The sequence below is a fragment of the Aegilops tauschii genome, chromosome 1 (assembly GCF_002575655.3).
Source record: "Aegilops tauschii subsp. strangulata cultivar AL8/78 chromosome 1, Aet v6.0, whole genome shotgun sequence".
Lineage (NCBI taxonomy): Eukaryota > Viridiplantae > Streptophyta > Magnoliopsida > Poales > Poaceae > Aegilops > Aegilops tauschii.
Genome location: NC_053035.3, coordinates 358,796,700 through 358,868,788, shown reverse-complemented (window position 1 = coordinate 358,868,788; position 72,089 = coordinate 358,796,700).

Sequence of the window (72,089 nt, the reverse complement as noted above, 5' to 3'; positions counted from 1 at the left end):
TGATTTTTTTTACTGATGACGTTGGAGCAAACGTTGGTACTATTTTGAGTACTGATGGTGTGACATGTGTCCAACGCTAGTAATATGTTCGTGTTAGCTATGGCGTTAAGTGTGTTCCAACGACGGCAACGGGATTTTCGCTAAAGAAAAAAATTGTACGCAACGATTTAAACCTAGTCCATATATGCAACAAGTTAAATTTACTAAGTTTCAACTTCACAGAAGGTAGTGTCAGATTACGGGTTCCGGCAAAACACTTGAGGTTCGAACTCTGGGGTGTGCACGAAGATCTCTCTCCCCTAGCTCTCGCTCTCACCGCAATCTCAAAGCTCAGCTCGCTGAACCCAAAGAACAAGGGACACAAGAGTTTATACTGGTTCGGGCCACCGATGTGGTGTAATACCCTACTCCAGTGTGGTGTGGTTGATTGCCTGGCAGGCTTAGATGAACAAGTACAAGGGAAGAACTACCTCCTGAGGAGAGGCATTCTTGAGCTCGGTGAGCTTGTGTGTGTGAGGATGGACTCAATCCGTCGTCCCCCCAACAGGGTGGTGGCTAGTCCTATTTATAGAGGCCTGGGTCCTCTCCCCAAATATTAGGCGGGAAGGGATCCCAGAACGGCCAATTTGAAGAGGGACAGCTAGTATAAGCTATCCTGACAAGGTGGTCTTCTCCCAACAAAGGCTCCGATGGTGACGCCGTCGTGGGCACCGCGATGACCTCCGTCCTGTCGTCTTGCTGGTCTTGGTCTTCTTGCACCGATATGGAAACCGTTGCCTGACACCTCGGGACTCCTCGCCTACACCTGCTCCTTTAACACCAAAGAGGAAACCAGTACTCTACGCCCGTTGGCGCTCGCCTGGCGCCCGCCTGGCCTTGGTCGTCATGGCTCACATCACGGGAACCTCACGAGGTGCGCCTCGCCTTGATCTCTCCGCTCCTCGCGAGCCAGCCTAGTGAGGCCGCCCCTGAGGAGGTATTGTGTCGTTAGCCTCGCGATGCTCGGCCCTCACGAGGGTCTTGAGTGTTTACTGGTGAAGATGGGTCGTACAGGGCCGCTGGTGGAGTCACGCCGTAGGCCGCAGGCAGGCAAGTCTGGGGACCCCGTTCCCAGAACGCTGACAGTAGCCCCCGGGCCCAAGGCACGCTCGGACTTGGCTTCGAGGCAAAGCCAAGGGGCAAGTGCGAAGCGCCGCGGGCCCCAACCGCCTGCGGCCTTGATTGACGCGTGGCAGCTGACGGGACATGGGCGTCTCTTCTTCCCCACGCTGCCTCGGCAACTGCCCGACTTGACGAGCCCCTGCTTCTCGGCCGTTGAGAAGGGAAAAGGCCCCCGCAAAGAGCCGGGGCCACTCCCGCTGAAGAAGAGGCTGGCCCACCACCGCGACGTCGTCGAGAGGCTAGAGGTGACGACGCCTTGGCATGAGCGGCCTCCTCCTGGATATCCGCTGCCTTTGTATGCCCAGGCAGAGGGCTCCGGAGGAGGTGGCGGCGATCAACGCCGACCACATCGCCGCCGCCCCAGGAACCCACGCCGAGGGCTCCTTGCACGAACTGGTGGTGTGCGCGGCAATACCCCCGCGCTCTTAGATTCACTTCCCGCAGTTCTTCTCCGCCGAGGGGTCCACTCGAGCTGTGGCTGCAGCACGCCGAGTGCGACGCCTCGGCGACTGGGGCGGAGGTTGAGGTCGTCTCCCCGGGCAAGATCTTCATGACCTGCGGATGGGGCGAGGTCGCCCGAACTTGCCGCACGGAGGGCGCCCTCGCCATCCACTTCGAATATGATGGTACCTCCACGATGTTCTTCAAGGTCTTCGACGAGGAGGGCCGCCGCCTAGAGTGCTGCTTGGAGGGGGCCGTCGGGACGGCACAACGGCAGGAGCCAGGCCCGCCGCTGGCCTCGCCGGCAGTTCCTCCGATGGCACCAACGGTGCTTGGGAGTCCAGCGACTCTCCCGAGCCATACGAGACTCCGGAGACGAGCGACGACAGCTATGTGCCCCCGAGCTCTCGTCGTGCCCGGAGCGCGGCGGCGGCGTCCGCCCGTCGCCGCCGTTGATCTGGATGGGGTTGGCGTCAGCCTCCTGTGGCCCACTATTGATGCTGGCGTCAATGGCGACGCTCGTAGATAGGGTTCCTAGAGACCTTCTCCTTTTGTTCCCTGCGAGGAATCGAGATGAACCCCACGGGGGCGTGTAAATGATCTGTAGTGCCTTTGTTAGTATTATCCTTATTACGAAGATATACGACTGCGTGTCTTGCTACGGCTCAGTCCCCCTTTCCAAACCTCGCGGTGGCTTGGTGCTCTACACCGACAGGTCCCGGTCCCCAGGCAGGCTGCAGCCGTCGCCGGTATGCCTGGTCGCGATGTCGTTGTCAAGGCCAGGAGGTGAGCGGCCCGAGTCCAGTAAGAGCTCCTGAGGCGCGATGCTCAAGAGGTCCCCTTTAGCGTGCAAGCAGCCACCTACGGGTAGGAAAGAAAGGCGGCGCCGCTATAGCAAGGCTGCAAGAGGTGGAAATCCTATGCTGCAGCGCTTAACCAACACGAATGCGATACTTATCTTTGTGGTCCAGAGCCAATTCCTTGTGATGCACCAGGTTCATGCGTCAACGGCCATAGTGTAGCTGGGTTAGGCCCGTGCGAACTTCCCCCTCTTTTTCACGCTCTTCCGTGTGCTCTACGTCCTCGGGTCCCGGCCCTCGAGCGAGCTCAGCCGCCACTGGTATGCCAGGTCACGATGCCGTGGTCAAGGCCAGGGGGTGAGGGCTGGAGAGCGAGTAAGAGCGCCTGAGTCGTGATGCTCAGGAGCCCCCTTTAACGTGCAAGAGAATTGCATGGAAGAAGAGGGATCCCGCGGTACTGCCCGCTATCATCCTCGGGAGGTTCCTGCAGGTTGGTTGGAGAGGGAATATAGCTCGTGATCGCGTTGGTTACCCAACTGTCGATTGTTCCACAAGAAGGCGAGGGCACTGAGGATCCGATGAGGTGACATGCGTGGAGCGGGACGCGAGCCAGAGCTCGATCTCTCAGATTTATCAGCGTTGCAAGGACGGACCCGAGCACATGCGTCGTGCCGATATGTGGAGCTCTCGCCGCGGGGTAAGCAGGAGATCGGTTAGCAACGCGGGATGCCGCGAGATGAATCAAACAAGTGTTAGTCGCAGGGAAACCATGCGGGGAGATAAGCTAGTTCAGGATAGATGTAAGAATGATACATGCCACTGGGACGGACCCGAGCGGCCTGGGGATGATGCAGCCCGAGGGGCGCCCCCAACAGAGTAAGCTAAAGATGCAAAAAGATACATGTCGCGGGGGCAGGCCCATGCGACCTGGGAATAATGCAGCCCGAGGGGCACTCCAAGTTGAGTAAACCGGAAAATGTCACCTGGTTTCATTGTCGAAGGGGCATCGAGGTAGCTGAAGGTGCACGCTGGAGAGGTCGCTCCTCATGATCCACCAGGGCCCTGAGCCTCGGAGGCTCTGGGGGCTCGGGTGGTTCCTTGAGGATCGTCGCCATCTCCTCCAGGATTACGTGATGCCTGGCCTCCTGAGCCGCCAGGATGCTCCATAGATGATGCTGGTAGGTGACAGCCATGTTCGGCAGGCCAAACGGCATGCGGACATAGCTGTGAGGCGGACCCTCGCACCAGCCAACGCTCGAAGGCCAAAAGCGCTCCTGAGATGCGGCCTTGTTGAGCCCTAGAATGTCGATGCAGACGCGCAGCCTGCCGTCCTCGCCAGGATGGGGAGCTGCGCCGGGTGGTGGGCGGCGGTCGCCGCGTATGGTCCTTGCTTCTTGAAGCTCCTGGATCGCCTGGGTGATGAACTCCTGAGCACTTGGCACTCCTCACCTTGTGCCCTCTTGAGGGAAACGTGCAGCGAAGCACTCCTCCACGTGGTGCCCGAGCGCCTCCCTCGTCACATTGGCTAGGTCTGAGGCCCTCCAGAAGAGAGCCCCCGAGCCTAGCCTGAGGAGTGCGTCGGGCGCGCCTTCCTATGCGAGGGAGGGAGGCGCCCCGACCGCGGGTGCAGATCCTGAGGTGGCGCCACTAGAGGCACTGCTTCCCTGAGGCGCTGGGTGGCGCAGCTGCTTCTTCTTCTTGGGGATGGCCTCAGGAGGGTATAGTGTGCCTTCGTTGTCGGGGTCTTCGATTGCTGCGGCTTGGAAGGCGCGCTCAAGGGAGCACACTGCATCGCTTTCTTCACACGGGACCATGATGATGCCGCCACTCCCCGGCATCTTGAGGACGTTGTAGCCGTGGTGGGTCACTGCCATGAACTTGGCCAACGCTGGATACCCAAGGATGGTGTTGCACGGCAGACGGATGTGGGCGACGTCGAAGTTAATGAGCTCGGTGCGGTAGTTGTCGCGCTGGCTGAAGGTGACAGGGATGCGGACCTGCCCTATCGGGGTGCTGGAGCCGTCGGTCACTCCGGAGAAAGGCTTGGTAGGCTGTAGCTGATCGTACGACACTTGAAGACTATCGAACGTCTCGACGGACAGGACATTGAGCCATGCGCCACCGTCGATGAGGGTCTTGGTGACTTGGACATTGCTAATGACGGGTGAGCAAAGCATCGGGAGGGCACCGGCAGTAGCCGCGCACTTGAGCTGGTCCGACGAGCTGAAGGTGACGGTGCACTTGGACCACCTGAGCGGGCGCGTGGCCTCGATACTGGGAAGGGCTGCGTTCACCTCGCGAGTAAACTGCTTGAAGATGCGCTGGTAAGCTGGGGCCTGAGCACCGCCCAAGATGCAAGCGATAGCGCGCGGCTCCTGGAAGCCCCCAACCCCCTCGTCTTGATGGTGGTCATCATTCCTTCTTGGTGGTGGCGGCAGCGGAGGGAGGCCAGAATTGCCCTAAGGACGGTCCTCACGAGGCTGGTCCCTCTAGGCGCCCTCACGAGGCTGGTCCTGCCAGTGGTCCTCACGAGGCCGGTCGCGCCACTCCTGACGGGGGCCGCGATCGTCCCAGCGTCCTCCACTTCGTCCTCCTCCCCGGCCGTAGCCCCGGTCGTTGCGTTGGGGCGCCGACCGAAGCGTCCATCTCGAATGGCCCTGAGCTCTTGGCAGTCATTGGTGTTGTGGCTGTGTACATTGTGGAAGGCGCAGAATGGACGGCTTCTCTTGGACGACTCGGGGTGGTCCCAGCCGCGCTTTGTATCTGGCTCCGCCGCGAGCACGGCTACCCCCTTGCGCTTCACGTCCTTGGCCTTGGCTTTCTTCTCTTCTAGGTCGGCAGCAGGGAGCTCGAGGAGGGAAAGGCGCCCCTCCTCAGCTCTTGCACACTTGGTCGCCATGTTGAACATCTCCAGAGCCGTGCATAGCTCCTCGTGGATGGCTAGCTCCTCCTTCATCTTGACATCGCGGACACCATCAGAGAACGCTGAAATGATGGCCTCGTCTGTCACCTTGGGGATCTTGAGGCGAACGCTGTTGAAGCGCTGGATATACTTCTGTTGGGTCTCCCCTGGCTGCTACTTGATGCGGCGTAGGTCACCCGCGCCCGGCGGGCGGTCGCGAGTGCCCTGGAAGTTGGCGACGAAGCGGTCGTGCATCTCACCCCAGGAGGAGATCGAACCTGGGGGCAGGTTCAGGAGCCACGAGCGAGCACCATCTTTGAGAGCCATGGGAAACCAGTTCGCCATGACTTTCTCGTCGCCGTTGGCCGCCTCGATGCTCAGCTCGTAGAGCTGCAAGAACTCCACAGGATCAGGGGTGCCGTCGTAGCGCGGAGGCAGGTCTGGCTTGAACTTTCCTGGCCAAACGACGCTACGCAGCTCCAGGGTGAAGGCACGATAGCCTGCCTTAGCCACCAGGGCCCGCCATGGGGGAGGAGCTTGGTCTTGACGCCTGCGTACCACCGCCGCGGGCGCCGCGCGATCTTGACGCGGTGGCGCCAGGAGCGGGGGAGAGTTTTCTCTCGGTCGAGGAACCTCTTGGCAGCTTCTTTCTTCATGCGCGGACGCCTGGCGCGGCGGGTCGCGCCAAGGGGCCGCGCGTCTTGGTGCCAGGGCGCCGTCTTGGTGCAGAGGTGGCGGAGGCACCCCGTGAGCTACATTGCCCGCAGCTGGTGGAGGGCGAGGCAGCGAGAGGGACGGTGGCGGAGAACCCCCAGCGGCGCTGACGAGATCGGTGATGCGGTCCAACTAGTCCTCGTAGAGGTCGTCGACCGGGCGCTAGCGCGGGAGCTCGCAAGCCATGAGCAGCGCGGCCTGCGCGTCCGTGGGCGCACGACGAGCGTGGGACGATGAGCCGGCCGGAGTCAGCGACGGGGTGGCGGTGCGGCCGTCCCACCGCACAGAAGGGTGCAGCGAGGACGCTTGGTGCTCGTTTCCCGCTGTGCCAGTGGCGGCGTTGGCGGTGGGTGACGGAGAACGACGGGGAGGCCCGCCGACAGGGGCTGTCTGAGCGACACGGGCGGCGAGGGCGGCCCGACGCTCGGCGCGGGCTCGACGCGCGTCTGCCATGGATGCGGTGGAGCGTGGATCGATGGAAGGAAAGCTTCAGCGCAACCCTACCTGGCGCGCCAAATGTTGAATTACGGGTTCCGGCAAAACCCTTGAGGTTCGAATTCTGGGTGCGCACGAAGATCTCTCTCTCCCTAGCTCTCGCTCTCACCGCAATCTCAAAGCTCAGCTCGCCGAACCCAAAGAACAAGGGACACAAGAGTTTATACTGGTTCGGGCCACTGATGTGGTGTAATACCCTACTCCAGTGTGGTGTGGTGGATTGCCTGGCAGGCTTGGATGAACAAGTACAAGGGAAGAACTACCTCCTGAGGAGAGGCGTTCTTGAGCTCGGTGAGCTTGTGTGTGTGAGGATGGACTCAATCAGTCGTCCCCTCAACAGGGTGGTGGCTAGTCCCATTTATAGAGGCACGGGTCCTCTCCCCAAATATTAGGCGGGAAGGGATCCCACAATGGCCAATTTGAAGGGGGAAAGCTAGTACAAGCTATCCTGACAAGAGTTGGTCTTCGCCTGCCAAAGGCTCCGATGGTGACGCCGTCGTGGGCTCTGCGATGACCTCCATCCTGTCGTCCTGCTGGTCTTGGTCTTGTTGCACCGATATGGAAACCTTTGCGTGACGCCTCGGGACTCCTCGCCTGCGCCTGCTCCTTTAACACCGCAGAGGAAACGAGTACTCTGCGCCCGCTGGCGCTCGCCTGGCGCCCGCCTGGCCTTGGTCGTCATGGCTCACGTCACGGGAACCTCACGAGGTGCCCCTCGCCTTGATCTCTCCGCTCCTCGCAAGCCAGCCTAGTGAGGCCGCCCCTGAGGAGGTCTTGTGTCGTCCGCCTCGCGAGGCTCGGCCCCTCGCGAGGGTCTTGAGTGTTTGCTGGTGAAGATGGGCCATACAGGGCCGCTGGTGGAGTCACACCGTAGGCCGCAGGCAGGCAAGTTTGGGGACCCCCGTTCCCAGAACGCCGACAGGTAGTAGTTCAACTTTGCAATCTCCAAACTACCTACATCACACCTCTCTTTGAAGAATTAACTTCATCTCACGTAGCTTATTCCTATGGCTCTCCCCCTCCCTTCTGTAATGGGCTTTTTCTGTCTTTAGCTGAACCCCCTTGGTCCTCGGGAGCTTGATGTACTTCTTCTCATCCATCTCGCAGACCAGTTCATCGTTCTGGTCGTTCAGCTTAAGTATCTTATCATAGAAATCAACATTATCTTCGATAATCTGATCCCTCTCCTTTCACAGGGAGTCAGTCAACTCCCTTAGGGCTTTGACTGTACTCTCATGTGACGTGACCGGCTCATGGTTGAGCATGTCCATGTCACATGGCTGCTACTCGACGAGTGTTGGAAACGGCCCCGTACATATTCCTGGCAAGTCAAATGTATGAAATCATCAATAATTAATGACTATATATATGCATATGTTTGCAATGCTCATGCATGTTTCTCTAATCTACCTGGTTGGTGCTTGCTTTGCCTTTGTCGACTTCGACATACGCCACGAAGTTGCACGAGGACTGGTAATGGCTGTTCCAGGTACTCATTGGCTCAACTACAAAATAATAACAAGTCAAGGTACTAGAGAGGATGAACTACCATCTAATGCATATACATACGACATTTTTTACAAATGCACACTAGCCGTACTATGATCAAGAATACATGTCATTTTCTCAAATGCATATACCATGACAAAGTAGTTCAACATATTCTACACATGGAGTTTTTATAAATGTACACTAGAGCAAACACATGGCATTTTCCATCTATTCAAACTCCTAATTATCTAACACATGGCAGTTTCTACACAAGCAAATTATCCATCGATCTATTCAAATTACCTAGCACTGCCATACAAACAATGGCAATTTCTACACATACAAACACATGGCAGTTTCTAGGGTACATGTGACTAGCTTGTCCTGTACTACTATTGTTGTTGTGCTTGACACACCAATGCCCACATTTAGAGAACAAGAAACATTCGTTATTCAGTACAGGTAGAGGCAACATTAGTATTCATATTGATAAAATATACTCCATATATGTTCCCAACCATAAGCAAGTAAAATTCACATCCAGAGTAGTACTCTATATTTTAAACATCAGCAATAATCGACATCATGGTTTCCCTACTTTTTTGAATTTTTTACACATTAAAGGTAACATTAGAATTTCTCAACCAAAACACATGGCACTTTCTACACATACAAATTATTAACCACTGCCATACAAACATATAACAACTCATAACTCCAACTCATAACATCTCCAACTCTAACACATAACAAATAATGTAGAAATGCAACTCCATACAAGCACATTCAAATTTGGCACTTTCTACACATACAAATTATCTAGCATTGTCATACAAACACATTCAAATTTGGCAGTTTCTACACATAAAAATTATCTACCACTACCATACAAACACATGGCACTTCCCAGCACTGCCATACAAATTATCCATCTATTCAAACTCCTAAGTTTTCCTACTCAGTCAAACTAATTTTGCCTACTCACTTCACTGCCAAACGAAAATCCTAGCAGTGCAAATCAAATCGAGAGGGGATGAACTCATCGATGAATTTGTACAAAGGAGAAAGAAGGTGGGAGGGGATGAACTCACCAATGATTTGTAGTCGATATCGTGCCAAACCAAAACCCTAGCAGCCAGTTGTTTTCGTCACCGTCGTCGAAAGCCTAGCGATGCAAATCAAATCAAATCAAATGGGTCAAGAGATAGGACAGCGAGAGAGGGAGCTATAGATATTACCTCGACCCTGGAGCCCGCTGGAAATGGCTGCCAGAATCGGCCGGCGAGAGCGACGGCAGAAAGGGGATCGAGAGAGAGAGAGAGATCAGGTGGGCGAGGGGGCCGTTGCCACCTTGGTTTTCATCCACGGCCTCCAACGCATTTTTGGGCATAGCCCAGTACACATTTTTTTAACAAAAACAAATAAATTTCTTACTTTAATAAAAGTAATACAATATTTCTACTTTACCAAAAACAAATTAAAGACTCAAAATATAGCACGGAAAGTGTTAGCATTTAATAAAATATAGCGGAATAGTAATTATTATTTTTTGAATCCACTAAAAGACTCAAAATAATATTAGTACTTTAATTAAATTAAAAGTAATATTTTTACTTTAATAAAAACAATTAATAGACTAATTTTTTTTAAATGTCAGCATTTCCAATTAAATATTCTAAGTTTAATAAATATAAACTACAATATAATATAAAAATGGTCACCACTTAAAAAAATAAAAATGTAAAAAATGTGCACATTTACAAAATAGTATTATTAATTTAATAAATGTAAGTCCTAGATTTCTCGCTAAAATATTTAATAAATACTTAAACACATTTCAATAAATTAAGAATAAATAAAAACAAATAAAAGTAATTCAAAAAAATAGACCCTACGTCATATAGTGCTGACGTGGCAAACGTGGCACGCCACAACTAAACATAATAGTGTTGGCGTCCCATGTTATGCCACGTCACCACTATGGTCCTAGACTCCTAGTAATGTCATACCACAAAAGCCAACCCCACCACTAGCTGAAAAAATAGTGTTGTCATTGATGGAAAATGGCGTGCTACCAAAGAAAGCCGTGGCTAGCCGTTTTCCACTAGTGAAGGGATCCTTGAGGGCGGTCATTGAATCCCTACAAATGGCGACCCTTGGGGGCAGTCACCGAACTCGTACAAACGACAACCCTTGGATGCGGCCACCGAACCCGTACAAATTGCACGGGGCAATCCCCACGACTTAATTGGAGACCCTGAAGCTTGCTCGGAGCTTTACACCACAATATTGAGCTCCGCGACACCACCAACCGTCTAGGGCGCCCAAGCACCCAAGAGGCACAAGCTCTAGTGTGCCCAAACACCCAAGAGTAATAAGCTTCTCAACTTTCAATTCCACGTATCACTGTGGAGAACTCAAACTGATGTGACTAATGCAATGGCAAGAACACACGAAGTGCTCGAGTCCCTCACTCTCAAATCCCACCAAAACAATGAAAGCTATGGAGGAATATGAGAGGAAGAATAAGGATAACACAAAAGAACTCCAAGATGTAGATCCACAAGGTCCCCCACTAAGAGGAGAGATGGATTGATGGAGAATTTAGATCTAGATCTTCTCTCACTTTTCCCTCAAAAAGATGCAAGATTCATCGAAGTAATTGAGAGAAGGAAAAACTTTTGGAGGTCAACAATGGAGGAAAAAGCTTGCCGAAAGTCGGTGGCAATCGGGAAGAAGACCCCCTTTATATTGGGGGCTCAAATCCAACCGTTATGCACAGTGGCCATGCTCAAGTGGTACTACCGCTCCTAGGAGCGATACTACCGCTTAGAGCGGCAATTTCACTAGGGCCTACTGAGTAGTACTGTGGTACTCGCACGGTAGTTCCGCTTGAGCCGTACTACCGGCTACGGCAAGCACTACTACCGCTAATTGTCATTAGGCAATAAAGAAACCAGCGGTAGTTTGCACGGTGACAGAGCGGAAGTACAGCAGGAACTGGTCCTACCGTTTATCACCAGTGGTACTACCATGAATTCGCAGAGGGCATACAGAAGACTCAACCCAAGTGGAAGTACCCACGATACCAACTAGCGGAAGTACTGCCTAAGCGGTACTACCGCGAAAAGTTGAGGGGTAGCAAAAGACTTGAGCCAAGCAGAACTAGATGTGGTACCTGCTAGCAGAAGTACCGCCTAAGCGGTACTACCGTGGGTACCAGCGGTACTACCATTTGACCGCTGCCAAAAGGCCAAAGCACAACAGATGAATGCAAGTAAGACCAAAACTACCATAACTTCTGCAAATGAACTCCGATTTCGACGAACTCAAGCTTGATAGAAAGCTAACGACAAGAGCTGTCAAATCCGTTAGTGAAGAGCCGACAAAAAATCCAACAACGAAAACACAATAGATGATTCATCCGAAATCCGTTTTTGATGAACTTGAGCTTGTCATGAAGATGACCACAAGCTCCAAAAACTCCATCGAGAAAAGCCAAAGAAGAACCAAGAAAGATGATGCCAAGGATGCAATGGTTTGAGCTCTCTATGAATGATATGATCATGCTACTCACTCAAGAGCCCCCCTTGATAGTACAACAATCAATCCTATTACCTGGTCTACCAACTAACACCGTGAGTCTGGTAAAAATATGAAACCTATCAAGGTCAAACCTTTGCCTTGCGCATAGTCCACTTGAGCTAGATGATGACGATCTTGGCCTCCTCAAGTTGGACCATCTTACTGGATTGCGCATGCTCGATGAAGACTAGTAGATTGCTCCCCCATACTCTAATATGAATTATCCTCTCTTAGGCACATCTTCACATGTCCATTATCACAAGAATGGACAACAAGCTTCAAGCATGTGATCTCTTCGTGATGCTCCACTTGAACTTGCACAACGTAACCTTGATGACGATCACCACTTGACTTCACCCTCCATGGGTCATATGAGATCTTCCTTTTGATGCACGCCCATGGAAACAAACATAACCCCACAGAGAAACCTCACATAGATCACGGGTTAATACACAAAGCGTAATAGATAATGCTTACCATACCATGGGATCACTAGATCCCTCTCTGTACATCTTCTATGCTTTGTTTGTTAATCAACTAGAATCACTCTTTGACTTAGTCTTGACAAACCTTGTATCTTATCTCCTCTCTTCGTAAAGATGATATCTTGAAGGTAAACATGAATGTTCACACAATCTTCTTCTTCAAGACATGCTTGCAATATGCTCAACTCTCAAATGACCAATATTTGGATAACTCCTTGAATAGAACCTTGGTCAACACATAATCTTCTTCTTACAACATTGAAACCAACATATGGTCTTCAAGCAAAGCCTATGGAAAAACCTTAAAGTATAACTCAAAGCAACCATTGGTCCATAGGGATTGTCATCAATTACCAAAACCAAACATGGGGGCACCATGCTCTTTTACTGATCTATGTGCAGCCCTAGGTACCCTATTGTATATATAAGCCCAGGGGTTTAGTCTATAGACATGGATTGACACACATACGATCTCGAGGTAGATCAACCTATACTCTGTACCCCATCCACAATCAATACAATACAAGTAGAACATAGGGTTTTACCTCTTTGAGAGGGCCTGAACCTGGGTAAACATCGCGACCCCTCTTTGTCGTGTTACCATCATGCCACGACTGCCAGCTCGGGACACCCTACCCGAGATCTGCTGGATTCGACTTTGTCGGGGTGGTGCGCTCGGCCCTGTCTCTCAACAGTTGGGTGGAGGGGGTTGCTAGCAGTGCTGCTGATACGTCCATTTTTCATCATACTTTTATGTTGATATTTATTGCATTATGGACAGTTATTACACATTATGGTACAATACTTATGCCTTTTATCTCTTATTTTACAAGGTTTACATGAAGAGGGAGAATGCCGGCAGCTGCAATTCTTGACCGGAAAGGAGCAAATCTGAGAGACCTATTCTGCACAACTCCAAAAGTCCTGAAAATTTACGGAGAATTATTTTGGATTATATAAAAAATATTGGGCAAATAAATACCAAAGGGGGGCCCACCAGGTGGCCACAAGCCTGGGGGCATGCCTACCCCCCTGACGCGCCCCTAGGGCTTGTGGGCCCCCTGGCAGGTCTCTGGTGCCCTCTTCTGCTATATAGTGTCTTTTGACCTGAAAAAAATCAAGGAGGAGCTTTCGGGACGAAACGCCACCGTCTCGAGGCGGAACTTGGGCAGAACCAATCTGGGGCTCGGACGGAGCTGTTCTGCTGGGAAAACTTCCCTCTGAGAGGGGGAAATCGAAGCCATTGTCATCACCAACGATCCTCTCATCGAGAGGGGGTCAATCTCCATCAATATCTTCACCAGCACCATCTGCTCCGCAAACCCTAGTTCATCTCTTGTATCCGATCTTTGTCTCAAAACCTCAGATTGGTACCTGTGGGTTGCTAGTACTGTTGATTACTCCTTGTAGTTGATGCTAGTTGGTTTACTCGATGGAAGATCATATGTTCAGATCCTTAATCATATTTATTACCTCTCTGATTATGAACATGAATATGCTTTGTGAGTAGTTACGTTTGTTTCTGAGGACATGGGAGAAGTCTTGTTATAAGTAATCATGTGAGTTCGGTGTTCGTTCGATATTTTGATGAGATGTATGTTGTCTTTCCTCTAGTGGTGTTATGTGATCGTCAACTACATGACACTTCACCATGATTTGGGCCTAGGGGAAGCATTGGGAAGTAATAAGTATATGATGGGTTGCTAGAGTGACAGAAGCTTAAACCCTAGTTTATTCATTGCTTCATAAGGGGTTGATTTGGATCCATATATTTTATGCTATGGTTAGATTTATATTAATTCTCCTTTTGTAGTTGCAAATGCTTGTGAGAGGGGTTAATCATAAGTGGGAGGCTTGTCCAAGTATGGACAACACCCAAGCACCGGTCCACCCACATATCAAACTATCAAAGTAACGAACGTGAATCATATGAGCATGATGAAAACTAGCTTGACAATAATTCTCGTGTGTCCTCGGGAGCGCTTTGCTTGATATAAGAGTTCGTCCAGGCTTATCCTTTGCTACAAAAAGGATTGGGCCACCTTGCTGCACCTTTGCTACACTTGTTACTTGTTACGCGTTACGAATTATCTTATCGCAAAACTATCTGTTACCGATAATTTCAATGCTTGCAGAAAGTACCTTGCTGAAACCCGCTTGTCATTTCCTTCTGCTCCTCGTTGGGTTCGACACTCTTACTATCGAAAGAACTACGATAGATCCCCTATACTTGTGGGCCATCAGCTGCCGGCTCCCAGCTCAAGGCCATGGGCCTGGAAGTCGTCGGTGCGCGACCTCGACTAGATCTGGCGAGTCATACCTAACGGTCATCCGCATGGAGCGTCTCAATATAAGCATGGCAATGAGCCTGAGTTCCCGAGGATGTGCCCGAGGGACTTGTCTGTCGCCGACACTTGACCTAGCCCATAATTTTTGGGTCAACACTATAGTCACCGGCGTGGTTATTTACTTCCCGACTCGGTCATGGCAGCGAGGTCGGGGTGCCCAGGATGTGGAAGGAGGTGCCTTCTGGTTCGCTCCCCCATTGAATGGTGGTAATGACGTCGGACAATGGTGCGGGGCATGAGATGTTAGATGTTTGGGTTGCAACCTAGAAGGTAGCATGAACGGTCTACTCTCCGGCGAGCCCTGTGGCAGTGGTGTCAGCACCCCCTTGGATGTCTGAATGGAGAGGGGTGCAACGACGGGTGGTACCATCGAGGTTGCTACCAGCGGTGGTGAGTGGACCCTGATATAGATTAGAAGGCCCAGGTCCATCGTGGTGGGCCTCTCCTAGGGGTGAACTCGATGGACAAAGTCTGCAATAAGGTGTGATGGAGGTTTTGAGCCAAAGCTCGGCGCTTCAGCACTGACAGCAACAACACCTGTGGGTATCGCGCCCCCCTTGGGGTCACCGTCATGGGTCTCATATGGCCCTCTATCTATATTTCGGGTGAAAACGCTTGTTCGTGCTTGCAGACTCCACAACGCTGGTGTGTTGCATCGTAACCCTATTTGGGGGGCATTGTGGAGTGCAGATTCCTTTGATCTTGGCGGCATTCTCTAGGCTGGCTTGAGTCATCGCTAAGAGATCCCTCGGCACCGGCAATGGGAGCTCTTGTTTGTCTCCTTTAATTTACATGTGACTGCATCGTCAGGTCTCTTGGCCCCTTCTGCTCGCCTACAGGAGCAACACTCCTTGGTTTGGAGCGGGATGGCCGAGGGTCCTCTCTGGGCGACAATTTGGTGGGGACACCTAGGCATGGTCACTTTTTTCAATAAGGAGACATGCGTTCATAGGTTTCTTCTAGCTGTGGTTCGGCCACTCCCATGCTTTCGCTCGGCGGCTTGCGGAACGCGCACCTGGTGCTTTGTTGGCCTTGTTCGTTGTGTGTATCTGTTTTTCTTTCAACAACTTGTATGATGATTTCTCAACACTTAATATCATTCGGTCCTTTGGGGTGAATCCTATTCTTTGGAACAATAGGCATCAAAGGAGACACATCCTCACCAACTTGCACTTACAGATGCACCAACTTCGGTTTGACGGGATCTATCAAGCATGCACGTAGAGCAACTCTAGCAGGGTCACCATATTGGCCTGATCGCTATAATAACCGCCAATATTGGCGATTTTGGACCAAAATGGCACTCTGACAGAGTTTCCATAACTGACGAAGGGCACTCCTTATTGAGTGAGTGAGCCTTCATATTTGAAGGTTGTGGGCATTCATTTGGGTCGGACGCCAACCGCTCGTGTCGGATGTTTCACCTCCTTCCTCAATCTCCCACGTGTCCCATCTTATCTTCGTGACAATGGCGTAGACGACCAGATGTCCATGGCACCGGGAAGAGTGTCAATTAATGGTGGCCGTCGTGTGCCAACAACTCACGGTCATTTCTGCCACATTTCGCCCCTGATTGCTACATTTTCCCTCCGACCATTGTTCACGGGTATAAAATGGTCATCACCATGTTCAGACAGCTAACCTCCATCGCTCGGACACATTTTGCCGCCATCCACAGCCTCCACTTTCCTAACCTCCACCCTTCCACTTTACTCCCCGTTGCCATGTCGCTTCCCGTACAGCTGAACTAGGTGCCGCTTTCGGGGGAGGAGGAGCATATGGTGGACAAGGAGCAAGCAGGCGAGGGGGAGGGGGGCTTATCGCCAAGGAGGAGGTGGGTCACCGTTATGTGCTGGAGGCCACACAGGAGGATCCTGCCTTCGATGAGTGCCCGGATTGGAATTCCAAAACACACTCCGTCGAGTGGGATATCCAGCACAACTACGTGTGGATCGCGTATGAGAGAAAGGAGAGAGCTCGCGCACACATCTCAAAACGGGCACCGTGTGCTCCATGTCGCTTCAGTGTTAAGGAAGCATGGGATGAGTGGTATGCCGCTTCCACCTCGGCCATCTGCCTCGGTGAAATCTTCAAGCATACCGTCGCCGAGAGGGGTTAAAGGTCGAGGGTGACTATGCCATGTGGCTCCATTAGAAGGAGGAACATGTGGATTTGGCGGCGGAGAGGCAACACATCAGATGACGCACATTCTACATGAAGATGGTGACATCCACTGAGCCAAACTGCGCCATGTTGGGCCTCACCCCTATTGAAAATTCTGAACCCGACCCCGACAATGATAGGTAGGAATGAGACGAAGATGAGGTCGAAAAATAGTCACACGGCCTGCCTGAATGACGAGTGCACTCGTCGCATATGTTGTCCCGTGCACCACATTCACCGTCGTGGTGGTGGGAAGCAACTAGTGCTTCTCCCAAGACGTAAAGAATCATCAGTTTAGTAAAACAATGTTGCTAATTGACTTTTATATCCCATGAACCACTTTGTGATACAATGTTATCTTACTTAGTGTTTTAATCCCTCAAATTCAGTGTGGATTTTTAAGTTGATGTCACAAAAAAATAGAAGCCGCATGTGGCGATTCTATGTTTGCGCACAACCGCGGCAAACTCTATATTCATATGAAGCATATGCAATACGGCGACTGCAGATACAGTGACTTTGCTAGAGTTGCTCTTAATTAGATGCCATTGTCCAAATGCTGGAGTATCTGGCATGATGTACGACTGGCTCATTTGTTATACTCTTCACTTCTAGGAGTACCTGATAAGCTAACTGATGTGGCAAGCAACTTGAAATGTATCGCATTTGTTTTCTTCGGTTGAACTTATTGCCACATAGTAACAACACGGGCACTCCTTTTCAAACTGTATTCTTTCTGCAAACGCACTATTCAGCGGGCCACGATAATTTGACCATGGAAACGAGCTGCTAGATATTTAAACCGAACGCGCCTAAAACATCCGCGTCGTGCGACGCCTACCAGGCGACCACGCACAGCGCGCACAGACCCACGTACGTACGTAACGAAAGTGCGTACCAAGACCGATCGACTGGCCGCCCCACTCACTCCCACGAGTTTGCCCGGCAGCGTACGTGACGCCCTGGCCCATCGGTGGCCGCCCAAAGTGGCACGGCAAGACGCCGACCGGCGACCGCGAGGCGGGCGCATCGCGCCCCGACACGTACGCGCGCACCAGCCGGAGGTACGTACGCGTCCGCGACGTGCACCGGCGGCCACGCGGCGCGACGGCCGAGGTTGCCGCCGCGCCTGCCGAGTGCCGATCGACCAGACGGTGGCCGCCCGCGCTTCTCCCGGCCGGTCAGCGCGTCGCGGACGCAATGCGATGCGACGTGAGTCGCGCGGCTGATCGAGCCCCCGCCCTGGAAGCGCGTGCATCCTTTTGCCTCGGGCTGTGGTTCGGCCACGCGGGCGTAGTGCATGCACGTACGTATCGGTCGACGGTGGATGGACATGCTGCTCGGGATCGGCCACATCCCATGTGTTCTTTTGTGCTTCGGGCATGTACGGTCCCTGTCCATGGCTCAGTGCCCCTAACGGCATGTGCAGTAAGTCAGGGGAGCTGCTTCCTGCCACGAAGCAAGACCAGCAATGATCGGCCCTCGTGGCATGAGATGGCACCATCGATCATGTGTTTTGGCAACCAGATCAAAGAAAAGGCCTGCAGAGTTGATTTGCACGCGAAGAAATCATGGCCTTTAATCATGTGTTTTAGATGGAAAGAAATGCAAGGGTCTTTGAGAATGCCTACACGTACGCTGCTTCTGATTGATCAGATCGAAGAGGATGTTAGGCAATGGGCTGTCGCTAGTCTAGGTCGTTTCATGCTCCACTGTGTGTGTTGAGTTGTCTTGTTTGGATGTCCTCGTTTTCACCCTTCCCCGTCGGGGTGTTTTGGGCACTGATGAGAAAAGAAAATTAAAATTCAAAATTTTCAGTTTCAAAAAAATTCTTCTATGGCGTTTTGGATCTCGGTTTCCATGGAAGCCGAATTTAAAAAGAAAAATCAAAATTTTCAGTTTTAAAAACAGCTATGTTTTTTTACAAATAAACAAGGATGTGAGGTGTATGTGTGTGAAATTATAGGATGAAATACGTTGAAATGCGACCTGTATAAAAAAGACAAATTCATGGTATGTGAGGATGAATAGTATTATCATGTGTTAAAAAATCCTAGATTTATCTTGCAAAAAAACCAGTTTTTTTAGACAACCCTTATTTCAACGTATTTTGCGCTAAACATTTATACACTTGTGCATTATGCCTTCATTATATAGATTTTTTGTAAAAATATGATTTTCATGAATTTTGGATTGTGCATTTGGAGGCCTCCATGGTGCTCGGCCTCCAAAAGCAATTTCCGCACTGATGTTTGCATATTGTGACCTTTTGTTTTACTCTTAGTTAGAGTTAGGGTTTTCTTATTGATTTGGACAAGGTGTTTTGTATCGGGCGTTGTGTATTCTTCCCCTTCTCTTAATATATTACATCCAGTCCCCCTCCATGGTTCAAAAATAAATAAATTATGGCCTTGACATGTTAAATGGGATAGAAGGGTATGGGCTTGTCGATTTCAAGGGAGCTGGTATCTTTTGTTGTTTTTAGGTTATCATTATGTCATTAATTTAATTGAAAGTTAACTCGAATAGGGCGTGTTGAAAATATGCCATAGAGGCAACAATAATATTATTATGTATTTTCATATATGTAATTAATGTTTACTTTCTGTGTTATAACTGCAATGGTTCTTGAATATGAGATCAGAAGAAAATTCAATTGCATGTGTGGAAACGTAAGCACCAAATAAGTTCTTAGTCTCACCTCTAAAACTAGCTCATGTGTTGCATGGTCCCGTTTTCGTAATCATAGGACATAGTTAAAGTAACAAGGACGCTGGCAACAATAGGAGCACATTGTTGGCGGAACAATGGCATTCAACAGACCCAACCAATTCATATACCACGAGAATACATCGTGACGAGTTATTAGTGTTATCATACATATTTTAATGTGTGCTCACTTCCTCAAAACATGAGAGTATCAAGTATCTTACTATCGAACAGTGTACTTTGGGGTTCGACAAACGTTACATGTGATAGGGTGATTATAACGGCAAGTTTCACGTGCATCAGAAAAGTATGTCAACGGACTTGATGGCTTGAGATTGAGATTTTTATCCTCCGATGATGGAGACATATTCTTGGGCCCTCTCGGTATTGCGGTATCCATCATCATCTGGCCAGACACAGTGTGATGTGATCACGGGGATGCCGGAATACAAAAACAAGAAAAAGAACAAAACCAGTAATGAGGGTAACTTGGTATAGTGAACAAGTTGTTGCTTCACAACGATACCGAAAGCCTTGCCTCGGGTTTTCTTATATCGTGAAGCAAAGGGAATTGTGTAGGGGACAATAGGTTCAGTCCATAATGATTCATGTAAGTGCGTAGGAGTCAATATGGATGCCCAGCACCCGCTATTGATTATTGATCGGAAGGGGTTCTGGGCTATGTCTGCACTTTACCAAACCTGCGGGGTCACATGCTTAAGGTTTGCTAATTTGTTGAGTACTAGAAGTTTTAGGAGCTTGAGAGAAATTCTTTGGAGAAGTTTCTCGAATATAAAAAAATGTTTCGAAGAGAGAACTGGAAATATTTTGGAGAAAACGGAAGTATTTTGGAGATAACCGGAAGTGTTTCGAAAGAAAACCAGAAAAGTTTTGGTGAAATAGAAAGGTTTCGAAGGCCCCAAAAAGTACTCTGGAAAGCGGAAGGTTCGAAAGATTCCGGAGCCTCCCAGAATGCCCCAAGGAAAGGCCCAAGTTGGGGGGGGGGGGCAACCGATTGGTCCCTAAGGACCTATTAGTGGGGCATCCCCATCGGCATGGTGGCGAAGGTTTTAGTGTGGGGCCTACCCTAGGTGTCACCAACCTAGGAAAAGGCAGCCCCTCCTCCAAGGCCGCCCACCCCTCCGATGCACCTATATGGAGAGGGTCATCCCCCTCCAAACGCATCTCTTTATGCGTGAAGGCTTTCGCATCTCTCACTCTCTCCCATGAAATCGTCCCGCCGCCAGGCTACCCACCCTTTCGTAGGATAGATTTTTGTAACGCCCCGGACACACTCGCCAGTGGTCGTTACTCCTGGCGGGATCTAGACTGGGCCCACATATCAATACTAGTTATGTTACTCCCACTATGGCCAGCCTTATAGGGCTCAATTCAAAAATCTCACCAACACAGGTAGATGGTGAGTGGTGGAATACTTTTTGTAGTTTGCAAAAACACCCAATTAATGTTTTTGTTTTCGTCAAAAAATTATGTTTTCCAATGTATTAATTGCAATACATGCATGCATAAAGTACATGCATTGGTCAACTTTCTCTTAATAAATAATTGCATGCATGCAATGATTTAATGCACCTTGGAATCTGAACATGTGATGGGGAACAACCAAATTGAGCTTTATAAAATGGAAAAACTAAAATTTTGACATAAGACTATAAACCGAAAAGGAGGGAGTATATATATGCATGATACTAGTATATGATCGGCAATACCTCCGTAATGCGCGCATGCATAGTATCATAAGTTAGTATCTTAGGTTGCCTTATTAATTTTCATGCATGACACAAAGTAGTACAACATTTAATATGATACGGTATCATGATATGATACCACACCCTCTCTTTCCTCATTTAACTGTGTGCCACATCATCCAAAAAGTCTAGTTGGCATGCATCATACCGCTTGATACTCCCATATTACGACCAGCCTTATTAGGGTGGCTATAGTGGGGGTATCATAGCCGGTATCATGCACTCGGGAGTCGGGAATAAAAACATGATGATGTGGCAAAGAAGCAGTAACATAGGTAGATACCATAACATATATATATATATATAACAAATGCTATACTACTTTGTGTCATGCATGGCCATAAATACGGTCATCTATGTTATATATATATATATATATATATATATATATATATATGATACTCCCCATTATATAAGGCTGGCCATAGTGGTGGTATCATAGCCAACGATGTCATGCACCCGGAAATAGCGCAAGTATGCTGATGTGGCAAAGAATTAAATATATATAAAAAGGGTTAGAGCAACATACAGGTAGATACCGTATCATGTTAAATGTGATGCTAATTTGTGTCATGCATTGCAATAAATATGATCTATATATGATACTATACTCTATATATATGTGTATTATACTACGCGCTATAATTAATTGAAGGTAGTATCATATACTAGTATCATTTATACCGTAAATTCATGATACTAGTATATGACACTCCACTATACTCGTGATTTCTTAACGTGGAAAAAATTTGGAGCCGAAACGAAACTCATGTTTTCATTCGAATAAAAATATGATGTTAGGTAATGTAAATGTTTTCAAAGAGCACATGGTTCCCTCACGAAAGCCATGTGCCCACTAAACCGTGGCCGATGCACCCCCCCCTCTGCCACACGCGCGATCTGAGTCGTGCGTTCTGATTGACCAGAACCCAAACCCCACGGATCGTACGTCTGCACCGTTCGATTCTCCTTGATCGAACGGCGATCCTCATCTCTTTCGACAGCACATGTAAATGTTTTCAAATAGCCCCTCCCAAAAACTGTTTTCAAATAGCACACGGTTCACACACGATAGCCGTGTGCCTACCAAACCGTGGCCGATGCCCCCCCTTTGCTGCGCGCGATCAGAGTCGTGCGTTCTGATTGGCCAAAACCCAAACCCCACGGATCGTACGTCTGCACCATTGGATGCTCCCAGATCAAACGGCAATCCTCATCCCTTTCAACAGGAAATGCAGTCCGGCTAGGAATTGATTTATATGCCAACATACACGGTAAATGCAAAAAAATGTCTTACATATAGCACACGAGACCTGAAATGCGCCAGCCAATCAAGCCCGTGGTAAAATTGTGATTGGTTTATGTGCGAAAATTTTAGAGGCGAAACGATGAACTCACGAGCGCTTAGAGGCAACCGTTTGCATAGGCCTTTCCGTGCGCGTAGCGACTGGGGATATTTTTACCCTTTTCACCTAGGCCGCCAACACCCGGAGTCCCCAACACCCCCCCACCGTCTGCCCGCGTTTCACTCAACTAGTCCATCCAATCTCCTTCTCCAGCTCCCCCCTCCCCCAGATCCACAGCAGAACCCTCTCCGGCGCCGCCGTGCTCACCCCGGCCGTGTGCCCGCTCTTCGGCGTCAAGCCTACCTCCACTATCATTCCCAACACACGGCGGCCAGTGCCTCGCCGTCTTCGTTTACTCGCCAGCCACCCTCGAGCATATCGATGTAGTAACCCTCACCTCTCCTGTGGTACGGCCGGGTTTGCATTAAGAAGCTTGTTAGTTACTGCTCTGCATCGTGGTGAGGCATATTTCCTCGCAATCCCTCTTCCAATTTCATTCCGTATGTTCCCAAATTGGCTATAAAATAACGGAGAGCGTATATATGTTCATTATCTACCTTCCTTACTACATATTAGATGTATTTGTTCCAATAAGTTACTGCCTATTTACAGATCGCGGGCGCCCGAGTAACACAAACTTAACATATTAGCCGTACATTTTCTAAATTATTGCATGGCATGTTTAGAAAGCTTGATACCAAGTTGTTAGTTTTATGCTTATCCTCCTTTCTTGAGTTTCGCATGTGTTCTCTGTAGATGCCGAGTAGCAGCGATAGCACTCATTCAGGCCATGTATCTTCATCTGATTCGGACAACCCTACGTCTTCAGCAGATTGTGAGGGATCAAGTAGTCTTGAAAGGGATAGAGCTCCAGCAATTACCCTTCCGGTCAGGACACGGAGGAATGCTCCAAGGAAGCCCACACACCAGCCTAAAGGTGTATATGAAGTAACCGAGATTGATTTAAAGTCTTGGGCTCCGACTAAACCAGATAAAGCATGCATGAGGTTCAGGAGTGTGTGTGGATTTGTTGGCAGGGTAAGGCTCAACATTAATCTGCCGGGGTTTCGGAAGGCTGACACAGAAACATGGCAAAGGATAGTCCGGGAGATCATGGATCACTTCAACGTTCTAGAGCAGTGGAGAATGCAGGTGGAACACGCTGCACTGAAGAAGGCTAGGGATGCTTGGAGAAACTCGAAGCACGTGTTGTACAAGAAATACTTGAGTGAAGGCAAGGACCCAATCCCCGCATACCCCCAAATTACAAAGGCAGACTGGGCAGAATTCAAAAGGGTCGGGGCAACTAAAGAGTTTCCTGAGAAGAGTTTCAAGCAATCGGAACTTCAGAAGAAGAACATACACCCCACCGTATGGGTGTGGCAGGATACTACGGCATGAAACTGATATGGGAACAGGAGGACAAAGAAGCAATAGCAGCGGGTGGGAATCCGGCCTTTAGTGAAATCAGGGGCGAACGCGCTAGAGACTACTTGCGGGCATGTGCAAAGAGGCGTGATGACGGAACTTATTACTTTGAAAACGCACGTGACACCAAACTATATGAAGTGATGTTAGAGGCTTCCAAGATCCCTAGAAGGTTCTACAGGAACTCAGGGCCATGTGACATTCTGTCCATTGCTCTAGAAACAAAAGAGCCCCCTGGCCGCGCATGGGGTATAGGTGTTAATGTCCCGCACAAGAGGGCTTTCACACTCAACAAAGAAGAGAGGCTCGGCATGAAAAAAGCGAGGAGTGAAATGAAGCGGAATGCATTGTATGAAAGGTTGAGGAAGGAGATTTATCCGGCTGTTCGAAAGGATGTTGAGGAGTCAATGATGATGCAGAAGACTCTAACACTGACAGATAGCCAGCAGATGGGAGGGAAGGCGGGCATGGAGGATGCTGCTTATTGCGCGACAACACTGCACAAGAGTAGCTATGCATCAGCTGACCCCAGCGACACTGAGACTGCAGCTGCTCGTGATGATGCTATATCAGATCTATCTGCAATGAAAGACAGACTGAAGGGCGTGCTCACACATTATGAAGGTACATTAAAATGTGCAACAACCTGGGTTTGCACCCTTCTTGGAAGATGGCCTCTTCTTGGACAATGTGCCATTGAAGCCGGGCTGTATGAAGTGCTACGTGACTGAAGTAAAGCCTGGATTCAATGAATTTGCCCTGAAGAATGTCCTAGGAGACTTCGATGAGCAAAGGACCTTGAAACACTGTTACATCACATCCAGTGGCCACGAAAGGAAATATAGTTCATCGATGAGATCCCTGAAGCCCCGCTAAGAGCAACCACTATCGCTGTAACGCCCGGATAATTATGCTACAGTAATCCCCTGTTAATGGTGCCATGTCATCGAGTTTACTGTTGTTAAGTTCTCGTTGATTCAAAGTCCGTTCCAAATTCAAATTTAAAATAAGTAAAACGAAAAGGCAAAAGTAAATAAAAGAAAAGGTAAGACACACACAAAAAAAGAAAGAAAGGGGAGAGGCCCCGCCCCTCACTGGGCCTCGGCCCAGGTAACCCCCAGGCCGGCCCAGCAGCGCCTACCTAACCCCCACTCCACCGCTAACCCTAGCCGCTCTCCCCACTTCCCCCCACTCCTCTCTCCCCATGATCCAGATCGGGCGCCCCTGGCGCCGATCGACACCGAACCCCGCCGCTGCCCTTCCTCCGCGCCACCACGCCGGCGCCACCTCGCCAACTCCGCCTGGCGCTGCCTCGTCGTCGTCCTCCTCGCGGCCCCATCCTCCTCCCCGTTCCTGGATCCGGAAGGGCCTCCCCGCCCCGACCTCGCTGACGGACGCCGCACGCCGGAGCCGCTCCGCGTCGCCTCGCCTCCTCATCTCTCCCTCATCGGCTCCGTCGAGCCTCGCCGGACCTCCTCATCCTCTCCCTCGCCGGACCACCCCAAGCCTCAACGTCCTCTTCCCGGCAACGTGGGTGAGGAGCTCGTCCTCCTCCCCTATCCCGCCTTCTTAGCCGTAGAGCGCTGCCGCTCACTGCGCCGAGAACACCCTGGCCGCCCCCCTCCTCGCACGTCGCCTCGCCGGCAGTGCTGCTGCGACGCCGCGCCCGACGCCCGCGTAACCCCGCCACTGCTCGGCACCCGCCCCAGCCCTGCCGCGCTCCACCGCCGTCGCTTGCGGCCCCCCTCGTTGGTCACCGCCCCAGCCCTCGTGGCTCCGGCCGACCGCGCGGTGGCCGCCGACGCGCGCCCTCCTGGGCGCTCGAGTGCTCCCACCCCCTGGTGGCCTCGAGCACGCACGCCCGCACCCGTGCGCCCGCTAAGCCACTGGCCCTATGACAACGTGCCCCACGCCCCTGTTTAGATAAAAAAGGAAATGTCAAAAAATATATTAATAAAAACAATTAATTAATTAGTTAAATGATTAATTAACTTAATTAATTAATCTTAATTAAACTAATGAACTAGATTAGTTAAATTAACCAGTAGTTTGATAAATGTGTGTATGACAGGAGGGCCCCAACCCCCTGTTGACCAGTCAAACGTTGACTGGTCAACTGGGACCCCCTGGCCCACCTGTCAGCCTCTGGTACACTTCTGTGTATGCAGAGCTGGGTACACATAGCAATTTGTTATTTAATTTCGAACTAATAATAATTTCAACAAATGTTTATATCTTTGAAAAATCATAGAAAATAAAACCGTAACTCGGATGAAAATGTTTTCTACATGAAAGTTGCTCAGAACGACGAGACGAATTGGAATACGCTCTCCGTTACTCTGTCACATGCCCCTAGCATAGCGAACATCGAACTTTTCCCCTCCGGTTCGTCTGTCCGAAAATGCCTAACGCCGGGAAAACTTTTCGGATGTTATCCCCATTCGCCGGTATCGTGTAGCACCGCGTTAGAACACGACTAGCTCTGCCTGTTGTCATGCCATGCATGTGTGTGCCTTATATTTACTGTTTCTTCCCCCTCTTCTCTCCGATAGACCCCGAGACCGCTACCGATGCTGCTGTGATCGACTACGTCGACGACGACCCCTTCTTCCCTTTCAGCTGAGCTTCCAGGCAAGCCCCCCCCCCCTTGATCATCCTGATATCGCCCATTCTATTCCTCATGCTTGCATTATATTTTGCTACTGTTATTGATTGCTCCTATTCTGATGCATAGCCTGCTTTTGTAACCTGCTTTTTGTTACCTACCTGCTTATCCTAAACTGCTTAGTATAGGTTGGTTAGTGATCCATCAGTGACCCCCACCTTGTCCTTGTTGCCCCTGCTACATCATCGACGACTCGATCAACGTGATCGACGACCAGAGCCCGACACCTCACATCACATCACGCCCCTTTTGTTGGTCGACTCTATAGAGCTACTATCGAGTGCCGAGGGTGATCCCTCATAACGCACTCCTGATGATAATTCTATAGTGTAGCTATTCAGTCGTGGTCATCGAGGGTGATTTCCTCTTTCACCATTCCCGATACGGCTCTGTCGTGCAACACCTCAAGTGTGAACCTCGAGGGTGGTCCGTCTTACGTTCACCTTGATGATTACATTGAGTGGAATCCACCGGGGTGATTCCTCGGGTTTTCTTCCTTGATGTTTTGGACACACTGTTACCTTGACTTTACTTGGGACATTGGTGAAAGTCGGGCGGGCCTGGAGAGCACCCGAGGAGTAGTTACGGTGGCGGCTGGCTGTTTAGCGGTGTCACCCAGGAGGGGGTGATAGCTCCGGACTTGTCCTGACAGCTGTCACTTCTTTTAATAATGCACTAACAGGTTTGGGTATTTGTTCTGAGTTGGCTTCTGGCCTTTATGCACTAACCACCACGCGAGAATAGTTATGGGCCTCGACGTCGCAGTATCAGCAGAAGCTTTGTCAGACATCCAGTTTAGCATTGTGGCACGGTCGGATCGTGCTGGCCATCCGAGGCGGTGCTGGTATCCACCCTGCACACAACGACCCGGAGTGCAACGGGCGATGGGCCCAAGACCCCGAGGCGCTTAGGATGTACCAGCGGGACCTCTCTGCTGAGCCTAGGTAGGGCTGCGATGTGTTGATCTTCTGAGGCCGGGCATTGACCCCAGAAAGGTGTGTCCGGCCAGAGTGATCGAGCGTGTTGGGTAACGTGGTGCACCCCTGCAGGGAAGATATGTATTCGAATACCGTGTCCTCGGTATTGGACGTTCAGAGTTGTATCCGCATCTTATATAACTAGAAATGGATATGTGATGGATATGTGGCTCCGAGATTGCTTTCTCGCAGGGAGTCGAGGAAGGATCTCTGGGCATTAATGTTACAACATGCTTGTTAATTAAACTTCTATTCTTTACTCTTCTACATGCTGCAAGATGCGTGGAGCTGCTTGAAGATGCTAGTCTTCGATAGGCTGGGCCTTCCCCTCTATTCTGGCATTCTGCAGTTCAGTCCACATATACAACCCTTCCATTTGATACCAATGCATACTTAGTGTAGATCTGATGTTTGCAAGTACTTTGGATGAGTACTCACGGTTGCTTTGCTACCCCTTTTCCCCCTTCCTTCTTCTTTCCGGTTGATGCAACCAGATGGTGGATCCCTGGAGCCAGATGCCACCGCTGACGGATACTGCTACTTGGAGACCGCCGACGACCAGGAGTAGTTAGGAGGTCCCAAGCAGGAGGCCTTGCCTCTTCGATCCTGTTGCTTTTGTGCTAGCCTTCTTAAGGCATCCTTGTTTAACTTATGTATGTACTCAGATATTGTTGCTTCCGCTGACGCTTGTGTATCGAGCCCCTTGAGGCCCCTGGCTTGTAATATGAAGCTTGTATTATTTGAATTTGTGTCTAGAGTTGTGTTGTGATATCTTCCCGTGAGTCCCTGATCTTGATCGTACACATTTGCATGTATGACTAGTGTACGGTCGAGTCAGGGGCGTCGCAGTCGCTCCTCAACTGGTGACGCTCTCCTTGCCACGGCAGCTCTCACGGGCTGACGCATCAACCTGTCATGAGCCGGCCCGACTTTGTGGTGTACAGGCCATGTCATCCTCCGCCCCAAAGCAGCCAGTGGCAAGGCCTACAACTGCTAAAGACGCACCACCGGTTCAAATGCCGGCCGCTGAAGCAGCAGGGGGAGACCCAGCTGCAGCACATGCTCAGCAGACCAACCTGGTGGAACAGACTGCTAAGCAGTCTGATGCTTCGGAACCACCTGCTAAGCAGTCTGTAGGTCCAGAACCGACTGCTCATCAGTCCGTCGGTCTGCAGTCGCGTGATCAGCATACCAATGCATTAACACTTCCTTCTCAGCAAACCAACGCGTTGGCACAGCCTCCTCAGCACACTGACAAGTTGGCACCACCTGCGTAGAAACCCGACATAACTTCAACGCATGGTCAGCAGTTCGATGCCTCTGCTCCTACAGCCCAGTAGTCCGATGCCTCTGCTCCTACAGCCCAGCAGTCCATCACAGCAGCACTACCAGCTCAGCGGTCCAGCATAGATAAACCATCTTCTAAGCAGTCCGTCCAAGCTTCATCGTCTGCTCGGCAGTCTACCTTGCAGGCAGCCAGACGTTCTGCCAGAAATGCTTCAAGTACCAAGAAGGAAGTGGCCAAAAAGGCTACACCCACGACCATGAGGAAGCACAGCGGGAGAGTGAAGAGGAAAGAGAACGATTGCCTCTTACTTAAAGCACTCATCGCCTAGAACCAAATTAACAGCAACTTGTTCGAATCAGGGAGTAATATTATTTCTGACGCCATGGATGATGAAGAACTACGTTTGTTGCTTGCTAAAAGTAAAGCAGACATACTTGAAGCACGCAATTACGTCCATGGCCAGCCATTTCTTGTTGGCGAATACTTTGATGAGTGCAGCTCCAGTTGCCGCGAGTTACATGAATATTGCATGGATCAAATGTCAGTAGGTCATCATGCTTTGCTAGTCCACTACAATAGAGATCATTTCTGACACGATGCTGGTTCCATCAATGCGAGTTTCGAGTACTTACATCTCTTCTTCAACTTCAACGTGCTCGACGCCACTCTTGTTAGCTGCCTGATTTTGTAAGTACTTAACAAACTCTGATCAACTTCTCCATACAAGGTTATAAATGATAAAGAGCTAACTGACTTTTATACCTCTCAGGGGATTGAATGCATAGAGAAGAAAAAGGGAGGGTGTATATTTCATACATCCTGAATTGGCAAATGGCACAACAATACATAGTAAGGACCTACGGGACTGGGCTATTAACACGGTCGTCCGTCTCTTCAAAAACACGTCCCATGCAGAATCAATTCTCTGGCCATATCATGAACGGTAAGTCAAGTAAACAACCACGCACACACTGATTGTCTTTCAGATTTTGACATAATTAGTAAGTTCATGGCTTTCTTAATATGTAGCGATCATTGGATATTGGTATTCATTGTTCCAAACAAGGACACGGTTTACTACATCGATTCTCTCAGAGAGTCAACAAACGCTCAGGATCTGACGCATCTTTAGCAATTCCTGGATAGGTATTGAATTCTATGATGTTGAAATTAATTTGCATTCATATCTGGTTCAATAATTGATGTTGTCAAAATTCAGCATCATTTGCAGTGTGCTCGCATTGCGGAAAACTAAACCAGGGAACCTGTTTAAGAGGGAACTACCTCTGCAACACGAGATCGTTTCTCCGGTAACACACCGAAATCTGTTATTTTCGGAAAATTTATCCAACAGTCTGCAAATACCTTTCCTTACGCTAGTCAAATGTTCAAGCTTCTAAATAAACCTCTATCTATTTTGTCCAAAGAAAAAAAATACATCAAACACAGGTTAGGTTGTTCCTAACAGGACAAATACATGACTAATTCTGTACAAAAAATTGAAGTGTCCTCAGCAAGAAGCAGGGACCAACCTTTGTGGATACTATGTTTGCAGACACATGATCTCTGTGTGCAAATTTGCTGATAGTTGTGACGATCCTCGCGAATTAGTACCAGTAAGTCTATCTTTATTAATATCTTCTACTCCACTCATATGGCACATTCTGATCTTAAAAATATTGCAACTCATCTTAAAACCGAGGACCCCTGAACCGCTCCCGGCTGGTGAATTGCTGATGGTTCGGAGATTTATCAGCGACTTCTTCCTGGATCACTACATCAATCCCACTGGTGATAATGAAGATTTTAGCATGCCTTCTCCTGAAACATTGAGTAAGAGTTAGCCGCTAAACATATAACGCATGGATCCCTTGTTTTCCATCTGATGAGGTCTTCGTATTACGTACACTATGATTAATTATGTAATGCATATATGAGTGGACAAATCATTGGAATGTAGCTACCATATGCTCAATTGCAATTGTTGCGAAATCTGATGAATGTTCTTCCTGTGGACAATATTTGTTCAATTGAATACTGTGGCGAATTTGCTTTTTGCGTGCCGATTCAAAATGGGATATTTTTGTTTATTTGTTCAATTGAATATTGTGGCGAATTTTCTTTTTGCGTGCCGATTCAAAATATGATATTTTTTTGTTCAATTGAATATTGTTGCAAATTTGCTTTTTGCATGCCGGTTCAAAATGGGAAATTTTAGTTTTAACCGGGCAATTGCTCCGCCCACGGTTCAACTAAATGAGTGTGTGCGACCCACATTAGAAAGCATACGTCAATCGTAGCGAAACCGTCGGTGATACACAGTAGATCACAAACGATTTGCTGCGCTACTACGTGTGAGTAGGGTCTTCGGAACCGTTTGTGATATCACGTTATCGCACACGAGAACTGGGAGTAAACTGTGCCCAATGTAAAATACAATCCCAGTCGTAATTTTTTCAGGAAACATGTGGGATCCCAAACGAAAAGCACACGTCACTCTTGCGGTAACCGTCGGTGATACCCAACAAATCAGAAACGGTCTGCAGCACTTGTATGTGTGCGAAGGGGCTACTGAACCGTTTGTGATAGAACATTATCGCAGACGGTAATTGTTGGCAAACGTGTGCGATGGAGTCTAGCATGGCAAACGGGTTACGTAGAAAACTCGTGTGCGATGGGGCACAAATCGCACACAGTTCATATGTTGGCCCGTGTGCCTTACATACTGTTTCCCAAACGGTTCATTACGACAGACCGTATGGTTTCACGACGTCATTAGAAACGCTTAATCACTGATACCACATGTGCAAAAGAATTTAGTCTGTGCTGCATCGCACACGATTACATTTCGGAAGGCCTCTAGATCGCTGCTCCATATCCCCGACGGTTTCTTGGTCGTGTGGGAAGGACACCCTATCGCACACACTCACTTGGCGACGGTCCCAATGCCATCATGGAAAGGGGTTAAAAACCATTTGTATAGCACCGACGTGTACCAATGATTCATCACAACAAGAGTATAGAGTGGAGAAACATCATATGATCCATCTATGTTAACAAAGCCCATGATATAGATCACGAGAGAGAGAGAGAGAGAGAGAGAGAGATTAAACACATAGCTACTGGTGCAAACCCTCAGCCCCGAGGGTGGACTACTCCCTCCTCATCATCGTGGCCGCCGGAATGATGAAGATCGCTATCGGAGATGATTCCCCCCTCCGGCAGGTTGCCGGAAAGGGTCTAGATTGGTTTTCAGTGGCTACAAAGGCCTGCGGCGGCGGAACTTTTGATCTAGGTTAACCCCGAGGGTTTTTGGAATATTTGGGAATTTATAGGGTAATGAGGGGGTGCGGGAGGCCACCGAGGTGGGCACAACCCACCTGGGCACGCCAGGGGGCCCTGGCGCGCCCTGGTGGGTTGTGCCCCCCTCGGGGCACCCCCCAGGTGTAGCTCTGGCCCATTGGGTTCCTTCTGGTCCAAAAAATCTCCAAAAAGTTTCGTGGTGTTTGGACTCTGTTTGCTATTGATTTCCTGCGATGTGAAAAACAAGGAAAAAACAACAACTGGCATTGGGCACTGGGTCAATAGGTTAGTCCCAAAAAATTATATAAAGTTGCTACAAAATGATTGTGAAACACCCAAGAATGATAAAATAACAGCATAAATACTTCATAAATTATAGATATGTTGGAGACGTATCAGCATCCCCAAGCTTAATTCCTACTCGTCCTCGAGTAGGTAAATGATAAAAGAAATAATTTATGAAATGTGAATGCTAGCAAAGTGCACTAGTTTGATCAATGATGACACTACAAAAAAATACACTTCCGTGATGATACGTGTTTGTCACAGTAGGTCGCGTTTTTTGTCATGCATGTACATCCATGACAAATTTATGACAGAATCAAGATAGTCATACCTGTGCTGTCGTAGAAGTGTTCCATGACATTACCAAAATTATCATCACGGAAGTGTCCACTTCCATGACGATAAATCGCGCGTCACAGAAGTGCTTTCGTCAAGGGTGACCGACACGTGGCATCCACCGTAACGGAACGCCGTTAAGCTATCGGGCCGGGTTTTGGATCCGATAACCCGTTAACAGCCCCGACCAATGGGGATTTTCCACGTGTAAAATCATCATTGGCTGGAGGAGACACGTGTCAGGTCCGCGTTGGCACAGGTGTCACTCATCCAATGGGCGAGACGTGCCTATGATATGTTGACACGTGGACCGGCCCATCAAGTTTAAATGGGCCGGCCCAACTGAAGGCCCACAAGATTTTGTGGACCATAATGGGCCGGCCCAGCTAAAGGCCCACGAGATTTTGCGGACCATAATGGGCTGGCCCAGCTAAAGGCCCACAAGATTTTGCGGGCCATAATGGGCCGGCCCAGGTAAAGGCCCACAAGATTTTTGTGTGCCATAATGGGCCAGCCCAGGTAAAGGCCCACAAGATTCTTGCGGATCATAATGGGCCGGCCCAGCTAAAGGCCCACGAGATTTCGCCAACATTAATGGGCCGGCCCAGCTGTAGGCCCACAAGATTTTGAGGACCCTAGTAGGCCGGCCCATTAACTGGCTGCCATGTTTTGGGCCAAATGCCGGCCCATATTTGATCCGGCCATTAATGGCCTGCCACGCTCTGGGCCTAATAGTGGCCCATATGAGATCCTGCCCGTTAAAAGCCTACCATGTTCTGGGCCAAATTACGGCCGAGATCAGGTCTGGCCCTTTAAGAGGCTTTGGGCTCAATTAGGGCCCATATCAGATTCGGCCCGTCAACTGGACACTATGCTTTTGGGGCCACTTGCTAAAGGCCCACTTAGTAATTCTGCCTGATATTAGTATTGGCCTATTAAAGGCTCGTTTAACATTTTGGCCCTATATTAATTTCGGCTTGTTAAAAGCCCGTCATGTAGTTGGGCCTAACTACGGCCCGGTTTGCATCCGGCCTGCTCGCAGTCGATATCTGATTAGGCCAAACAAGGACCGAGACAATTTTGGCCTGTTAAAAGCCCGTGATTTGATTCGCACAATCATGGGCCGGGGTTCATTTCGGGCTGCTGCCGGCCCGTGAGCTGTTCAGCATGTTTCAGGCCCACCTACATTGTGATTGCATGACGGCCCGATTATGTACCGTAATTTTACGGTTTGGCCGGTTTACTGCGAAGACGGGATATATATACAGTAAAATAACTGCAGCATCGTGAATAAGAAAAAACCTAGACTATACAATAAAGAAATTACGGCATATTACATCCACTGGGCATCAAAGTTCGCCACTATGATAATAAAGCACAAGCAGACAACATATTACATACACTGGGCATCAAAGATCGCCACCAGTGCAAATAAACACGCCAACAAAATAATATACAAAACCGACAGCACTTCAATAGAGTTCAAGAAAGGTTAGCCCTGCTGGGGAGCTGTAGCGCAAGCAGCTGAGCAAGATGATGAGACTGCGCTTGTTCAACACTTATATCTTCCTCACTCTGAAAGATAAACAAGCAGACAGATGACAGGTTTTGCACATAAAAGTATCAGTGCTGACAATTCATCACATTTCTTACTGACGAATAAAGTGACACAGTTTAAAATTGCATTAACACAATATGGTATTGTTCAGGTCAAGACATGGCAGGAAATGACATTGTGAAGGAGTTGGCAGCTTCACGACACCACTGGATTATAGATCAAGAACTCATAAGTATCAATGGTTAGTGTGCTGTCAATTTATACCATTTCAGATTGGCAAATAAAGAGACAGTTTAAATAATAGTAGAATGATATGACATTGTTCATAGTTAAGACATTGCAGAATATGACATTGTGTTGTAGTGGGTAGGTTCACCACACCACTGGATTACGGATGAAGAACAGAAGCATACATGCAGTGCGAAAGAAGATCACTTGCTCTGTATAGTTTAATTTACATGGTATGAAGAAGGAACTTGGTTGTACAACTGAAAACTTAAGTTGAGAAAGGACAAACTTTTGTTTATGAACTACATAATAAACTTTAAACAAGCTATTTGATGCAAACACCCCAAAAAACAGCTGTTGCAGTCATGCCTAACCAAATATATACAACAAAGTTTGAAGGCTTGAGATGGACAAACTTACATTATTGGTGAAGACAGGCTCTATAAAGGACTTGTCCATGCTAATGGGGGGGCAATTCAAGAAGTTTACCACAGAATCTTCTTCAAAAGCATTGCCTTTATTCTACATTTTGTTAAGAGTAAATATAGATGTGATAATATACGAAAAAATGGAGAATATTTAAGATAAGATGAAGAGTGATGCTACATAACCAAGTAGCTATAAATGTAAGTGCAGCGATACAGGCAAAAGGTACAGCCAAGAGCAATGCACAGCTAAACTTCTTCAGTACCAACCTTATGGTAAGAGTAAATATAGATCTGATGTGTAGAAAATGGAGGGCAAAGGAAAATAAGCTGCAGAGTGATGGTACATGAACAACTACCTGTCATTATAAGTACACTGATAAAGGACAGCATGTACTTACAAGAACAATGCAGAGCTAAAAAAACATTGGCATTGGATATATTCTACACTAATGTAACCATTCATACAGATCAGATAATTTGGAGCGAACAATTGATAAGCAAGCTATCATGCATACTGCTGTCACATAATGAACCAGGTATGTTTGCAAGTACAGTGATACAGGACAACAGGTACTAACAAGAGCAAAGCAGCGGGCAGCATATTTGCGATATCCTGTCGTTCTTGTCAAACCGGAATTCTTCTTCGAGCAAATTTCCTGCAAAAAAAGATCCATAAGGCACATGCGAAAAAGTAGAAGTTCAAATTGTCATGTGATTTCATAGACAGTACCTCATCCTGGGAATGAGACCAGTGCATAACAAGGTTTTTCCATTCAATGTCTTCTAAATTTAGCACAGGAGACTTCACCGGAAATTCGTTTATAGACTTGCCATCAAAGTGTGATTTCCTCAGGTAACACCGATACTGCTGCAATGCTTCCTTGAAAGGCACAAGAAAGCTTTGCTCGTCATGACTATCCAGATTGACCCTCGCCTAGTTACAACAATGTAATGTAAATCATTGATGTGTTCAATCAGCAGAAAACAGGAAAATAATAACCATGAATAATAGCACTTACACGTAAGTTGGAAGGGAAGATGTGAAAATGGTGTTTGTCTTCACAATAATCTTCCCATGATGGGAATATATGCACGTAGTACCTAACAACATTGAAAGCATTGTCTTTTAAACTGGGAATAAATGGAATGGGGTTCCAATGTGCAGGAATTGGCCGTCTCTGTAGTTGGGATAGGTCTTCGGCCGGTGGACTTGCTGTACTTTTTACTGGAATGGGATTTTTCTGTGGTCAGCTGGTGCTATGGCAAATGAAATCGGTATACCTTTTGCTGGAGTGCAGGTCCTGTGTGGTGGGGCTAGTGGTGTGGCCAGTGAAGTATGGGTACAGTCTGCTGGAGTCGGTCCTACGTTTTGTGTCACTGGTTGTACAGCCAATATAAGTGGGGTGCTGTCTGATTTCTCCGGCACCACCACGTTTTTCAAGGACTGTGCTGGTGCTCCTTCAGGTTCGGCAATCACCCTCTTCCTTTTTGATGTCTGATGCAATCTAACAACATTTGAGTGGAAAAACATGGTATGATGACAGATAGAATATGTATTGATAATGGATGGGCATGGCATCTCGACATATATGATGAGTAAACTAAGCAGATGGCGGTGCAACAAAGTAGAAGAAATGCAAGACAACATATGCAAGATACCCGCAATCAATAAAACATTGCCTAATTAGAACAGGCACCTTGATGGGTGAACAGGACAGGCCATCTGCCTTTGACTCCTCGAGGTTAGAATAGTCATTAGGATCATATTCTGAACAAGAATCAACATGTGGGGAGCGTATGAGTTTCAGTGCATCCAGAATGGCACTCAATGCCTTGGTGCCAATTTTGTAAGTCATTGCAGTGTTTAGCTTCAAGAGTGGACTGCTGCTAGTGCGACACAAAGCAGCTACACAGATCATAGTGTAGATATAACGGGAAAACCTTAAGCATCAGAGTAAAATCAGCAAAGTGGAACTTACTGGAATATATGTGCTAGTATTGCCGGTACGGCTAGAAAGGCTTCGGATACAAGCTCTCTTCAAGTGAAGGTACGGTACTGTTAATATCAGTGTAACTCTCAAAGGCGACACAGCTCCCCGCATTTCCTTGCTATTCTTATAGGATTCAAGTGGGCAGGCCACTACAAATCCTATTCCTATGTTTACAAGATCCTACGAATCAAAGAGGCTCAAAGTGTCCATCACAACCGACCGTATAGACCTCTACACTACAAATGTCCCTGCTCATCTTCAGTACAAGGAACATACTGTACTACTATGATACTCCCTCCGTTCCAAAATATAAGTCTTGGTAGAGATTTCCACTATGGATCACATACAGATGTATCCAGATACATTTTAGAGTGTAGATTCACTCATTTTGCTCCATATGTAGTCCATGGTGGAATCTATACAAAGACTTGTATTTAGGAACGGAGAGAGTACATGTTAAAGAAGAACGGAAGAGGAACATGGTAAAGAAGAGCAAGCAGATTTTGGATAATAAAATGTTGGTTGCGCAGTGCCCACACATGATGAACCAGAGCGCATTAAGAATGCAACTCCCAGCTGTCTCTCGACCATTTCAGGCGGTTGGATGAAGATCCTACGTCTCCTAACCCTTCTTCTTCCTCGTCTCTGATTCTTCCCATACAGAACACCGCACGGGCCGCCGGCCGGACCACCGACCCCCACCGCATGTGTTCCTCCGCCACCCCACCCCCCCACCCCCGCCCCAACCCCCACCCGCGTCGAGTTTTCTTCGTTCGGCGAGGCCCCACAACCACCCGAGCCCCTTCGATCGCACCGACGAACTCCGGCGAGCTCTGAAAAATCGACTGACCCAATTTTGAAATTTAGTCTACTGTGATTTAACTAGTGTGGAATATAAAAGGGGAAAACCATAAGCATTGGGAGTATAGTGTGAGCGTGCCATGGCGGATCTGAAGGTGCAAACCGGACAAAGGCAACTTCGCAACCAAGACAAGAAATCAGAGTAAAGCAGTGGCGATCTATTTTCTTGCTGCGATAAATAAGTTGAGCAGATACGAAAGAGTACCGCCTCTGGTGCGGCGCCGTGTGCGCATCTGCTGAGAATTTGACGGTGTTGCGGTAGCGATGGCTGTCGGTAGCGTGGAAGCAGATCTAGGAGGGTAGAAGACGGTGGCGGGGCGCGGTGGACGAGACGGTCGTAGGAGCGGCGCCGACAAGGTGGACGACGGCGGGGATGAAGCGAGAGGACGGGATGCAAGGATCCCGGTCCGAAGCCGTGGATGAGAGAGGTCGATCTCTTGTAATGAACGGCGGCGTCGGGGTATCAGCTCCGGCATGGTGGAGGAGGACGGCGGTGGATGGGGTGGCGGACGGCGGCAGACGGAGGAGGGTGGGGTGGAGAGGGTGTTTTGGCGCCCACGGTGTACGAATGGGGAAAAGGGAGGTAGAGAGGAAGGGGGAACCATGTATTCAGGGCGCGCTTGTCTCAAATGCGAGGAAATTTACAAACTTAGCCCCCGTTTCAAATTTCTACTACATCACAGCAACATTAGTCGATTGGGGATAGGACGGTAATCTCGCATACACCGAATATTTGCCGACGAGAGTTTGTTTTTGGCGCCCACCGTGTATGAATATGAATCGGGGAGGGAGTCGATTTCGGCCGAGGACACACTGTGTTTTGGCACCCACCATGTATGAATCCGGGTGAGAGGCGGTTACGTCACGTTTGGGTGAAATTACAAACCTACCCCTATCGAAACCTATAGAAATCCAGCAGATAGGCTTTGCGTGGCAGGGATAGGCAGTAGTGATTTCCATCTCGAAGATTTTGGTTTCGGGCGGTTACTGCGACTTTCCCTGCTTCATTCAAATTTTGCAGAGTGCACGTTTACCGTGCCAACTCAATTCGAATCCCGTTTGTATTCTATTTTTTTTCGGGCGGGATCCATTTTCAATTGGAATTACATTCTATATACATCATTTTTTTATATATAATTTTAAAAGCACAACAAAGAATTCTGCTCCTTTATATGTATAATATGATTTACAAATACAACGATCTCGAAATCTTAAGGTTGAATTCGAAAAAATTTAACCAAATTATGTTCTACTAAAATGTATGGATCAGTAATATCTACATATTAAATAACATAGATGTGCGTGAATTCATATAAGTATGCATGTTTGATAGATCAATTTTGGTTTGAGTATGGATTACATGTATCATCATCTCGAATTCAAATATTTGAATCCCTTTTTTGTTCACTCCTTTCACGCCCATATCTCTCCCATGCATGCTCCTTCAGGTAGCTATCACTCTCTTTTCTCCAGCTCACCCCCACGCTCACTTCATGTTTCTCCTATCCTCGCAAACATGGTCTCTCGACGTCTCCCTTGAGAAGTGTCACACTCTCCCTATCATTATACATTACAAGGTTTTCATTATCTCTCACGTCTCTACTGTTCTCTGGTATCACTCGGTACCTAAGCTTTCTTTTTCACCGCCACACACACAGTCTCCACTCGTCTTTCACTTTGTCTTTCTCTCTATAGGATTCTCTCACACACCCTATATGTCTCTACATATGACTCATACCACTAAAATTACTCTATCTCTCTCCTGTAGATACAACATTTGTTGCGGTCTCCTTTTCGTCTCCATCCCAGACTGACATTATTCATTTGTTTACCGATCAGACAACCCCGACTACCGTCTCCTCTCTCTCACACAAACACACACACAACTCCTGCTTCCACTCCCCTTCCCGACTACCGTCTCTCTCTCTCACACACACACAAAACTCTCGCTTTCGCACCCCAACTCGTATTTCTCTCACAAACATTTATCGACTAGCTAGCCTCTAGATAGGTTTATACACCCGCACACTCGTGCTTCCACCATCGCATACATGTCTCTCTCCCGCTCCTTGTATCTATGTAGATTTTTCTTCCCTTCTTGAGACACGCCCTCTCGATCGTGCACACACACACTATTGCCTCATTTTAAGCTAATACCTATCGCACACACACTCCTTGTGTCTTTGTCACACATGCACTCCGTCCTCCTCCACTCTCCCTCTCTCTCACACACACATGGGCTTTTTGCAACAACTAGCAAGATGCCCATGCGTTGCATGGAACATCAAGATGCATTTGTATGAGTAGTTTATCTTGTGGGGGAAAAGGATGAACGAGGGAAGGCCTTATTTGCAAATGTGGAGAGGGGTGTGGGTATCTTTTTGCAAAATTGCCATAGTTTCCTTCCTATCCGTCAGATATAGATCGGACGGCCTATATTGCAGGATGGCAGGCACACGATCATCATCGACAATGCTTTTTATAATAGTAGGGATAAAAAATAGAGTTGGTGATGATGGTGGGCCTGCCATCTTGCAATGTAGGTCGTCCGATTTATATCTGACGGATAGGAAGGAAAATATGGCAATTTACCCGCACTCTTCACCACATTTGCAGATAAGGCCTTCCCTCATTCATCCTTTTCTCCCACAAGATCTTGATGTTCGGTGCAACGCACGGGCATCTTGGTAGTAAGAGTAGAAATTAGACATATACCACTTCTCGAATCTTGAAAACAACAACATTCCTCCCTTATCTCATCAAAACCGCCAAAGGAATATATTTTGAGTGAAACATAACATATTTTTAGTGATATACGTATTTCAAAACTAGAGTTTTTTCTATCAAACCGGTGAATATGTATTAATCTACTTTGATCGTGTGGCAATGCATTGGCACATTGCTAGTAGTTATTATAATTTTTTGGACACCAGACAAACGGTGGAGTACATATACGAAGAGAAGAGGCGCACGCACGCAGTCGGCCTCTCGCTGTCTCGCACACATGAGTGTTACATAAAGGCGACGTTAACAAATAAACCCTAAAACCCTAGGTGCACGATTGCTGCATTCGCGGGTACCGGGTACGTGGTGGAGCACCTTTGTAGGAATAGTCAGCTCGCGTGATAATTTGATCCGTAGGAGTTGATGGTCGGGACTTGGGACCACAGGTGAACGACTTGGAGCGCGGTGGCTCCCCAGTTGCCACAGATCGAGTAGCTACGTTTAAAATATCATTTTTTTAGCGGGGTTAAGAGTTCCGATTTTCAATGGCGCGTTATAAGTAGTAAGTAGTTTTTAGAACGATTGGTATGGAGCGAAAATGGAATTCATAGTACTACGTACCTCCTTGGCGTATGGTTGTATTGTTTTTTTTGCAATGGAGGTTGTGTGGGTTTATGTTGCGAGATGTTGAACCTGGTAGTTCTAGGGCAAATACTATGGTTTAGATTTAGATGCTGGTTTTCAGTAATGAAAATAGGAAGGGGAAACCCTTCTTTGATTAAAAAAACTACTACCTCCATTCTGGTTTACTAGTCCCCATCGTACTTTGGGTCAAAGTTTGTCCATGAATTTTACTTGTAAAATGTGAATGGAAAACGAGATTTTGTTATACCCAAACAAAAAAGGACTGGAGGGAGTGATTGCTCTGACACGGACGCGACCTCTCATAGTGCAGGCATTGAACCGGCGCGCCGGCCAAGAGGGCCGCACTCGCTGCAGGCCCGGCTGAGCGCGCCTCCTCGCCGCATGCAACCAGCTTAAGACTGCCCCGCCTACCTTCATTGAATCCACGCGTGTGCCGGCAACACGTCCTTCCGCAAGCCGGCAGGCATTTTAGAACACAAAAAATGACTAAAATATTAATTGAGTTTCTGGACTTTTAATGTGCATAATCTAAATATGAATTGCATGCGCATGCTCCGGTGCACCAAAGTGGGTTGAAAAATCACATGTGTGTCCTTGGTTGAATTTCTAGGTCCCATGGAAGAAATGAGAATGAAATTCAAACATCTGGGCATCATGACTCGGCCGAGAACATCGAGAAACTTTGATTTTAAATTCATATAAATCCAAAACTCGCCTGGAAATCATGAAACTTGGCATGGTGTCATGTCATGGCACTAACATGTTGTGGTAAAAAATTGGGCTGATTTGGAAGCTCGTGGTTCTAAGAGGGAATGTGCCACCTTTGAGTGTGAAACGATATACACTGCCCCCCCCCCCTTGAGTTTCTTAACAAAGGCAACATAGGACTACATTAGTGCCCTGTTAAATTTTCGAATTATTCCGGGTTCGTTTGTCGTTTTTATACATTAATTGAGTTTCTGGTCATTTAATGTGCATAAGTCAAATTTGAACTACAAGCACATGCTCTCATGCACCAAAGTTGGTTGAAAAATCACATTTGTGTCCTCGGGTGAATTTCTATGTCCCATGCAAGAAATGAGAATAAAATTAAAACATCTGGGCATCGTCGCTCGGCCGAGAACATTGAGAAACTTGGTTTTAAAATTCTTGTAAATCCAAAACACGTCTGAAAATCATGAAACTTGGCATGGATGTCATGTCATGGTACTACCATGTTGTGGTAAAAAAATTGGCCGAATAGGAACAGATTTTCGTATAAGCTTCTTGCAAACCGAAGCTTCTCTCAAGAAGGCTCGTGGTTCTGAGAGGGAACGTGCCACCTTTGAGTGCGAAACGATATACGTTGTCCCCCTTGAGATTATTTACAAAGGCAACATAGAACTACATGAGTGCACTGTTAAATTTTGGAATTATTCCGGCTTCGTTTGGCCTTATTTACACATTAATTGAGTTTTTGGTCATTTAATGTGCATAATTCAAATTTGAACTACAAGCACATGCTCCCGTGCACCAAAGTTGGTTGAAAAATCACATTTGTGTCCTCGGGTGAATTTCTACTCCCTCCTTCCATCTATATAGGTCCTAATGTGTTTTTCGAGGCTAACTTTGACCAAACGTTAGAGCAATAATATATGACATGCAACTTACACAAATCATACCTTCAAATTTGTATGTCAAAGGAGCTTCCAATAATATAATTTTCATAATATACATCTCATGTGCTATTAATCTTGTCAATAGTCAAAGGCTGTCTTGAAAAACACATTAGGCCCTATATAGATGGAAGGAGGGAGTAGGTCCCATGCAAAAATGAGAATAAAATTCAAACATCTGGGCATCGTGGCTCGGTCGAGAACATTGAGAAACTTGGTTTTAAAATCATGAAACTTGGCGTGGTGTCATGTCATGGTAGTACCATGCCGTGGTAAAACAAATTGGCCGAATAGGAACAAATTTTGGTATAAGCTTCTTGCAAATCGGAGCTTCTCTCAAGAAGGCTCGTGGTTCTGGGAGGGAACGTGTCACCTTTGTGTGCATAATTCAAATTTGAAATACAAGCACATGTTCCAGTGCACCAAAGTTGGTTGAAAAATCACATGTGTGTCCTCGGGTAAATTTCTAGGTTCCATGCAAGAAATGGGAATGAAATTCAAAATTCTGGGCGTCGTGGCTGGGTTCGAAACATTGAGAAACTTAGTTTTTTAATTCCTGTAAATCCAAAACACGCATGAAAATAATGAAACTTGGCTTGGTGCCATGACATGGCACCAACATGCCGTGGTAAATTTGCAGTCCGATTTGCGAAGGCGCAGACATTAACAATCAACAAAGTCATTTTGGAACAAGTGCTGTCACGTTACAATCGGAAACACAAGTATTATTGAAACCGTGGGCGTTCTACTTACTAGTACCATTTACGTGCCGCCACGCGTCCCCATTTTTTATTAGCTAGGAGGCGTCGTGCAGGGTAGCTATTTGAGTACGAGAGGCGTGCGATCAGACCCCTGCGCGTGCTTATCGGGAGGAGAGCCCTTTGACCTCCATCTGCCGTCCACCTCTCTCCCAAGGTCTCCATTAATGGTGCCCGAGCCTCTGTTTAATGGCGTGGCTATGTCTCACTCGACTGAGATTTAAGAGAGAAAAAAGAAAATCTGAAAGCACGGATCTTGATGTAAGATCCGACGGAACTATATAGCATCTACTGCGACTTATAGCAAGACTGATGAATATATAAGGACGATTAAATTTTTTTGATCAAAGAAGGGCTTGCCCCTTCCGATTTTCATTACTGAAAACCACCACAATTCACAAGAAGTTCAGCACAACTCGTTGAGAAACCACAATTCAAGGGGCGGAGGCACAAGGGGCAGTGGAGCACGGTGAGGTCCATCGAGACCTTAGAGAGCTCCATCGTCGGGTCATGTTCGGTCTGCATGATCTCGCCCTCCTCGTGCACAACCATCTCTCGACTTGGGCCGGGGTATTACAAAGCTTTACCGTCACATATTTTATACTACTTCAAGGTGCATTAAATCAACACATGCAAGTATCAAAAGGAGAGTCACGGCATGCATGCATGCGTTGTAATTAATGCATCGGTAAACGCAAATTATTGAAATATATCGAGTGTAGTGCTTTGATGTGTCGCCTCAACTCGTACATCAACGAGAAGTTTGATTATCCTCTCCCTCGCGAACTTAACTGCACCTGCCTTTGGCTGTATGACAGGTTGGCCACACACCTGTCAGGCCCACCTGTCATACACGCAAAGGCAGGAGCGTCCCTCCCTCGCCCATGGGCGTGGTGGCTGGCAAGACTAGGAGAAGCTTTCGCTACATGCTCTCCCTCCCGCACGCGATGGACATGCAACAGTTCAATCGGTGTCAGATGGCTGGAAGCGTACTGTAGTACTCCTCCAGTGAAGTAGTACTCCATCATTGTTCGACTTCCCGAAGAGGCGAAGAGCCAAGGGCAGCCCGGACGCTCGTGTGGCAGTTTCATGTGTAGAGTAGTCTAGGATAGCGTGTACCGTGCCTGTAAGCTTAAAATCTGGGGTCAGCTCCATGCTATGTGGCCGTCTCGAAGTTTTTTTAAAAAATTAAAATAGTCTTCTGGCCCTACCTGACACCCTGGTGATTGTAGTTTGCATGCTCATCTGGTCAAGACAGGAATATATATTTTAATTTGTTTTTTTCGAAAAGGGGGACTCCCTGTCCTCTGCATCAGAACGATGCATACGGCCACATATATTTTAATTTGTGGTGGGTAAATGTTAGAGGTTGCAGCAAATATATTGTACACTACGGGTCTTTCAGCCAAGTTTAGAGGCAAGCATGTGGGGCCAGTGCTATGATGTGTCGCGTCAACTCGTACAACGAGGAGAAGCTTGATTTTACTACACGCCTTCTCCCTCACCCATGCGCGCGGTTGCTCGCAAACGAGGACAGGCTTTTGCTTAGTAGTACTTCTACAACAAGCTGTCCGTCCCGCTCGCGGTGGACGGACATGCAGCAGTGGATTCGACACTGTAGAAGCAGTAGTAGTAACATCATTGTTCGTCTTCTCGAAGAGGCGAAGAGCCAAGCGCAAACCGAACATTGCAGTTGCGAACATTGGAGCACGCATATAGCCAGGCTCTTGCATGAGACAAAATTGCTATGTGAGCCCACTATTGTACTAGTACGTACAACTACTTGCTAGTATAGCCCTGTAAACCAGAAAGGAATATTTGCCCTTCTAGAGATTTCAACAAGTGACTAGACTACACCGAGACGGAGTACATATGGAGCAAAATGAGTGAATCTGCACCGTAAATAAATACGTACTAGTTCTATCGTTTTCCTCTCCGAGGTGCACAATATTGAGTATACTGACTAGTCTCTTTTTGACACGCATTTACGTTTTTTACACAGTACAGACGCAAGCGCTCATATACACGCGCATACACTCACCCCTATGAACGCACACACGCACGGCACTATCATCTTGAAATTTACGAAGTCACCATAGGCACCTCGTTGTCGACAATGTAGGAAAATTATGAGGGGGGTCTCTCCAACAGTGTTCCTTGGCTCGCACCTAGCATCACGGTGGTCGAACTTGGATTCATTCATCTGGTACACGTGGCATCTCAGATCTAGACACAAGGTGACGCGACCTCTCACTTCCTCCGCCATTTGAAGCAGCGCGCCGGTGGAGGGCTAGCATTCTCCAATATTAGGTTGGCTCTATGTGATGTGGCAACTTCATATACTAACCGGATGCTGGCTATACTCCCTCTGTAAATAAATACATGGTGTATTGTTTTATTCCTATCGGCGAGGTAACTTAATGTCTTTTTGCTACTTAATAGGACTACATGCAATGAACTAACCACCGCATGTGATGTTTGGTAGTCTCAAGTCATTGAAAGCATGCACGGGCACGGAGGGGGACGCAGATTCATTGACTTACTGCACCTGCCTTTGGGTGTATGACACGTGGGTCCAACGGGTGGCTGGCCAACCTGTCATACAGCCAAAGGCAGGTGCAGTAGAGGGGCGAGGAGTAGATGGCCAACACGCACGTGAATTCAACGCAGTCTGCACTTCTCATATAAAGGCTCCCGCCAGTCCAATCTACGAAATCCTACGCACCTACGCACCTAAGGGCAAGAGTGATCACTCCAATCGCAAGATCAGTTGACTAGAAGCTAGACCCATGGAGGCGATGAGCGCGAGCATCAGCCGGTCGTGCCAGATGGTCCATGACGCTAGCCTACATCCTGGCACCGAGGAATGTCTCCAGGTAGTGCTTGAGGCCGCTAGGGCGAGGGGCCGCTTGGAAGACAGCTTCGTCTCCTTGTTCGACGAGGTCCTCGTCGGCTTCCTCGACAAGTTCACCGTCGTCAAGAAGCTCGCGGACGACCTTGACGTACGCCTCCAGCCCACGCGCCCAGCCTCTGCGATGCCTGCCATACTCAACAGCCTCTATGGTGACAACCTCTTCGACGCACTGGTGGCCCTGCGACTGCCCGCCGTCACGCCGGAGAATGTCCACCTCGAGGTCGCGCTCGCCGCGCAGCGCCTGGCGTAGCAAGGCACCATCAAAATAATCACCCACGTCTACGCGCAAATCGTCCACAAGGACTACTACATGCAAGAGGAGGACGATAGGACGCTGGCCTTCTTGGACTGCAGGGCAACCTTGGACGGCATTGTTTAGAAGCACGTTGAGCTTGCCGCCAACGCCGCTGCTCCTCACACGTCGGTTGGTGACCCGGTGCACTAGGGCGTGAGGATGTCGTTGATGGTTCCGTATGAATCTTTATCTTTCCGTCAAATCCATGTAGTAGTATATGGTACTACTAGTAATTATCTTACCTTTCGCATCAACTTCATAATTTTCCTACGTACTCCATGCATGAACCGTGCCAGAACCAAACTTCTCATTACTCTAAGGAAAATCGTTATTTCTATCTATCGATCGCCCCATGGAGCAGAACCAAATTTTACAAGTTACAAGTTTAAAAGGAAAAGCCTGTCATGTTCGCGTCGCACCCCCACACGGTTTGTCCGGCACGCCGCTCAAGGGGGAATGCGTGCTGTGTTGCATTTTCACTTACAAGTGGGACCGCAGTTGAGCAAACCGACTATCGGCAAACCCCCACCCCGCCCACCGCGCGATGGCTGAGAAAACAGGAGGGAGAAGAGATGGCTGTAGCTAGCACGGACTCCAAGAAAATTGGTGTCGGATGGGACTCGTGTGGGTGGCGTGTGCCGTACTGCTAGACATGAATGCTAGTTATGGCCCATGCCACCCCACTATATCGAGGTGCTGGTTACTCCACTATATCGAGTACGTAGAACAAATTTCCTGGAGTCTGTGCTCGGCCCTCCTCTATATCTCTTCTCAGCCAGCCAGCAGACGTGCGGAGCCCATCGTCTGTTTGCTCATATGCGGTCCCACATGTCAGTGAAAACGCAGGAGGACCCACTGAACCTGCACATCTTTCACCTCGACGTGCTGGTGATGAAAAACAAATCCAATAAAGATCTTCGGTGGCCGCTTTTGGAGTTACTCAAGAGTAGTAAGATTCTATTTACAGTTTAACCCAAGATGCACATCACGTGTCTTCACCTACCACTCTATTTTCTTGCATGACACGACCTGGATGCTGGATGTCCCACGTGTCGGCAAAAGGAGGAAGAACTCGACCAAATCTTCGGTTGTGCTCTCGGATTAGACTAGTTGTGCTAACTTAAAATTTTATTGTGTAGAATGGATGCAAGTTTTGGTATTGGGAAGAAGAGTATAATGATATATTGATAGAGCACAATTTAGTAGATGTTCTAGCACTTTTAGCTAGCATAGAGGCTAGAGATGAGACTAGTGCACTTCTTGATAGAATAGAGGCTAGACACGTCTACTTCTTCACACTCGAAGAAGAAAGAAGCACGCAAGATCGAGCCTCCGCATCCGCAGATCAACAATGAATGCATCGAGAAGGCACTACCAACTTACAGGAGCAGTTATGGAAGTTGGATATCTTCTAAAATGTATTCTTGTGGTTCTTGTTTTCTTTGGTCTTGCTTTTCTAGTCAAAATTTTGGTGATGTATTTCCATGTACCAAAAAATCAATGATGAAAAAAAGATATGTGTTTGTAAAGAAAAATGTACGTGGCCGGGATGCGGTCGCGCGTTCGGCGCACGACCACCGCATCCGAGAAATGGCCCGGACACGACCCCATTGCCCTACCCAAACGGACAGAATCCGGGCAAAATAGAGGTCCGTTTGGGGTCGTGCGTTGGAGTTGGCCTTACAAGTGGGACCGCAGTTGAGGAAACCGACTATCGGCAAACCCCCACAGCCAAAGAAAGATGCCCCAAGACAAGATACAAGCCCGCTGCACGATGGCTGAGTTAGAGAAACGACTAGGTTGAAGAGATTGTTGTAGCACGGACTCCAAGAAATATGGTGTCAGATGGAAGTCGTGCTGGTGGTGTGTGCCGTACTCCTGGACGTGAATGCTTGTTCTGGCCCATGCCACCCTACTACTCCTAGTACTACTTATAGTAGTAGTATCAAGGATTCGAGGTGCTGGTTACGTACAGCGAACACATTAACATATGGCCCACCTCACACTGTGGCCAAATTTCCTGGAGTCTGTGCTAGGTTAAAAAGTGTTCTTTGTGAGGATGGGTGGCTGGTCTCAAGTTTAAAAATTGTTGTATTACGTACGTAGACATAGAGATAGTGCAGCATGTGAAGCTAGTACAAATAGTGTACTATTGTTGATTGGCCTCATCCGATAACCTGTTGCAATGCACGTACAATTATGTATTCGGAAAATATATTTTTGCCTCGTCGCAGCACCCACTCAGAGAAGCGACTCAATAGCCATTCATAAATTTAGTAAGTTTATCACAGGCATATCATTTTATTACATAGAACAGGTCATGAACCCACAACAACAACGAGGATAGATTATAAATACTAAAGTTTTCATCACACAACAAATAACAAGCAATGAAATGAACTTCAACTCAACCAATCCTCGGCATTGGAAACGCTTGCTTTGAACCACAAGTGATTCTCTGGGAAGGGCCAGCTATTGTAAATCTCGAAGCCAACACAGGACTGATCATCTAGGCTGAAGCGGCCTACTATATCACGACCAGGGTAGGTAACCATCGAAATGTCCGACGTATAGATCCAGTTGCTTCTCATAAATGGTAGTAACGTTGTGTCAACAGCAGCTGGATCGGCTTTCACCATCATTGGATTGTTTTGTCCAAGGAAGAGCGAGTTTACTCCAAGAGCGAGTTTACTCCAAGAGTACTAATAAATAACTTTGATGTGTCCCGTCAACTCGCAGAACGACGAGAAGCTTGCTTACTACGCCTTCTCCCTCGCCAACGCGTGCGCGGTGGCTCGCAGCACGCGGAGAAACTTTTGCTTACAAGCGGTGGACGTGCAGCAGTTCATTTGGTATCAGATTGCTAGAAGTACTACTGTAGTACCATCATTATTGTTCGACTTCCGGAAGAGGAGAAGAGCCAAGCGCAAGGTCACCTACTAACCTAGTACAGTACTACTATAGCCAAAGCTGGTCCACCTTTTTAGAGCATGGTTAATAAATATAGGCGGCTCTTGCAGCGGCACATCATTTAGAGCAAGTGCTCTCTTCGTAGGAACAAAGGAAGTGAAACAAAAGTTGGAGTGGATGCTAGATTGCCAATTAAAAGATGATTACATAGGAAAAAATCCTATAGCATTCTATCCTATGAATCAAACGACCAATGTAGGAAAATTATGAGGGGGGTCTCTCCAACAGTGTTCCTGGGCTCGCACCTAACATCACGATGGTCGAACTTGGAGTCATTCATCTGGTACACGTGGCATCTCAGATCTGGACACAAGGTGACGTGACCTCTCACTTCCTCCGCCATTTGAAGCGGCGCGCCGGTGGAGGGCTAGCATACTCCAATATTAGGTTGGCTCTATGTGATGTGGCAACTTCATATACTAACCGGATGCTGGCTATACTACTACGGTACTCACACTCCAAGAAGTGACTCAAAAACCATTCATAAATTGAGTCTATGACATGCATTCGCAACTGAAATGTACCATTCATTAAATACAACAAGTCATCAACACACAACGACAACGAGGATACATGTTGGATTATAGATTATTTCCAACAAAACATTCTAGCAAATACTAAAGTATTCATCACACAACAAATAACAAGCAATGAAATGAACTTCAACTCAACCAATCCTCGGCGTTGGAAACACTTGCTTTGAACCATAGGTGCTCTGGGAAGGGCCAGCTATTGTCAATATCGAGAGCAACGCAGGACTGATCATCCAGGCTGAAGTGGCATATATCAGGACCAGGGTAGGGAACCACCGAAATGTCTGAGGTATAGATACAGTTTCTTCTCATAAATGGTAGTAACGTTGTGTCAACAGCAGCTGGATCGCCTTTCACCATCATTGGATAGTTTGGTCCAAGGAAGAGCGTTGTTCCAAGACTATCAATACTGAACCAGGGAGAAGGTGTTTGCGCTAGCACACTAGATCTATCCTGGATACCATGCAACGGGTGTTGGAATAGGTCAGGAGAGGGCGACCATGGGAGACAACACCTGCTTCCTCAGTAGTAACAGTCTGAGTGCACTGTATACAGACAAGAAGAGGCGATCCATCGGAATTAGTTGCCAGGTGCCACTGAGTATATAAGTTCTGCTCCTCCTCATGCTCGTGATCATCACCATCGTCATCTCCCCCTTGCTTATAATTTTTTTCAAGTTTAGGTGGTGGAATGTTCACAAGACCTTGGAAACACAAGAAGAAGGTTAATTAGTAAAGGGAAACTTGCTAACCCGCATGCATGTGGATGAAACAATTATAATTACGGTGGAAGACAAACGTACCGAAACTACGAGGATCCCATGCAAAAACAGTGCCACGAGTGGTGGCAGCAAACACAAGATCCTCGTATTCACTGCATCGCAGTACACATCCGTGTATAGAAACTGATTTTTGAGCAATATCCATCCAGTCGAACCACGAAGGATGGCAACAAGCTTGTCGAAGATAGCAACAACTTGATAGTTCTTGTAATTCCAAGAGCAGTTGGGAACTCGACAAATTGCTATCTTCAGTAGACGACAGTCACCATGATCGTATTTGAACATACGTAGATCATCTGTGTGCTCAACCTCAGGGCACTCGGAGATTTTTGGAAGTGGAATCCGCTGACGAGTGTACACATTCACAAGTTCCCACTCGCAATTGTACCCAATATAAACAACCCAATCTCCATTTGTTCCAGCCTAGGACTTACCCTTAAGCGATGGCATCTTGACATCACATGTATCATTATCAAGCGGCATCAACTTGCACAAGGCGAGGCCTCCGTCGTCCGCGCCCATGCGAACAGGCTTATAGCGAAGAAGATAAGGGAGATCAAACCGCTCCTGGACCCTTGGGTTCCTTGTAATGATGTTATTAGTTGAGTCGAGAATGGGCTTGAACGAACCTGCCATGCTAGCCAAGGTGATGACGTCGCACCGATCAATGAGTTCCCCCACCACGTCATCTTTCAGATTAGGGCAAGAATAACGGGGTCGTTTCCGGCTTGTTCCCTCCATGGAGAAGACGATCGAATAATGGCAGAAGGAAGGGTGAAGGCAAATGGAGGAGGGAGGAAGAGCGTGCGACAGCAGTTCCAAATCGAGAGGGAAAGGCGAAGAGTCGGTGGACGGTTACCAGTTTGCCACGGTACACGAAGAGGCGCCCCGGCCTACACGTCCTTTCGGAAATTGTACAAAAGGACTCGCCGTCGTCTCACTGACATGTTGGAACGGGACCACATGTCAACGAAACATCGTGTGTAATTTCGCGTGCAAAATGCGATCTGGCCGCGTTGGCCCGAGGTGCCGCATTATTTCTCGACTTTATTTTTTAATGGCGTGTCGTTCAGTTTTGAAGCACGACTAACTGGTACTGTTTGCAGAGAAAATATAAACTACTCTACCACTACTCCACCTCTAGTACTAGTAGTATAAAAAAGATATATAGGCTGGAGCTTCAGAGATTTCTTGCTAAGGGTTGCCCACTTGCTTCTCACACTATCACCCTCTCTCTAGATCTAAAAAAGACGGCCTCTCTCTCCCTCCTCACCGGTGGTCACAGATCCGCCGGGGAAGAAAAGGACATGCAGTGTTGACGCACTCGTCGTCGGCGAGTGAGGTCACGCACTGACGACAAGGCCGTCCTCTCAGACCTAGCGCCCGCGCGGGATGGCCTCCGTCCCCAAGCTCATTGTCGTACTGCGTGTGGAGGACGATGACCACGAGCGAAGCCACTTCCCGCCGACCCTCAGGTATGCTACCTCTTTTCGAACCATACCCTTGTTCTATTGCCCCATCTGCCATGTCGATGCATGTGGATCTTTTTCCACTCTACCATCTTCCCAATTTGCTATCCTCTGCTCTGCTGGTCACGCAGACGAAAACCTTAATTTGCACTATTAAAGGAAACCCTACTTCATGCAGACTAATCCATGTCTGGGTTGAATAAGGAAAGGAAGGGAGACTGTACTGCCCAAGAGAGTAGGCATCGAACCCGCATCTAGGTTGAGAAGGGGAAAATCAGTAGCTAAGGAACGAGTCTCGTGTCTCTTGGTTGAAGAAGGGTAGAAAGGCATGACAACGCAATAGAGAATGACTAGGTCGATCGGTTTGTAGTCCTCACATAGGAAAAAGGTGGCTAAACATAACAAAAATGGGATGTAATCCACATATGCTGCCTGGATATTTGTTGCTCTGGGCAACCATACCTACCTCACCACTCTATGCGTCTGTGGAGGTACATCGTACTGGTGCGCCCACTGTCCGAATGGGCCTCACATGCTCTTAGTCTAACTTTTTTGCTGTTAGTATAAAGCCAGCAGTCAAGTCAAGCAATGTTGCTGCTAAAGTGATGCCACATTTAACTAATGCCGCACTCGGTCTAATGCCACCGATAAATTTAAGCAATGCCATTTAATGTCACTGGATTATTTCAGGGTTAGCTGTTGATTGTGGGTGTATTAAAGATTTTTCAACTAAGGTATTCTAATGATGTTGCACAGCCAGTATACCAACGATGAAACTTGTTACTACCTTCAGATTTTTGCACTGTTAATGCTTATAGATTACATACCTCACTTTCATGAGATAAGTTAATTTTTTTGTACAGTGTCACCAAAATGCCAAGGCGCTGATGTCATTTTATTTTGGTTAAACTACACAAAAAATTATGAAGACAAGAGGAAAGGTTAAGAGTGGGCACCTCCTCCTCCGGCTGTTCTCTTGATTCGTTCGATCAAGTTTTTATGTTTGATCGATTATCAAGATTGGGATAGCAATTTTTAAGGCCCCCCCCCCGAGTTCGAAATGATATTTACCTTGGAGGTACATGGTTTGCAATTCTTTTATACTGTCATTAGTTAATAATGCTAGTTACCTTCAGACTTTTGTATTTGGTTTAATGCTCATGCACAGCTAGAATACCAATGCTGAAACGTGTTACCTTTACATTTTGTATTGTTAATTCTTATAGAAATCTTCCAGTGCCAGAGTTTATTGAAATCTGTTCAGTAAAACCATTGTACTGTACCCTGTAATAAAATAACTATTCTACTGTTGCACTAGCCACTGGATTAGTATATATTTGTAGTATTCGAAATTTCGAATGGTGTTGCATTAGCGTATGGACATAAATAAAGGGTGGCAAGCTTTCCCAGATATGTGCTCAAGAAAACTACTACCTATTTTTCTAAATACTAGTAGACGTTTGGGTACTTTAAACTAAACAGCAAAAACCTCTTATATTAAGGAACAGAGGGTGTAGAGTTCACTCAAATTATCCCGGTAAAGCTAGTCACACCTTTGTTAAAATTAATGTTCATTATGTTATCGGAGGAGGTCTGTAAGTTTGTCTCTAATGCCTGTCGACTACATACCTGACATCATGATGTAATGTTAAGTCATTTCCTTTTGTACAGTGTCACTGAATTGTCAAGGCGGTGATAGCATTTTATTTTAGTTGAACTGCACAAAATATGCTTAAAAGAAGAGGAAAGGTCAGGAATCGATCATTCTTTCAGAAAGAACTATATATGTCTTTCTGACATCAGCCTCCGTTGCCTTATTTATTCCTTCCAAAAGGTGGTTAGAAACAGTCTTGCTACCTTTTCCCATTAAGAAATTGGAATGCTTATATTTGTGAGTCTATGCTTCAACTAGTGCCACTTTTATAGTAATCACACTTTCAATATCTATGCAAACAGGGATGCTCGAGTTTAGTGGAACTGCACAAAAAGTCCAACTTGTTCAACATTAGGAGCATGTTTTCTCCCAAACCTTTATATCCAATTGGTGGCACTATGAGCTGTTCATTAAGAAGGTACATGGTTTGCTACTATCTTGCTACTCTTTTTGTACTGTCATTAGATAGTAATACTATTGGTTTGCATGTGAATTTATTGGCAGGGTGGACCTACATTGGAGGTGCAGGACATGATTCAATGACTGGATGCTCAATTTCGGTTGTATCGATTTCACCTCTTCCATCACTGCAAACATGGATATCCTTGGTCTGATGAAGAATACGCGCTATACTTCTGCTCTGAACAAGCAAATCAATTCAGTATGAAATTGTCCAGGGCAAAACATGACTGTATCAAATTTTCCAGTGCAAAACATGACAGATCTAAGCGGAAGAGACATGTTTAAACCGAAAACACAAGGTGGGGTATATGTTTACTAGCTGCAGAAAGGGCCAACGCGCGTGAGCAACGCGCCCTATCGCACCTCTGGCAAGTCCGAGGCGAGGCGGAGGACGCCGGTGCCAGCGTTTAGCGTGTACCGCAGATGGCGGCCGGCATCGTCTAGTGAGCTAAGAGTGAGTTAGTACTTGTACGCTACTAGAGTATTAGTGGAAGTAGATAGTTAACTTGGCTATGATGGTTGTCAACGTGGAAGTTCAGTACTCTATATGTGGATCAGACCTGTTACTTTGCTCTGAATGTTGAACTTTCCGTTTGAACATATGGAATGGGCTGTTATTTTTTTAAATGGGTTGTATTTGTCCTCCACGGGTTTAGAGGCTGACTTGTGGGCCTACCAAGTTGACGCGTGCACAACCAGGAGATGATTGTACGTGGAGAGGATGACAGCAGAGACCCGCCAAGGTCATGGCAGTACGCAAGCAAAGTGCCTCCTTATTTCAATCCAATAAAAAAATGGCTCCTCGTAATGGATTTCTGACATCTGGGTCCCATGCCATTGTCAACGTAGTCAATAAACGAGAGAGTTGCACAACGAGCGGCTGACATCAGGGACCCAGCAGCTCGCCCAGTTATTTTTGTTTTGGGTTAATTTGATAAATGCCACTCCAAATCTGGTGTTTCTAAGAAATGCCATTGCAATTTCCAAACTTTGAAAAATGCCATTTCATGCCATCCCTGTGGCATTTTTCGAAGTCTGGAGTGGTGTTTTTCAAAGTTTGCAAATTGCAGTGGCGTTTTCCAAAGTTTGCAAAAATTGCAGTGGCATTTTTCAAAGTTTGGAAATTGCAGTGGCATTTTTATGAATCGCCATATTTGTTGTGGCATTTATCTAATTTGTTTTTGAGACGGAAGCAGGGTGTCAACTGGGCTGTGCGGGGCACTCTGGCATGTCTAGACAGCCTTCTCTTTTATGTTTACCACAGATCAGCCCAGTAGTTTTTTTTCTTTCTGAAAATGGCTAGCCCAGTTTTTTTGTGATTTGCCAAGTAAGTCACTTTGTCAGGCCTATTGGGCTGCAAATCTTTCAAGACGAGGAGAGCTTCATTCGGCTGGACGAGAAAATGGCCTATCAGTAATGAGAAATGGGTTGTACATTTTTAAAACACATCAAACCGGCAATTACTTTCAAATTTCTTTTTTTTTCATTTCAAGGTTTTAAATTGCATTAATTTTTGTGCGTGGACAATTTGTTGGATTTTATATTGATATAAATTTATTTTTAAAATCAGTTTGAATGTGACTCGAAATTTTGGGATTAAAAACAGTTCGGGTCGCACCGAAATATGCAACATTTCGTATAATTTTTTAACCGTGGCCACAATATGGGCTGTAATGTTAACAAAAAGAATATGGGCTCCAAAAAAACCTTCAGAATTAGCAAATGGGCTGTAAATTATTAGAAATAATGGCAGATGGGTTGTATGCTGTTTTCCACAGATTTGAGGCTTTCCTAAAAAAAGGTTGACGCACAAGCAGTGACTGTTGGATGTCCATCCAACGGCCGTCGTGCTTCTTCAATCTCTGCTTTTCCTGCTCCAGCCGCTCAAACAAGCGCCGGCGGGACTGCCTGCTCCCTCCTCCCCGCGGCCGGCTGTGCTACCGCGCAGGCTTCACCGCCCCACCGTACTCCCATCGCTGGCCTAGCCATCCCTCTACTCACCCACACCTGTTGTTATTCTCCGGCGATGACAGACAAACCAGTAAACCCTCGTATAGTCGTACTCCCCTCCGCGTGGAAACAACTGCCGAGTCTTCCCTGCCTCCGTGTCGTTCCCTTTCTAGGCCTCGCCGTCGTCCACCGCCCTGGTGCTCCCGGCGCGGCCTGGTCAACGTGGTCAACGACCGACATGCATCTGAAGTGGACTGTACGTGGAGAGGCTGACAGCTGGGTCCACGGCCGCACGCAAGGAAATGCCTCCTTATTACGCGCAAAATAATGATTCCTCCACCTAACATCTGGGAGCCATCGAAAGGGCCTCTGTATTTCGTGAAAAAAATGTTACCGCCGCTGACAGCTCGGACCAACCAGCTATATCTTCGCACGCAAGGAAGTGCGTCCTTATTATGCACAAAAAATGAATACTCCCCCTGCTAGCTGGGACCCAGTATAGTGGCAGGCTGACTTGTGGGCCTACTAAGTTGACGGGGACGGAGGGCTTTGTCAACTTAGTCAATATGCACGATTCTAGCTCCAGTGACCGTATGATGTCCATCCAACGGCCGTAGTGCTTCTTCAACCTCTGGTCTTGTTGCTCCAGCCGCCCAAAGCAGCGCCGGTCGTGCCGCATGCTCCTGCCTCCCGTGGTCGGCTGTGCTGCCGCGGAGAACTCACCGCCCCCTACTATTCCCACCGCTGGCCAGGCCCTGCGGCGACGGCAGCCTCACACCGCAGCCGAACCAGTGAACCCTCGTACTCCTCTCCATGCGGGCTTCCACTGTCGCGTCTTCCCCGGCTCCGCGTCATCCCCTTCCTAGGCCTCGCCGTCGTCCACCGCCCTGGTGCTCTCGGCGCGGCGTGGTCAACGTGGTCAAGGAACGGCTTCCATCGGACGTGGACTGTACATGGAGAGGCTGACAGCTGGGTCCATAGCCGCAGCAAGGAAGTGCCTCCTTATTACGCGGAAAATAATTATTCCTCCACCTGACAGCGGGGACCCACCGGATGGGCCACCGTATTTCGCAAAAAAAAACGTTTCCCCCTGACTGCGGGGACCCACCAGCTACATCTTCGCACGCAAGGAAGTGCGTCCGGGCAAAAAAAATGATTCGCCCCCCTGACTGCTGCGACCCACCAGCTACATCTTCGCAGGCAAGGAAGTGCGTGACAGTCGGGACCCACCTGGTCGAAGCGTATGTAGCATTGTCATTCTGGTCGCGAACGTGTACGTACATACTGGTCGATGTAGAGGCGCGCACGTGTCGTAGTAGAGGCGCGCACGTAGCATGTACACGTACGTACAGCGGCCAGTGTGCAAGAAAGAAAATACGGCCACGTACGTACATTCGGGCAGGGTCTCGAATGCCTACTCGCGCATACGTACGGCCAGGGCTCGTGTACATGGCTGGGTCAGAACGGAGAAACAGCGTCGTCGTCGTGTTCATGGGGAGCCAACCGGCTGGGTTGGAACGGAATGCGTCGTCGTGCTCATCGGGAGGGCTTGGACGGAACAGCCGATGGAAACGAGGCCTGGCGTACCGTAGAATGGAGGAAACGGCCTTGTGTTCGACCGGCCACGTTTGAAACGGGATCCTGTTCATCGGGAGGGGTCTGGCATACCGCAAAACGGAGGAAACGGACCTCCTACGGTCGAAACGGGGGTCCTGTTGATCGGGAGGTGTGTGGCGTACCGCAAAACGGAGGAAACGGACTTGTGTTGGAGCGCTACAGTCGAAACAGGGGTCCTGTTCATCGGGAGGGGTGTGGCGTACCGCAAAACGGGACTCCACGGGACACTGCTCATCTCCACCGTCGACCCCTTCCAGCCTCCACGGGCTACTGTTCATCCACCGTCGACCTCCTCCAGCCTCCACCTGCGACTGTTCATCCACGGGCTCCTGTTCATCCAGCCTCCACCACGCGCTACTCCACCGGCTACTGTTCAACCAGCCCTCTCCACGGGCTCCTGTTCAACCACCCCTCCACGGGCTACTTTTCATCCAGCCCTCCACCATCTACTGTTCATTCTGCCCTCCACGGGGTGGTCCTGTTCATCCTGCCCTCCACGGGGTCCTGTTCATCCAGCCCCAACCGGCTCGATCGATCGGGGTCCTGTTCATCCAGAGGCAACACCACGGGGTCCTATTCATCCACCCCCACCGGGAACTGTTCATCCAAACCCCCCCAGCAACGCTCACTGTTCATCCAGAGGCAGCATCGATCGGCTTCAGTTAGCAGCAGTAGCGAAGGAATCACTCGATCGGGTTCAGTTAACAGCCATTGATCGATCGCTCGGGTTCAGTAACGCGTAGCCTGCAGTGCAATCACTCGGGTTCATTTAGAGCCCAACGCCTCGCTCGGGTTTAGTTAGAGCCAACGCCTCGCACAGACGCGCGTACGTGTACGAGAGAAACGCGCATCGCTCGGCCCCCGACCTCCCATCGTAACCGGGAACTCCCCGAAATTTTCCTCGCCCTCGCTTCTACCACGGTTTTTTCCGTCATGGATGGCCCAAAGAATGTCATGCAGCTGCGTCTCCGGCCCGCCCAGGACGAAAAGCCCATTTTCTGTCATGATTTTTTGTCATAGAAGTAGGAGCCCACCACATCTATGATGATACCGGGTTTTGTCACAGTTATCGTCATAGAAGTGTAATATGTATGACAGAAAAAAAATTCGTTCGGCCCAAAATGTCACGGATGTGTCTTTTTTTTGTAGTGTGACTTCAATCACTTTTCTAGCATCATAACAACATTTCTTTCTCATAAGTTTTCTCATGTTAAAGTAGCAACCAAGTCACATGTTAAGGTTCAAACAATGAACTCTCTTGAAACTCAACAACCTATGTTCTTAGTCACAAAGCAATTGCAATTCAACTTATTCAATGGAGTTTAAGTAAGAGCTCCACATACTCAACCATCTTATAGTCTTCTATGATTGCTAACACTCATCGCATACACATGAGCAAAACGTTTCAACCGGACACATAGAAAGATAGGGGCTTATTATTTTGCCTCCCAACGTATTCACCTCAAGGGCGATGTCAACAATAATAACTCATGCTACCCATATTGAACTGGACATATGTGCCTAGATATTTCCTCACCAATGATTCTTGCCAAAAGAGAAAAATAAAAAGGAATAGAGAGAAAAACTTTGACTCTTTGCATAAAAGTAAATACTGAAAGTAAAAGATAGGCCCTTCGCAGAGGGAGGCAGAGGTTGCCATGCGCTTATTTGTTTGTATGCTCAACCCCTTAGTGCAAGAGAACGTCATGTTATATTGCCCCTTATGATAGCAACCTTTATTATGCAATCCGTCGCTTTTATTGCTTTGCCATCACAAGTTCGTACAACGCTCAATTTTCTCTTACACTAAATGATCTAACACTTTTAGAAGCAATTTTTATTGCCTTATTGCACCGATGACAACTTACTTGAAGGATCTTGCTCAATCCTTAGGTAGGTATGGTGGAATCTTGAAAATAAGATTTGGGTTTTAAGGGTTTTTGGATGCACAAGTGGTATCTCTACTTGGTGTGGAATTTTGGGCTAGCAAAGATGGGGGCAAGCACCACATGTTGAAGGATCTATGACAATATAACTTATATGTGAATATGAACAAACATAAATCATTACATTGTCTTCCTTGTCCAACGTCAACAATTTTGCCATATAATATTTTGATGGTGGCTCACAATCACAAAGATTTCCAAGATATTGTATTTGCATGTGAAAGTTCTCTTCCTTATACTAATTATTCGTGAATTGCTTGTATGACCAATATTGTGATTGTCAAGCCTCAAAAGATTTCACTTTCTAAACCCAATGTGAAGCTACCACTAGGTATGATATGATCTCAACTTCATGACATTCAATTTATTCAACAATTTACTCGTAGGATATAAGTGAAGCACAAGAGTAAATGACATAGAAAAGGCCTTCATTGATGGGATGTGAGTGCCGCTTACTTAGCCTCCCTGACAACTATTTGAGGGCTCTATTTTATTTAAAAAAATAGATCTAAGTATTTTATTAAAACAACAAGCAAAAAAATGACATTCCAAGGATAGCACAACTCATGTGAAGAAGCAAAAACTTAGGCTCAACCGATACTAACCGATAATTGTTGAAGAAGAAAGGTGGGATGCCTACCGGGGCATCCCCAAGCTTAGATGCTTGAGACTTATTGAAATATTATCTTGGGGTACCTTGGGCATCCCCAAGCTTGAGCTTTTGTGTCTCCTTAATTCCTCTCGTAACACGGTTTTCCTAAATCTCAAAAGCTTCATCCACACAAAACTCAACAAGAACTCGTGAGATAAGTTAGTATAAACACCAATGGTATTTTGGCTCCTAGGTGCATATGCACCCATTGTCTAAATACACATTTTGAAAAGTTGAAAAGTTCGGAACAAAAATCTTGCAGGTATAATCAGACATTCTATGAGCGTGCACAAAGTTTCGGTGAAAAACGACGTTTTTTGTGGCTTGTATAAAAAAGATAAAGAAATGCCTCGTGAATAGTTATAAAGAGCATCCGAAATTGTCTTTTTACACAAGCCACAAAAACATCTTTTTCATCGAAAACTTTGTGCAAGCACATAGAATGTCCAGATATACACGCAGGATTTTTGTTCAGAATTTTTTAACTCTTCAAAATATGTATTTAGACAATGGGTGCATATGCACCTAGGAGCCATTGCCAATTTGTGAAACCAATGCAAAAACCTTATCATTCTCTACTGTAGCAAATCACTAAATTATTATTTAACATTGCATACTAAATGCCTCTGCATATTTAATACTCCTATCCTCAAATCGAATCATTAAACAAGCAAACATATGCAAACAATGCAAACATAACTGCAATCTGCCAAAACAGTACAGTGTGTAAGAATGGAAGAGTATCAATACTTATTCAACTCAAAAAATTCTGAAAATTTAACACACTGTGGACAATTTATCAGATCTTATTGTGAAAAAAGTATCAACATTTTATCATGTTCTGAGTTTTCTAGGGAATTTTTGCAACAGCGGTAAACTTTCTGTTTTCAAACAGCAACATATAGACTTACAAAATAAGCATACTAAAGGCTATCATTGCCACTTTTATTGAAATAAAAGATGCAAAACATTATTCTAAATAACAGCAAGCAAATCCTAACAAAATAAATTGACGCTCCAAGCAAAACACATATCATGTGACGAATGAAAACATAGCTCTAAGTAAGGTTACCGATATTGTTGGAGACGAAAGAGGGGATGCCTTCCGGGGCATCCCCAAGCTTAGTTGCTTGGATATTACCTTGGGTGTGCCTTGGGCATCCCCAATATTAGGATCTTGTCACTCCTTATTCTCCTCATATCGACATCTCACCCAAAACTTGAAAACTTCAATCACACAAAACTTAACGGAACTTTGTGAGATAGGTTAGTATGATAAGGAGCAAACCATTCCACCTTTGGTACTGTCAAGGACAAGATTAATAATTGTTCTCACACAATGCCTACTGTAGCATATCATTTCTACAATTTATATTGAGCAATATAAGCCATAGAAACTAGAAGACAAGCAAACTATGCATTGAAAACAGAATCTGTCGAAAACAGAACAGTCTGCAGTAATCTGTACTCAAACCATACTTCTACTACTCGAAAAATTCTGAAAATTTAGGACCACGTGAGCAATTTGTATATTAATCTTTTGCAAAAATAATCAACTCAAAATCACTCTTCTTTTAAAAATAAGAATTATTTTTGTGAGGGCAAAAGTTTCTGTTTTTTAGCAAGATCAAATCAACTATCACCCAACATGATCCCAAAGGCTTTACTTGGCACTTTATTGAAACAAAAGCTATAAAATATGATTACTGCAGTAGCATAATCATGTGAACGCACAAAAACAGTAGGTAAAAGTATTGGGTTGTCTCCCAACAAGCGCTTTTCTTTAATGCCTTTTAGCTAGGCATGATGATTTCAATGATGCTTGCATAAAAGATAAGAATTGAAACATGAAGAGAACATCATGAAGCATATGACTAGCATATTTCGGTCTAACCCACTTCCTATGCATAGGGATTTTGTGAGAAAACAACTTATGGGAATCAACTAGCATAGGAAGGCAAAACAAGTGTAACTTCAAAACAATCAACACATAGAGAAGAAACTTGATATTATTGAGATATGTAAGGGCATAAGTTCCTTTCTCATAATAATTTTCAGATGCATCATGAATGGATTCAACAATATAACTATCACATACAACACTCTTTTCATGATGCACAAGCATAGAAAATTTATTGCTCTTTATGGCATACATGTCATCATAATAATCATCATAGATAGTAACTTTATTGTCATAGTCAATTGAAACCTCTTCCAAAATAGTGGATGCATCACTAAATAAAGTCATGACCTCTCCAAATCCACTTTCATCAATATTGTAATAAGATTCAACACCCTCCAAAATAGTGGGATCACTACTACCTAAAGTTGACACTCTTCCAAACCCACTTTCATCAATGTAGTCATCATAAATAGGAGGCATGCTATCATCATAATAAATTTTCTTATTGAAATTAGAAGGAATAAAAGGATCATATTCATTAAGCAAAGCATCCCGAAGCTTACGACGAGCATTATTTCCAGCAAATAAATCTTCAAATGTATCATACTCATTAAACATAGCATCCCCAAGCTTGTGGTTTTGCATATTATCACAATCATTCTTATCAATAGCATGAATGGCACCAATAGTATAGCAAACATTATTATCATATTCTTCCAAGCAAGTGCTAAAAAGATTATCAAGATCATAAGGGATATCGTTGTTTTCCCAATCATAATCATCACAACAAGCAATAGGCATAACAAAATCATCATCCTTCGTCAACATATTTGATTCACTTTCATGAGGCACGATGGTGATGGGGGCAACATTATTTGGGAGAGATACCTTTTTACCTCTATTCTTTCTTCTTTTCTTCTTCTTCACCACACCATGTGTGGGTTTAATTAATTTTTTCAAGCTTCTTGTTGAAGAGATTGATTGGATAGGAAGCTCCTCCTCGTTACCTGATTCATCATAATAAACACTAGGAGGGTATTGGGAAATATTTTCCCTTTCATTATTACTCTCTTCATATTATATTTGTTTTCTTATCTTTAGATAGTTGGCAATATAAGGATTCTCAATGCAATTTACCGCACAAAACATATAAATTTCCTCTAGATCAAAATCAAGAAATCTCCCAATATTAAATTTTAGAATACCCTCAGTTATACGTTCCATTTCCTCATACACCAAAAGAAGACTAAGCTCTTTATGATGCTCAAGCATAATCAAGTTATCACAATTTTTTGACACGATTTGATCATCAAACAATTTGCATTGGAGATTTAAATGACCACATTCATTGCAAAGTTCACAAGGATGGCGAAAAAAATTAAATCTTTCAGCACAATCATCTAGCCTCTCTTGCAACTTTTTCGTTTCTAAATATTTATGCTTCTTACAAAATCTATCTTCCATTTCTGGTGTGCAATTGCAATCCCAATTCACTCCGCAAAAAGTGACATGCTTATAAGAAACATTTTTGTCATGACTTGTGCAATCATCATTAGCGTTTTGGATATTCAAAGAATTCATACTAACAACATTGCAATTATGCTCATCATTCAAATATTTTGTGCCAAGCATTTTATTGTCTTCTTCTTCTAACAATTGAGCACAATTTTCCGAACCATCATTTTCAAGAAAGATATTATAAAGATGATCAATAATATGATGCAACCTAAATTCCATTTTTATGTAGTTTTCTTTTACAAACCAAACTAGTGATAAAACAATAAACTAAAAGATTCAATTGCAACATCTAAAGATATACCTTCAAGCACTCACCTCCCCGGCAACGGTGCGAGAAAAGAGCTTGATGTCTACTACGCAACTTTATTCTTGTAGACACGTGTTGGGCCTCCAAGCGCAGAGTTTTGTAGGACAGTAGCAATTTTCCCTCAAGTGGATGACCTAAGGTTTATCAATTCGTGAGAGGTGTAGGATGAAGATGGTCTCTCTCAAACGAACCTGCAACCAAATACAAAAAATCTCTTGTGTCCCCAACACACCCAATACAATGGCAAATTATATAGGTGCACTAGTTCGGCGAAGAGATGGTGATAAAAGTGTAATATGGATGGTAGAAATATATTTTTATAATCTGAATAAATAAAAACAGCAAGGTAGCAAATAGTAAATGGGCACAAAAACGGTATTGCAATGCTTGAAAATGAGGCCTAGGGTCCGTACTTTCACTAGTGCAACCTCTCAACAATGCTAACGTAGTTGGATCATATGATTATCCCTCAAAGTGCAATAAAGAATCTCTCCCGAGTTCCTATTAGCGGAGAAAAAAAGATAGAAATTGTTTGTAGGGTACGAAACCACCTCAAAGCTATTCTTTCCATTCGATCTATTCAAGAGTTCGTACTAAAATAACACAAAGCTATTCTTTCCGTTCGATCTATCCTAGAGTTCGTACTAAAATAACACCAAAGCAAATTCATAAACATACTGCTCAATCCACACAAAGAATCTAATAAAGGGCTGTGGGGCTTTGCCTCACAGTAAATATTCAAAAAAAAATCCACACAAAGAACTACAAGGAGACCCCAAAGTTTCTATCGGAGAAAAGATAATAAAAACATGCATCAACCCCTATGCAAAGATTGCCCCAAAGTCACCACGGGAATCCGCAAGTTGAGGGCCATAACGTATATCAAGTGAACCAATATGATACCCCATTATCACCTCAAGTATTCATACCGCAAGACATACATCATGTGTTCCCAAATCTGAACATTCAATCCATCATGAAAAAACTTCAAAGGGTAAAGATGCAATTCATCACAACAAGAGTATAGAGGGGAGAAACATCATATGATCCATCTATGTTAACAAAGCCCATGATATAGATCACGAGAGAGAGAGAGAGAGAGAGAGAGATTAAACACATAGCTACTGGTACAAACCCTCGGCCCCAAGGGTGGACTACTCCCTCCTCATTGTGGTGGCCACCGGGATGATGCAGATGTCCACCGGAGATGATTCCCCCCTCCGGCAGAGTGCCGAAAAGGGTCTAGATTGGTTTTCGGTGGCTACAGAGGCCTGCGGCTATGGAACTTCAGATCTAGGTTAACCCCGAGGGTTTTTGGAATATTTGGGAATTTATAGGGTAAAGAGGGGGTGCGGGAGGCCACCGAGGGGGCCCTGGCGCGCCCTGGTGGGTTGTGCCCCCTCGGGGCACCCCCCCCCAGGTGCAGCTCTGGCCCATTGGGTTCTTTCTGGTCCAAAAAAATCTTCAAAAAGTTTCATGGTGTTTGGACTCCGTTAGATATTGATTTCTTGCGATGTAAAAAACAAGCAAATAACAGCAACTGGCACTGGGCATTGAGTCAATAGGTTAGTCCCAAAAAATGATATAAAGTTGCTATAAAATGATTGTGAAACACCCAAGAATGATAAAATAACAACATGAATACTTCATAAATTATAGATACGTTGGAGACGTATCATTCCCCTTCTTCCCTTTGCCCTTTTTCTTGAAACTAGTGGTCTTGTTAACCATCAACACTTGATGCTCCTTCTTGATTTCTACTCCATAGCTTTTAGCATCGCGAAGAGCTTGGGAAATGTCTTTTCTATCCCTTGCATATTATAGTTCATCACGAAGCCTTTATAGCTTGGTGGCAGTGATTGAAGAACTCTGTCAATGACACTATCATTTGGAAGATTAACTCCCAGCTGAGTCAAGTGGTTATGGTACCCATACATTATGACTATGTGTTCACTGACAGAACTATTCTCCTCCATTTTGCAGCTATAGAACTTGTTGGAGACTTCATATCTCTCAACTCGGGCATTTGCTTGAAATACTAACTACAACTCCTGGAACATCTCATACGCTCCATGACGTTCAAAACGTCTTTGAAGTCCCGATTCTAAGCCGTAAAGCATGGCACACTGAACTATCGAGTAGTCATCAGCTTTGCTCTGCCAGATGTTCATAACGTCCGGACTTGCTCCTGCAGTGGGTCTTGCACCTAGCGGTGCTTCCAGGACGTAATTCTTCTGGGCAGCAATGAGGATAATCCTCAGGTTATGGACCCAGTCCGTGTAGTTGCTACCATCATCTTTCAACTTAGCTTTCTCTAGGAACGCATTAAAATTCAAGGGAACGGTAGCACGGGCCATTGATCTACAACAACATAGATATGCAAAAACTATTAGGTACTAAGTTCATGATAAATTAAAGTTCAATTAATCATATTACTTAAGAACTCCCACTTAGATTGACATCCCTCTAGTCATCTAAATGATCACGTGATCCATATCAACTAATCCATGTCCGATCATCACGTGAGATGGAGTAGTTTTCAATGGTGAACATCACTTTGTTGATCATATCTACTATATGATTCATGTTTGACCTTTGGGTCTTAGTGTTTCGAGGCCATATCTGCATATGCTAGGCTCGTCAACTTTAACCCGAGTATTCTGCACGTGCAAAACTGGCTTGCACCCATTGTATGTGAACGCAGAGCTTATCACACCCGATCATCACGTGGTGTCTCGGCACGACGAACTGTAGCAATGGTGCATACTCAGGGAGAACACTTGTTCCTTGAAATTTAGTGAGGGATCATCTTATAATGCTACCGCCGTACTAAGCAAAATAGGATGCATAAAGGATATCACATGCAATCAAAATATGTGACATGATATGGCCATCATCGTCTTGTGCCTTTGATCTCCATCTCCAAAGCACCTTCATGATCTCCATCGTCACCGGCTTGACACCTTGATCTCCATCGCAGCGTCATTGTCGTCTCGCCAACTATTGCTTCTACGACTATCACTACCGCTTAGTGATAAAGTAAAGCAATTACGTGGAGATTGCATTTCATACAATAAAGCGACAACCATAAGGCTCCTGCCAGTTGCCGATAACTTTTACAAAACATGATCATCTCATACAACAATTTATATCTCATCACGTCTTGACCATATCACATCACAACATGCCCTACAAAAACAAGTTAGACGTCCTCTACTTTGTTGTTGCAAGTTTTACGTGGCTGCTACGGGCTTCTAGCAAGAACCGTTCTTACCTACGCATCAAAACCACAATGATTTTCCATCAAGTGTGATATTTTAACCTTCAACAAGGACCGGCCGTAGTCAAACTCAATTCAACTAAATTTGGAGAAACAGACACCCGCTAGCCACCTGTGTGCGAAGCACGTCGGTAGAACCAGTCTCATGAATGCAGTCATGTAATGTCGGTCCGGGCCGCTTCATCCAACAATACCACCAAATCAAAGTAAGACGTTGGTGGTAAGCAGTATGACTATTATCGCCCACAACACTTTGTGTTCTCACTACTGCAGGTTGCTGCTAACGCGACACTACGATCAGAGACCCTTCAACGAAACTGTGTGCGATGCCATAATCGCAAACGGTGGTGTAAAATAACCGTAAAAAGGTGCAAAACGTTTGCGATGGAGAATGCATCAAACACGGTTCAGATTTTAGTTGCGTGTGCGATGCAGGGCATACGGTTCAGCTCAATTAACTATTTGCGATGAGGAGGAACAAAAGAAACGGGAGGCCAGATGAAGGTGTGTGCGATATACAGCATACGGTTCACTCAGATGAACTGTTTGTGCTTAGGCAACACGAAAGAAACGGGCAGCCAGATGAAGGTGTGTGCGATATATGGCATGTGGTTCACTCGGATGAACTGTTTGCGTTGAGACAAGAGAACAGAAACGGTTCAATATAACAAGATGTGTGTGATACGCGGCAAACAGGTCTGTTATCAGAAATGTGTGCGAAGATCGATAATAACATAGACGATTGCTTCTAATAAGACGTATGTGATATGCTCTGTCTACACAACATCTATTGGCCATTGCGGGACGGGCGGTCATCCGGATACGCCATAAGGATGCGAAGAGGCATCCTATCAACAAGGACTAGCTGTTCCACCAGTAGCTCATGTAAGAAAACTCTCAAGTTAAGTGTGCTCAGGCTGGAGCAGCCATCAGATGGGTGACTGGATGGGAAGTCGTGTTGATGTTAAATTAACTGATAGGATGGGCCATATCTGTCAAATTAAATGACTGATACGACCCATCCCATGAGTTAATTTAACCTCGAGGTCCTTATTTTTTATTTTTTTTATTTTTTAACACATGTTAAAGAAGGTCTACCGCATTACTTTTTGACAATGTGCGATACGTGGCATACAGTTGATCCATCCGACCTATTTATGATGGAATAGGCCGTGCGTGTTGTGGGCAAATGTTTGCTAGTATTCAAACGTTTGGGATTGATAAATTCATCACCGACGGGTTCCCTAGTGTGGTCCGTGTTCATCTGATCATCATCTACTTCTTGTGCTAGCTCGATGTTCCTTTTATGCTAAGTTTCCATTAATTGATGGCGTTTTATGAACACGCCACCGTTTCCCGCCATTTCCTCACCTGTTTCCTGCCACCCAGCGATATTGCGCATAGGCGGCGCATGACGCACGGAGGCGACAAGCGCAGCCTGTAGCACATCCACCTTTTCCAAGCATGCCAACCCACCAAAGCGCCACCTCTCCCATCGACCTCGTCGACGAGAAAAAGGAGTAGGCGCCATGGCCCGTCGAGGCCGAGGCGCTCCCCGGCAACGCGATGGACGATGCCGTGATGCGCGTCATCGCCAGGGTTGAGCAGACCTTTGGCGCATGGCGCTTGAGAGCCACAGATCAAGATAGGCATGTCAGCGCCGACAGGCTGCAGCTCGCCGCACAACATGATCGATGGCGCGCCGCAGAGCAAGCTAGGCGCGTCTGTGCCGATAGGCTGCGGCTCGCCGCACGGCGAGACTGTTGGAGCGCCGCAGAGCAAGAGGCACGGCGCGCCGCACAGCAAGACCGGATCCATCGGCGCTTGCCTGCTGTCGACACGGCGTCGCAGCTGGGTACTGTCCTGTCAGTACCCCCATTCCTCGCCAGGAGTGGGCAGAGGCCCTCAGCGCCGTATTGCACCAGAGGCCGGCCGCGTCGTACTTGCACCGGACTCCCGCCGCGCCGTTAGCATGGGTGCCACCGTTCGCCTTGTCCGTGGCCCGCTGGATGCCAATGCGCTGGTCCATAGGCTCGACCGCCTCCTTGGCCCAGGTGTCCACCTGGGCGCAGTAGAGGAACATGGTCGTCGCATCCTCGACCTGGTGATCTCCGATGAAATAGCTAACTTGGAGCTCGAGATCGCGCTCCAGATGTACCACAAGCGTGTCGACCGCTTGGACGAACGCCTGCATGAGTTCAGGCAGAGCCAAGAGCTACCGTAGGCAAGGGCTGCTGGTCATGGTCTCATGGACGCGTTTTATTTTGAAAAGTCGTTTCGACGTGGATAGCTATGTATTCACAGCAGTCATAGTATTGCTCTGTTTATTGCTCTATTTCAATGTGTGTACTCTATTTTCCATTCTTATATGTTCTATTTCAACGTGTGTGTATACGCTTTCCATTCTGTATATCTGGATGATAACAACTAGATTCAAATTAGTATACAAAAACAGACAGAAAAAGGAATTCATAATATATATATATATTAATTGTTCATTAGTTCATCATAGAATATATATATATATATAATATCATCACATATACGTGATGATACTTAACTACTAGGTACAATGCATAAAATTGAAAACAAACGGTACTAAAACTAATAATCCCTCCTAGGGCCAGTATTCCGGCAGCCCCTCGCCAGCATCTCCCCTGGTGCGCGGCGTCTTCCCAGTGCGGAGGCAGTACTCCGCCTCCTTCGCCTCGCAGCGCTTGACATACCGATCTGCCTCTTGCTGGCGGACGCGCGCGGCCGATCTTGCCATTTCGTTGGGCGCCCACCGGAGCTCCTCATCGGTGGCACGCTGGAGCTTATCGGCCCACCTCCACGCAGCGACGTGGCGCCCAGCGCCTATGACCTTCCTCGCGAAGTACCCGTCTTTGTACACCTCCTCGGCACGACGAAGCGCCCGCCCCCAAAGCTCCGCCACTTCCTTTTTCCAGGCGGCATCACGGGCTTCACAGGCCGCCTGGTACCTGGCTTCCTCCTCCGCCATCTCCTTCTTGAACGCCACTTGCCTGGCTTTCTCAGCCGCGGCAGCTACTTCCATAGACAAATATTGTACTGGCCCCAAAACCAATCCAAAGTTGGGGGGTCCGGCGCAACCTCGTCAGGCAGCGCGTAGGGATCCTCGTCGATGCTAATCGAGGGAGCGTCCTCGGGGGGCAATGACTCCTCGTCGGCGCGTGGGCAGACTGGCGGAGCGAGGGCGAGCAAGCGGAGGATGTAAATGAGAATGCAGGCGGGACGACGTGAGCAAGGTAGTATTTATTGGCGTCCGGAATCTAGATCGATGGGGAAAGTACACACGCCGGTCGCCGGAATTTATGAGTACTGTAGTTTGAATTACACACGATTCCCGCAGCAAAATCCATGTGCGAACATAATAGCTGACGGTTTCCAATACAGAACCATGTCTGATTAATGATCCCCGCCACTCTCCTACCAAACCTCGAGCCGTGAGATAGAGTGCCAATCGTGTGGGGGCCGGTTGTCTTGCCAAATCTTTACATTTTATTTTTTAACACCAGATATTTACATCGTCTGATGATTTTTTAACTCGCACACAACTACACAAAAATATGATTTTTCAAACCGTTATGGTTAGGCGTTGAATGTAGATGTAGTCCAAATTTGAATTACGGTCATTAAATGGTTAGAAAATCACTTAAATGTCTTTAAAAGGTCAAATGAACCCTGAAATTTTCCAAATTTTCACATGACAGTTGTATTAGTGCATGTTAAACGTAGAAAAAAAATTGAAGGCCGTAAGAGGAAGCTATCTCCCGTTCGTCATCAAACATTAGTCCCTCTCGGAACCACGAATCTTCTAGTGCGTTGCTCCGGTTTGTGAGGGATGTGTGTCTAAACTTTTGTCAAACAGGACAATTTTTTACCACATCATCTTGGTGGCATGACATTAAATCAAGCAAGGTTTCATGTTTTTCTGATCATTTTTTTATTTTTTGGAACTAAAATGCCATGGCACTCCATGCATGTGCCCATGCCTTGAGAGCAATATGTTTGAAAATTCCTTCTAATTTACTGCACATGGAATTAACTCGCACACAAGTACAAAAAATATGATTTTTTAAACCATTTTGGTTAGGCGTTGCATGTAGATGTAGTTCAAATTTGAATTACGGTCATTAAATGGTTAGAAAATCACTTAAATGTCTTTAAAAGGTCAAATGACCCCTGAAATTTTCCAAATTTTCACATGACAGCTTTATTAGTGCACGTTAAACGTAGAAAAAAAATTGAATGCCGTAAGAGGAAGCTATCTCCCGTTCA